Raw genomic sequence first — 72089 nt, forward strand, 5'->3', positions numbered from 1 at the left:
CCTTGGTACCCCTCACCACAGCATCCTGCTGTGAAGAATCTCAAGGCCGCGGATAAATCTCATGAACTGGCTGACACAAGAGTCTCTGGTGCTTGCTTGGAATCCCTTCCAGGAGATTTGCTTAATTCTTCATGGAAGTCGCCAAGTCTGTATTTTATTTAATTCTCATTTCATAGTCACTGGTTAGTTTTATCCATTTCATATGAAATATAAACTTAGAAGAGTTGTTAACCTCTTTATTGTTTGTAATAAACAGAATTTCTGCTTGGGAAAACTCCTTTCATTGAATAGTCATATTCACAGCAATACTATTTAATAGTTAGTACTATTAATAATAGTATAATATTCGTGTTTAATATTAATAATAATTTCCATAAGACCAGGTCAAAAACACGCTCAACACAAGGGTATCCACATCAGAGCCCTAATTTTGAGTACAACCTGGGTACAGACGTAAGAAATACTGAATAGTCATTGGTATAACTTTAGCTAGAAGCAGTAACCAGCAATTGATTGAATCTGTAATCAGGCTATCAGGACATATAATTCCATCCCGCTTACCTCAGATGAAAGCAAGGTGTGGCCAGCATTTTGAAAGATCATGATGGAGCTCGTAAAAGAACGCTGTCCAATAGTTGAATAACAAAGTTTGGTTTAATTAGAAAAAGTTGTTACAATAATACTGTGTTGGAAAGATCCAATCGAGGAAAATAATAAAGCATGAATATAAAAACTCATCAAAGTCGAAATCAACATATTTCGCCTGAAGAAGAATAAAACCTCTATAGTTTAAGAATCATCACAAAAAGTGAGCTAAGAGCCAAGCACAGCTCTTCAAATCTAAACAGACAAGATAGTGCTCGCCATCATAGGGAAAAGCTCGCATTTAAAACTTTCATTTTTCAAGTCCCGTACACCGCACGACATTGAAAAAGAAGAAAAAAATAAATCACAAAAAGAAAAGTCTGCATCATATCTTCAAACTTTCAAAGCTACTTTTTATTGGTCTGAAAACAATGATATCATTCTCTCACCCAATCAAAACTGTGAGGTTTGCCTGTTCCCTGGACCTTTAATTCCCTGTCTCCTCACCTCACCAGCCCCCACCCTCGCAATGTTTTACTCTCCTCTGCTCTTCACCAGCCCCCACCCTTGGACTACCTTTCACAGCTGTGATAAGTTATGATTAGCGCCCCAGAGGGCTTTAAATACCTGGACCTCCCCTCCAGTCCTCGTCGGGTCGTTCTGTATGCTGGTTCTTTGTTCTGGACTCTTTATCCTTTTCTGTGTTCAGTGTTCATGGAGTCCTGGACGTTACCATCACCTGCCGCGTCTCCGGCGTGAGACGAGGTGCCAGCCATCACCACCTGTCGCCGTTTGCCTGGAGTGGGACACTGTCTACGCTCTCTAATCCTCTACGGGAGGTTTTCCAGTGTCCCACTCCAGACGTCAAGCCGGCGCGCTCCTACTCCAGACGCTCAAGCCGGCGCGCATCGCTTCCTATCCCACGGGAGGATGCGTCTCTTCAAGCCGGCGCGCTCCTACTCCAGACGCTCAAGCCGGCGCGCATCGCTTCCTATCCCACGGGAGGATGCGTCTCTTCAAGCCGGCGCGCTCCTACTCCAGACGCTCAAGCCGGCGCGAATCGCTTCCTATCCCACGGGAGGATGCGTCTCTTCACTTCCGAGGAGGATCTCCTTGCCAGGCCTCCGCCGTCTGAACCCTGCCATCCCTGTAAGCAGCTCTGGCCCTCGCCCTGTCCAAGGCCTTAACCCTGTTTCTCTGTCCCTGTCTCCAGCCCGCCTCCCCGGGCCTCTGTCCCTGTTTCCCCCTCTCCAGTGCCCCTGTTCCTGCCCTGACCTTTTTGCCCTGGCCCTGTCCTTTAGTCTTAGCCCCTTAGCCTGCTCGCCTCTTAAAGGCACAGTGCCACATTTTTCCCTATTTCTTTGTTTCCAGTATTTTTGTGTTCTCCCTTAAAGGGACAGTGCCGCTTTTTGTTTGTATTGAATAAATGCCCTGTTTTGGCTTACTCTCATACCTGTCTTGTGTTGTGCGATTGGGGTCGGTTACAAACCATAACAGTACGACCCGACCCGTCGACGACCCCTGCCAGCACAGACAGTGTATGTGAGTTTGCCCTTTTTTGTTCCCCTGTTAGCTTCCCTGTTTAGTTCCCCAGTTAGTTCCCCTGTTGACTCCCCTGTTAGCTTCCCTGTTAGCCTTGTTAGCTTCCCTGTTAGCCTTGTTAGCTTCCCTGTTAGCCTCGTTAGCTCCCCTGTTAGCTACCCTGTTTCCCCACTGCTAGGACTGCCCCTTCAGCTAGCAAGGTCAGTTTCCCCGCTGCTAGGACTGCCCCTTCAGCTAGCAAGGTCAGTTTCCCCACTGCTAGGACTGCCCCTTCAGCTAGCAAGGTCAGTTTCCCCACTGCTAGGACTGCCCCTTCAGCTAGCAAGGTCAGTTTCCCCACTGCTAGGACTGCCCCTTCAGCTAGCAAGGTCAGTTTCCCCACTGCTAGGACTGCCCCTTCAGCTAGCAAGGTCAGTTTCCCCACTGCTAGGACTGCCCCTTCAGCTAGCAAGGTCAGTTTCCCCACTGCTAGGACTGCCCCTTCAGCTAGCAAGGTCAGTTTCCCCACTGCTAGGACTGCCCCTTCAGCTAGCAAGGTCAGTTTCCCCACTGCTAGGACTGCCCCTTCAGCTAGCAAGGTCAGTTTCCCCACTGCTAGGACTGCCCCTTCAGCTAGCAAGGTCAGTTTCCCCACCGCTAGGACTGCCCCTTCAGCTAGCAAGGTCAGTTTCCCCACAGCTAGGACTGTCCTTCCAGCTAGCTTGTTCTCTCATGCTGGTCCAGCCCTGTCTGCTAGCCTAGCTCCGGCAGCTAGCGCAGCCTCTATGTTAATGTAGCAGTACAGCTAGCATAGGCCCTGTAGCTAGCAGTGCCCTGGCAGCTTCCCTGTCCCTCTGCTAGCCCCACTTTAGGTGTAGCTTCCCCTGCTAGCATGGCCCAGTTTTTTGTTTGTTTGTTGCTTTGTCATGTCCCCTGCCCCACTGTCTGTATTTTTGGGTCGCCCGGTGGCTCCCGTGGAGGGGGGGGTACTGTGAGGTTCGCCTGTTCCCTGGACCTTTAATTCCCTGTCTCCTCACCTCACCAGCCCCCACCCTCGCGATGTTTTACTCTCCTCTGCTCTTCACCAGCCCCCACCCTTGGACTACCTTTCACAGCTGTGATAAGTTATGATTAGCGCCCCAGAGGGCTTTAAATACCTGGACCTCCCCTCCAGTCCTTGTCGGGTCGTTCTGTATGCTGGTTCTTTGTTCTGGACTCTTTATCCTTTTGTGTGTTCAGTGTTCATGGAGTCCTGGACGTTACCATCACCTGCCGCGTCTCCGGCGTGAGACGAGGTGCCAGCCATCACCACCTGTCGCCGTTTGCCTGGAGTGGGACACCGTCTACGCTCTCTAATCCTCTACGGGAGGTTTTCCAGTGTCCCACTCCAGACGTCAAGCCGGCGCGCTCCAACTCCAGACGCTCAAGCCGGCGCGCATCGCTTCCTATCCCACGGGAGGATGCGTCTCTTCAAGCCGGCGCGCTCCTACTCCAGACGCTCAAGCCGGCGCGCATCGCTTCCTATCCCACGGGAGGATGCGTCTCTTCAAGCCGGCGCGCTCCTACTCCAGACGCTCAAGCCGGCGCGCATCGCTTCCTATCCCACGGGAGGATGCGTCTCTTCAAGCCGGCGCGCTCCTACTCCAGACGCTCAAGCCGGCGCGCATCGCTTCCTATCCCACGGGAGGATGCGTCTCTTCACTTCCGAGGAGGATCTCCTTGCCAGGCCTCCGCCGTCTGAACCCTGCCATCCCTGTAAGCAGCTCTGGCCCTCGCCCTGTCCAAGGCCTTAACCCTGTTTCTCTGTCCCTGTCTCCAGCCCGCCTCCCCGGGCCTCTGTCCCTGTTTCCCCCTCTCCAGTGCCCCTGTTCCTGCCCTGACATTTTTGCCCTGGCCCTGTCCTTTAGTCTTAGCCCCTTAGCCTGCTCGCCTCTTAAAGGCACAGTGCCACATTTTTCCCTATTTCTTTGTTTCCAGTATTTTTGTGTTCTCCCTTAAAGGGACAGTGCCGCTTTTTGTTTGTATTGAATAAATGCCCTGTTTTGGCTTACTCTCATACCTGTCTTGTGTTGTGCGATTGGGGTCGGTTACAAACCATAACAAAAACACTCCTTCTTCCCTTTGTTACTGTAACTAGAAAAGTAACTAAAACTGAATACTGTCACTGGAAAGCCCCTCTGTTATTGGAATGTGGTCTGCAGCAGTAACACAGCATGAACAGATATATATAAGATATATATACATGTACTTTAACATATACAAACCACATATACTAATCATGGTTATATGTTTACACATCACACATGTATTTTAATCGTCACCCGTTGTGTTTTAAACACACGTACAGCATTGTGCAGAGGCCACGACCATCGGTAGTGTGATAGTGAAGGGTTAACCCTTTACTGCACTAATCAGCGAGCTGCATTTTAGGATTCTTGGACGCGACCGGAGGTCGAACTGTTTGTAAAGTGAGACAGCCACAAATCTTCTTCCGAGATAAGGTCATAGCAACCAATCAGCACACAGCAGTTTATAGGGTCCTGGGGCGCCGACCGGAGCAGTGATAGCAGGCTACAAGGCCATACACAGAGGAGGGAAAGATAATACTGATGCAAGCCTTCCTGCTTGGCAATATGTATATAGTATGTAAGTATACTAAGTATTGATTATACTTTCTAGTTTATTTAACATGTGCAATCAACATATACTGATCATTTTAGTTATACATTTATACCCACAGTGAAAGAACGTAGTGTAGGCACAGAGCGTAACTGTCCTTGTAAGAGCTCCTCATTCTGCCCGGAGGCCCTGTCCGGGGGAGGGAATCCTGGAGCACACAGTAGTAACAGAGAACGGAACAATTGCACTGCTGTGACATACAAGATAATACATGTTCTTTAATCATATCATCAACCGTGAAAGAAAGTAGGCACTGTCCTAATAACGTCTGTGAGGGGGAACGGGATGGCAAATGCTGGGTCACGCTGGCTGTGACTCTCAACAGTATATTTAATAATAAATAGAATGGTCAGGTATTCAGGCAGGGGTCGATACACGGGAGGAGCACTCGTACAGTCCAGGGGCGTGCGTGGGGCAGGAGAGTCAGACAGGCCGGGGTCGATACACGGGTACGGAATAATCAGCCAGACAGGGGTCAAAACGGGTACAGGGTAGTCAGCCAGGCAGAGATAAAAACGGGTGCAGGTCCTCATACGTTCCGGGAAAAGGCAAGGAGAGTTTGTCAGGCAGGCAGGGATCAGAGCACATCTCGTCGAGAGCCAGAGAACAGGGTGAAGAGCCAGGAAGGACTGCAGGGAAGGATGAGGACAAGGGTTAGACACGGTCGAAGCACAATGGGCTAGAGAACAATACGAGAGAGCAGAATAAGACGACTAACTGGGAAATACGAAGTTACGATCTGGCAGCCTCATGACATCTGGGGCGGGGTTATATTACTGACGTAATTGGCCCACAGACGTCAATCAGCTGCTCCGCTGGCACAGCTGCACTTAACGATAGAGAGAGAGAGAGAGACAGAGAGAGAGAAAGAGAAGAGAGAGAGAGAGAGAGAGAGAGAGAGAGAGAGAGAGAGAGAGAGAGAGAGAGAGAGAGAGAGAAGCCAGGTAGGAACCGTGACAGTTAGAGGTCAGGTGTGCTCGGTTTTGGGGACGTTTTCTAACTACGAGGGTTAAGTTGTGATCAGACAGGCCTGTAATCATGTTAAATGTATTAGGCACTCTCAGGTTTGTTAGAGAATATTAGATCAATTTGAGTTCTTGACATGGAAGTTATCCTAGTGGGCCCCTTTACTAACTGTGTAAGATCAAATGTATTTGTAATTAGATTCAGTGCTTTTTTACCTAACTTATCTTCATAGTTTAGGTTCAGATTGCCAAGGATTAATAGTTCCTTCCCTTAGCTATATGTATTTAATACATTATGGGAGTTATCAAGAAAGACAGACTTTGCAGAGGGTGGCCTATACACTCTAATTAAGACAAAGGACATTGTTAGAGATAATGTGACATTCAGACATATGTATTCGATGTCATTCTCGGGGCATTGGATCTCTTCGCATAATACATGTTCTCGGACATAGAAGATTAGCCCCCCCCCCCCCCTTCCTTGAACTCTGTCCTTCCTGTAGATATTATAGCCAGGTATAGTTAAAGCAGAGGATGGGGAGCTTTTGTGGGGCTATGTCTCAGAGAGGCACAGGAAGTCTAGATTAGAGTCTGAGAGAAGATGTTTAATTTGGTCTCTTTTTGGGATAATACTACGAATATTCAAATGTCCCCCTACCAGTCCTTTGGGTTTGGATCGAGGATTCCACAGAACATTGGCATTATTGACAGTTTGATAGAAGTTCATTTTGCACCGTTTTTTTAATGTTGGGTTTAATCCTAAACATGTCCGTGGTCGCCGGAGGTTAGGATCTGCATTGACATTAAAAGCACTGGTGTTACCATTGAAAACGGTGGCAGCTGGGCTGCTGCAGCAGCTTGTGCCGGGCGCGGTGGTAGATGGGCTGCTGCTGCCGGGCGTGGTGGTAGATGGGCCGCTGCTGCCTGTACCGGGCGTGGTGGTAGATGGGCCGCTGCTGCCTGTACCGGGCGTGGTGGTAGATGGGCCGCTGCTGCCTATACCGGGCGTGGTGGTAGATGGGCCGCTGCTGCCTGTACCGGGCGTGGTGGTAGATGGGCCACTGCTGCCTGTACCGGGCGTGGTGGTAGATGGGCCGCTGCTGCCTGTGCCGGGCGTGGTGGTAGAAGGGCCGCTGCTGCCTGTACCGGGCGTGGTGGTAGATGGGCTGCTGCTGCCTGTGCCGGGCGTGGTGGTAGATTGGCCGCTGCTGCCTGTGCCGGGCGTGGTGGTAGATGGTGCCTGTGCCGGGCGTGGTGGTAGATGGGCTGCTGCTGCCTGTGCCGGGCGTGGTGGTAGATGGGCTGCTGCTGCCTGTGCCGGGCGTGGTGGTAGATGGGCTGCTGCTACTTGTGCCGGGCGCGATGGTAGATGGGCTGCTGCTGCCTGTGCCGGGCGTGGTGGTAGATGGGCTGCTGCTGCCTGTGCCGGGCGTGGTGGTAGATGGGCTGCTGCTACTTGTGCCGGGCGCGATGGTAGATGGTGCCTGTGCCGGGCGTGGTGGTAGATGGTGCCTGTGCCGGGCGTGGTGGTAGATGGGCTGCTGCTGCCTGTGCCGGGCGTGGTGGTAGATGGGCTGCTGCTGCCTGTGCCGGGCGTGATGGTAAATGGTGCCTGTGCCGGGCGTGGTGGTAGATGGGCTGCTGCTGCCTGTGCCGGGCGTGGTGGTAGATGGGCCGCTGCTGCCTGTGCCGGGCGTGGTGGTAGATGGGCTGCTGCTGCTACTTGTGCCGGGTGTGGTGGTAGATGGGCTGCTGCTGCTACTTGTGCCGGGCGTGGTGGTAGATAGGCTGCTGCTGCCTGTGGTGGTGGAGCTGCTGCTGTGGCCTGGACTAGGCCTGGTAGTAGCTGGGCTTGAATTGCTGCGGACCTGCCTGTGCCGGGCGTGGTGGTGGATGGGCTGCTGCTGCCTGTGCCGGGCGTGGTCGTAGATGGTGCCTGTGCCAGGTGTGGTGGTAGATGGGCTGCTGCTGCTGCTTGTGCCGGGCGTGGTGGTAGATGGGCTGCTGCTGCCTGTGCCGGGCGTGGTGGTAGATGGGCTGCTGCTGCTACTGTGGTGGTGGAGCTGCTGCTGTAGCCTGGACTAGGCCTGGTAGTAGCTGGGCTTGAATTGCTGCGGACCTGGGCTGAAAACATTGCATATTGTTCAGAAAACACTGAATGTAAAATTCTCCGAGCTGCTAATTATTCCACCAAAAAGTCTCAAGCTAAACGTTTCCATGCTACACAGACTGGAAATATCGGTATCCCGTAAACAACATTGATTCCATTGTATTCTGGATTTTCTTTGTACCCAAACTATCCCTCATCCGTTTTCCAACGGTATGCGTTCAATCAGGCCTCCTTGTCACTGACTTATGTCTGACGTGGTGAAATACCAAATCTTTACAGCTCCACTGTACTGGAATGCTTCAATGCTATTTTGTTGGAATCAGGCAGTAGCTGTTAACACACAAAGGTTTATTTATGTATGTGAAGGTGCCTGACAGAGGAACAATAGAGAAAAAGCAATATGGGGACTCAGAGTCACCTACCAGGAAATTGAAAACATGATACATGGGCGCAGTTTTAACCAACTTCATATCAATTATTTGAAATTGGAAAAGAAAAAGAAAAGAGTCCCAAATTTCCCATCCTCCAACCATTCTGTTGTTTACTTCTGCATTATAATAATAACAAATGGTTCTGTCACAATTATAGTACTTTAAAACTATTTTCCTCCAGCGTTACGATCAAACTCTTCTATACTGTACATCATGAGACACCATTATTTTCTAGGGGGCGGGAGGGGGGTCTATATTTCCTCGCTAATTATTGTACTTTGCTGTTGGTTTCATTGACAAATGAAGTAGTTATGATAACGTTGGCAATAATATTTGCAATAAAATAAGACTTTGCATGTTGAAAAACCCAGTCACTGAAATAATCACCAGCTGCCGGGCCGTTATCCTGCTGGTTGAAGGCAGATGAAACTCAATTCACCCTGAGTGGGGTTCTGTGCGGACGTCCCACAGTGAGGTGTCCCCTGCTGCTGATGATAATGGTGCGTCGGCCCCCGCCCCGGCCTGTCAGCCATTACAGATGTGCTGTTTCCTCCTGTAGGTCACCCTCGGGGATGCGGCAGCTGCCGGTCTCTGCCCGCCGCCCCGCGCTCTCTTTTACCCATCCTCCCCCTGCTGCTGAACCAGAGCCAGGTTCATCCCCCTGACCTGCCAGCCCCCCCCCCTTAAACCCCCCCAACACCAACTCAGTACATGGGACAGTAGATGGGTGCTCATTTACAACTGTCACACGTAGACCACAGGGTGGCTTTGCCACTGCAAAGCGTTTGCTAATCAAAATCCCATTACTGGTTTTTCCTTTGATTTCCCCAAAGCCTGGCCCCTCTCTCTCTCTCAGACTGGGGGTTTTCAGTAGGCAAGACTGATGGGGTGTGGCAGGAACCTGCTAGCGGCAGGTGATGAATCAGGGGGAGGCGGGGGGGGGGGGGGGGGCGGGCAGTGTGAGCTGTAATTTTATTAACTGCAGCCTGTGATGGATCGGCCAACCCCCCCCCCCCTCCGACTCGGCCCCCCAAAATAAATGCCTCCTGCATAAACACGTCTTTATAAGCACACAGGAACAGGCAGAGGTGGTTGTTAACGCCGCGCTGCACTCTCCCATTCTCTCTAACGAGCAAACAACACTAATGTGATCAATTTCCTCGTGTTTGCCTTGATTTCGAGAGGAGGAAGGATGGCGCTTGGCAGCAGCGTGGGGCAGTGTGGATCGGTACTGGGCAGGCCTGAGCCACACAGCTTCTGTCACAAGCATCCTTGTTCTCCATCTGTATTCTGTGCCCCGCTCTCCCCTGAAGCGCCTATCCATACATCCCACTTGTCAATGCAGAGCTGTCCATTCTTCTCTCTGCTCTCGAAAACATAATGCATTATTCCATCATCTCAGTGTTCCTCTTGGATTGCCAGGAAGATTACGAACATAAGTATTCCATGAAGGCAGAGAGCGGATGCATTGACTGGGGGCAGCTTTCAACTACCATTTTTTTTTTTTTTTTTTTTTTTTTAATCTAGCTAAATTCTTTTTCATGCATTTAAATGTCTGTGTACTTTGCTCTCCATAGTGCTAAGATCAATCTTCCTGACAGGTGCAGATATCATAAACAGTAAGCTCTTCTACCTGCTATTTCTACAGCGCTTTGATGGCAGATATTATTACATTGCCGGAGGGTGTTTTTCCAGTAATCCCACTGAAACAGATGAAATCATTGATTCATTAATGCCTTCTCTGGTAATTTATGGGATGAGGGTTAGCATCGGTCACGTAATATTTTAAGATTGACCAGACCACGTTTAGATGTACTTAAAATACGATAAACTACAATAAAATACGATAGACATTATGAAACTTTGGTTAGTTATATTGTTCTTGTTTCTACCTAATAACAATGTTATAAACAATGTTATAACATTATTGCCTGGTCATTTACCATTATATTTTGTAATCACCTTATAAAGCTATTGCCATTTGTTATCCTAAGTAGGAATAATAGAGATGGGCTTGGCCATGCGGAAAGTGCCCTCTTAGAGAATCTTTATTGAAGTATCTTTTGCATGTAGATTTCATTGTACCATCATCTCCGCTTAAGATGGATCAGGATTTTCATAGAGAAAAAGGTATCCTATCTGAAAATATATAAATAAATAATAATAATACATTTTAAAAAGAAAAAGGGCAACCCACCCCTCACTGTAGGGTGTAGGAGTACCCTGTAAGTATCTTAATGCAACGTATGTTTCATGGATTGAAATGCATGCCAGGAGGCCATAATCTGCAACGCTCCAGAGAGCAGTAATGATGAGTGGGCCTGATCACTGGACTGATCGGCAGAAGAGAGAGGATGAAAAACTGTTTCATTGATTGGATCCTTGAGACAATGGCTGTCAGTGATGATCAACATTTACAGCGCTGTTAAATTCCCAAACCGCATCTGATTTAATGACAAGCATTGACAGATATGCATAATGTATTAGCAGGTCCAACGCACGGCAAACCTCTTAGCGTCTCTGATATTAGCCAGTAAATATTCAGATACAGTAGTGATTCCACCAGCTCAGTCCTGCCTCGTCCATATTCCCCATTGTACATTTCCCCTGCATGGTATGATTCTTTTCATCAGGGATGTTTTGCTTGTCGCAGAACAACCTATATTGATTGTATTCTCTTTGCTGCATGCAATCTACTCAGTGATGGGCAAGCTACTTGGAAAATGTAGCAAGCTACACTACAAGTTACTCTCGATTAAATATAGCTCAACTACAATGGAAGCTATCTACACTACAAGAACATGGCAAAAATAGCTAGCTACATCGGCACTACTTTTTTTTTTTTTTTTTTACTTCATGATCAAGTTTCCACCAAAAAATAGGCAGGCAAAAAAAATCTCAGTTTGATTGTTTATTATAAAACTGAAACAAGCCCTCGGTCTGGCTTTATGTGTCATCCTTTTAACATGAACTTGTATTATGTACAAAATCCAGGAAGGCAAGTTTAGCTGGGTGCAGGCCAGGGGCGGATTTAGGATTGTAGGAGATCCGGGGCTTAGCATGAGCGGGCACGGATTTTTTTTTTACTTCGACACCACAACCTTTAACTTATACCACCACCTTAAAGCAGACAAAAGGCACTAGAGAACACTTAAATTCACACCCTTTAATTAATGAAGCAAACTATAATAATTTATAATAATAATAATAATAATAATAATAATAATAATAATAATAATAATAATAATAATAATAATAATAATAATAATAATAATAATAATAATAATAATAATAATAATAATAATAATAATAATAATAATACACTGTGTTTGTATAGCACCTTTCATACAAGAATTGCAGCTCAAAGTGCTTCACAGCAGTACAAAAAGACAGGCATAAAATGAGCACAACATTGGCAGATCAAGAGCAATGCATAAAGTGCAGACATAAAGCATAAAATAGATAGCAGTAAAATAGACAAAGTCAAGGTAAGACATAGAACATTAAATCACATCGTTTTTCATATTAGGATCTAAGATCTAGGGTTAACTCGCCGAACGTTGAGCGCCAGGACCCCCGAAAACCAGAGTATAGTCGGGTTTTCATCGTTGTTTCTTTTATTCGATATTTCCATTCATAAAGACATGCCGGCAGCCTGTGTTATCACTGGGGATGGGTCTGAGATCTCAAAAGCTATGTTTCTAAGGTGGAAGAATTATGTTTTTGTCAACTTGTTGATTGTGATTTAAAGCTTAGGTCTGAGTCTACCATAACACCAAGACTTAACTCACTCAAATACAGTTAGCAGCTGGATAGACTACAGATGGAAATTAGCTTCTGCTAAATCTGGTGCAAACATATTTCCATGTAACAATGATTAATTGTAAAAAAAAAAAAAAAAAATTAATATAGATTCGGGGCTTTTCAGAAAACATTCGGGGCTTGAGCCCAAGTAGCCACCCCCTAGCCCCGCCCCTGGTGCAGCCTCTACAAAAGAAAAGAAAGAGATCATTTGGTTTGATCAGTTTTTATAGTATAGTTTGTTGATTACTTTTGATGCAGTAATGGTCTTTTTCTTTTCTATTCTATCTTTATGTATTATTTATCCCTAAACTCTGCATCTTCTGGCTGCCTGATACCCTCTCCTAGCTGAAACCTGCCCACTTTATCAACCAAAAACACACTTCTTCAATATCTGAATTTTAACTAATAATAACTGTCTTACTGCATTTTACTATTATGCTACCATGTCTATATACTACCACCAACTATGCTAATATGTCTATACTACTACAGTACAGTATGTACTCAAGAGTATAACACTCAAGCTCGACACTGCTAGACAAACAATACTACTTATCCTTGGCTGCTAGATATGTACCACTCCTGCTGACTTGTTGTACACAATTTGTAAGTTGCTTTGAATGAAAGCGTCAGCTAAATGACCAAATGTATTTAAATATGTAACTCACAAAACATTCCATGGCCCCAAAATCATGTGGTGATCCCCCCTGGGGGTCCTGACCCACAGGTTGAGAACCACTGCTCTAGATGATATTTTCCCTCTTAGTATATGTACTATTTATGGTAGTTTGTTTTTTCTTTTCTCCACCCCCATAATATTGTAAATCTTCTGCCTACAGTGAAACATGTTAGTTAAATCTGTTGACAAAAAGTGCACTGACTTGTGTGCTGTTTGGGAACAGTTGACAATGTTTATGTAAAGCTTTTCATCAGCGTACCTGAATATATGTGTTCTCAAGTTAGTGCTGGCCGTGTGGGAAGTTGAGAGAAGCTTCGTTTTTGGCTGACACAATAAACACATATGTTTTAGGCGTTTTTTCAGTCAAACTCATACATTTTTCCAGATAGGGCCATGGAGAGGCATTGTTGTTATTGACATCATCTTCATCAATGCCATCAGCCCTGGAAACATCGAATCCTTCTGCTATTTCGCACGGACTGGTTCATTCATTCATTCATGGTCTGTGTTTAGATTTTTTTTACTTCCTGGTTTGCCGAGCTGGAGTGGCATGTCCCGCCCTATCCTGCCTCTGATTGGCCTACCCGTAATGTTTTGGCCTAATCGTGAGTCGTCATACTCATATCTAAACCAACCAACCAATCATAGTGGGTTTTCTCCAATAGTATCCAGCTGCAGAACAGGAGAACACGACACTCTCAGGAGCGAAGACACTTTTTTTTTTTTTTTTTTCTGTTTCTCCGGATATGTAGCGTGTAGCGTTTTGCTGATGCTACGTCACTACTTGATTCGAAAACTAGCTGCGCTACAGAGACCGCTACTTGATTCAAAAGTAGCGACGCTATCACGCTACTGAAATATGTAGTTAAGCTATGTAGCGTCGCTACTTGTAGCTAGCTACTGCCCATCACTGGACCTACTGTATCCAGTCCGATCAATAAAATGTCAATAGGATGTTTTTCTTTTCTTAAGATTATCATTATATATTATATTGCGCCTTCGCGCACCATCTCGGCTCAGCCGCTAATACAAGTGGGAGTGCGTTTGAGAGAACCCAGGGAACTTGTGTATATGTTTCACCAGAAGCAGGTGAATTGTTGGGAGGAATGTGGACATCACTTCATCTCTCCGGGGCTGGGGTCAGGGGAGCCACTGGGCTATCACGCACGCCAGGAGCTCTGGTCCTTAATCACGGAAGGGAACACTCACCCACTTTGTCTCCGGTCATCTCATCACTTACACCGGATCAAACCGACCAATCTCCTAGCGTCCTCTCTCCACGGCTCCTCTGCTGACTCAGCAAACGGATGGGCGTCTCGAGATCTGCCGACTGGGTTACAGATGTGCCCGCCGTGTTGCATAGGCCTGGATTTACAACGGGAGTTTTCACTTGGAGTTTGGTGATGAATGGGCTGCCACGCTGCTAAGATCATCTTGATGTTTGGCACTGGATGTCCTTGAGTGCTTTGGATTTTTCTTTTCATTTGCTATTAAATGCTAAATGGACTGAGTTCACTGCAGTGGCGTCGTTAGCCCTGGGCTTCCGGGGCTTTAGCCCCGGATGTTTTTCTCCTAGCCCCGGACCTTAAAAAAAATATTTACATTTTTTTTTTATTTTTTTTTTTTTAAGATGTAGTTTTCATTTGATCCTATAATTCTTTCATTCACCGATTTGTGGACTTTTTCTTTTAGTGTCCTGAAAGGCGCCTTATAAATCAAATGCATTATTATTATTATTATTATTATTATTATTATTATTATTATTATTATTATTATTATTATTATTATTATTATTATTATTATTATTATTATTATTATTATTATTATTATTATTATTATTATTATTATTATTATCATCATCCAGGAGGGAAAAGACACTGTGGATAGTAGGGACTGCATCTCTGCCTGTCCTGACCAGGAAACACTTTGCAACTGTGATCTCCTCTGGCAATAGTTGGATATTGTAATGTGTGGCGAGGGGTTGCAGCAATTCCACTGAGAGAAACTGGTCTGAGGCTGGATAACATGCCTGTATGCCTCTTATAAGTTGTTCTCCAACTCATGAGAACCTGCTCTCAATCTCTTGCAGCATTCTGTCGACGACTGGACCGTCTCTGTCTCAGCTGAGCACCGCCCTCCCTGTTAAAAGAGAGAAGAAGAAATATATATTAAAAAAAAAAAAATTATAGCCCTATAAATAATATAAACATGTTTAAAATGAATAATATTTACTCATTTTAAGTATGTTTGTGTTTCCAATGCACAATATAACGTTAATATATCAAATATAAATAATTGTTTTCATGAACAGGAAGTGACTGTCTGATAGAGAATACGTTCCGTAGCCGCATTTCTCTCGGGCTAGCCGTAGCCGCATTTCTCTCGGGCTAGACGCAATAGCGCTTACAGTGGGCGTGCACGCCGTGCACTGGTTTCATCGCTGTATCCGTCGCAGCCAATCAGTGCGTAACGCGCTGTGCGTTGAAATATGATGTATTATGATGGAAGCCGGGCACGTTTTAAAGCGATCTAAGCAAGCAGCGTCTATAATTTCCGTAGCCGCATTTCTCGGAGACGCTCTCTGATTGGCCGACGCGGCAACGCCAGTACTTTTCCGTAGCCGCATTTCTCGGTTTGGCTTAGAAGTGGGCGATAGAACGCCAGGTAGTTTGCAGGATGTTCGATGCTGTGTGTTGTGTTGTGATGCAGTCTGGAGTCTGGACAGTGGGCAGTGGATATACATCGACAACAGTCTGGGACTGTGGGACAGTCAGTGGACATACACTTTATCAAGCCCTCCGGCTCCGGTTAGCCGCTGTTAGCCACTCAGCTAATGCTAAACTAACTAACTAACGTGATTCCGCGATACCAGTTCCATTAGTGAGGAAAGGGGGGGGGGGGGGGGGGGTATATTGAGGAGGCTTGACAACAGAGGTTGATAACTTCACATTTATTGGCAATTCGTTTCTTTATATCGCTACCAGGTTCCAACTGTGTTGACAAAACCCTGGTCTGGTAAACTATGGGCTATGGCACATCAGAACGCTCAAACTCAAACGAACGCTCTCTCTCTCTCTCTCTCTCTCTCTCTCTCTCTCTCTCTCTCTCTCTCTCTCTCTCTCTCTCTCTCTCTCTCTCTCTCTTTCACTCTCTCTCTCTCTCTCTCTCGCTCTCAACACAGCGTGTTAATTTCACAGCGCGTGATGCATAATGGCTGAATGAATGAATGGTAACTTGTTTAAAATGACAAGATATATATGTGTTCATTATTGGATTGATGATGATACGTGTACTAGTGTAGTATGAATGAACTCGCGCCCACCCAAATGTAGTTCACAGCGGCCGCGTTCTCCAACTCATGAGAACCTGCTCTCAAGCTCTTGCAGCATTCTGTTGACGACTGGACCGTCTCTGTCTCAGCTGATCTCCTGAGCTGAGGTCTGAGCTTGTGCCACAAGATGACTCAACTACATACTCGTCCATCCTTTTCTGCTTCCTCCTTTGGCTGGTAGTATGTTCCTCAATCCAAAGGCCATTACATATGGCCTTTGTCCTGTCATACATGTCCACTGCCATCTCTGAGGTGCGATAACCTTTGAGTGTGTCCTGCACTGTGCTTTTAAATAGGTATTGAAGATGTGCACTTTAACGCAGAAGCACCTGGAGCCATCCATACCCATGTCCAGTGTCCACTGACAAAGACATGCTCATGATACTATGATAAACTATAATAACCTTTAATCGAACCCTGGTTAATTTCCTCGGATAGTCCGGTTGGTTTGGGGTGGTGTGAAAGCTCATTCACTCTTGCAAGTGAACCCTGCTGCGGTTCATTTGAGATGTGAATGCAAAGCGGACCAAAGGCAGAAAAAGACCCAAAAATCGAATATTTTTTTTATGAGAAGACTGAAACATAATTATAATTGTTGTGAAGGGCCAGATTAAACCGAATATATATATTTATTTATATATATATATTTAATTGTATTTGTATATTCTCTAATATTCCCTGATATCCCTTGTATATTCCTTGTACAATATGCATTGAATATCCATTCTAGCCTACTGAACATCCCATAATAGTCTCCATTCTACTATTGGTCGAGACCTTGGTGCCAGGCTGCCATACCCCTCAGACCCAGTTCAAACGTACCGCTCCACATGTACGAACAAGTCCTAGTTCCGCGTAGGAATCTGACTACCGCACCACTAATGGGACTATTTGTTCATAGTGCGTATATATCAGCGTTTCCGTTAGCCGGTAATTACCGGTATTTGACTGGCAAAATATGTTGAAGTCCGAATATTTAAATATCTCCGGTCATAATGTCCGGTGAAAATAATTTCTCTAAGCACAATTTTATTATTTGAATTGTATTAAAATAGGCTCAAATTAAATAGCCTATGCGATGAACGAAACAATCATTACATGTTGCTTCACGCTGATAAAGCGCGGATGGCGCCGCTCGGATGTGAATCTTTTTTTCTTTCTTTTTTTGAGCCTGTCTGGCCACCATAACGACAAACAGGTATATCAGGCCCGAGTGGAAAGTTTAATTATCCTGGCTGAGGTGCGACATTATATCCACATTTTCCAGTTCACTGATCCAGCCAGGGTTACCAGTGACTAATTCATATATATCTATATGAATTGAAAATGGGGGACCCTGATGGAAACAAGACAAACGTCTTTCTCAGGTCTGCATCCCCTTAACAATTGTATGTATTGAGCCGTACTGTATTGTACCCATTCTGCAATCTGTTAAATAAAGTTTTCATTCATTCATTCATTCATTCATTCATTCATTCATTCATTCATTCATTCATTCATTCATTCATTCATTCACACAGTTCATTCTGGAACCTCAGATCCCCGCTGATCATGGAGTTCTACAGTATCGCGTTGGATCCATACACGTATCGATTTTTTCGAATGGTGATCAGGAATTGGAATATACCAGTTGGATACCATCTGATGTCAGGTAAGGACTCTATGTTATCAGTGTTAGGATAATCAGAGTACGTTTGATGAAGTTATAAGCTGTTTTGTGAAATGTCTTCTTTCGTTTTCACTAAAAGTCCGAGAGGAAATCAACGGGGCGATTATCCGCGCGCGGCCGTAATGTGCTTGCGTGCACGTATAATATAAAAATATTGATCATCTAGCGTTTATTTGAAAACGATTCATAAAAAGGCCGACGAATATCAACGTTGTGGAATATTCCACTAAAAGACGATTTTCATAGAATGCTCCAGAATGAGCTGTTTTTTATATCAAAACGGGGGCTTTTCTAACTGCTCTGAAACGGAAACGACGCGATAAACAGCCTTGACAGCACTGACTGGAAAATAGTCTTTGATAATGCGATGGGCAGATTAGACACATAGCCATAATTTAAAACATAGATTAGGCGATATTAACGTTAACATTGGCGCCGATGGTGGCATTCAGCTGGTAAAAAGGAAAACCAGGCTGACCGGCATTTCTCGAATATGTCCGGGGATAGAAATCTTGCAGGACAAACAGACCGGCACGAATATGTTCTAACGGAAACGCTGGTATATATACTGCGCTACTAAAGTAGGACTTCCTTTTCAGTCCAGTTTCTTACCCTCCAATAGAGTCACAGACGTAAAGCCTCCCCGCGACGCCACGTGTGGGAGTAAGGCCAAGTTCGCCTACCATCGGTATTGAGACATCGTGTATATTAATATTTGAATAGTCATATTTGGCACTATATCGTCGAGTTGGACGTAGTCTATTAAGCTAATAATAGTCTGTTAATATATAGTGCTTCGTGCGGTGAGAATACTACCGTAGTCAGTACCCCATCGTTTCGGGCAGAGAACTGGCTGCTTATCCAGGGTGGTTGACCCCACGTGAAGCTGCACCCGAGGAGCCCCAGAGCCGACGAGCGAGTGGACCTGTATACCGGATTATTCTACCGACGACAGCCCGCCTTCCCAGGCACGGATTATGCTTTGTGTACGTTGATTATTCCTTGGATAAAGACCCCCGACACTGCCGTGTGTTGGAACCCCCCCCCCCTGGAGAGGACGCAAGGTGAGGAGACGCTCTGCAAGACGAGGTCGCTTCACGTCTCTCCTCCGTGGACCGGATGACGCCGGCCCACAAAGAGTCCACCTGCTTTCATCTGTGGTCCAAGGATCGCCGGCGCATTGAACGGCACTACAGTGGGTTCACCTGGGATACCCTTGGCCGGATGAGGCAGCCGGATTCTACCCCCCCCCCCCTTCCTACTCCTGTCGGCTTACAAGCGACCGGATTAACCCCCCCCTAGCGTATCCAGTATATAATCATTAAAGTATCATTGCTGTTATTCCTTAAACTATTCCAGGTCGTATATGTACCACCTGCGCCTTCAGAGATTGGACATTCTCTATTGATATACCGACGAATACTCTTGCCATAAAAGTGCATACTAATTCCATTCATAAATGTGATTGATTTGATTAAGTGCTTGCTCTACACACCATCGCTGTGTAGAAATAAAGACCTATTTCTAATTCGTACATTTGTGTTGGATCCGTTTCATCTACGTGACAGTGTTCATCATAATATATTTATGCCGTGTACTGGGTGGCCGAATATTAAGTACAAAGGTAGTGGTAGTAAGTATCATATCTAGTAATACAGTCAGGGAATTGTACCCCTCAGTTACAATTGGTCCTTCGAGCCGGAGGGTAATTAGTGTAATATTAATATAGTGTTATTAATATTGAAATGGCCTATGATGAACACTCCACGAAACGATCCTCCTAACCAACGCCCGCAGCGCGAACGACGGCTCCCTCAGTACTTAGAGGCTTACGCTGTCAGTCAACAACCTAGTCTTCTACTAACAGTAAACGCGGTAAAACTAGAAAGTAAAAGTATGTCTAACCCCAACGCCCAGACTACCCCGACCATAGAGGCCCCTACGGGCTCTAATGTAACTGACCAAGTTCACGGTGGGGACCAGTGGGAACCAGACATGACTTCACACCCCGCCAGTACTGAAGAAGTAGTCCCCGATGAGTCCCGGGAGGAATACAACGCTACAGAGAGAGAACTCGGCACGGAAGAAGACGGGGAGAGCACCGTGGAGATAGAGCTCCAAGGCTCCGCAAGGAGTACCCCGAGGGAAGGCTCCCCTATACAACCGCCTTCTCCCAGCGAGGCAGAGAGGACCCTACAGCAGGCCTTCCTCATCAGCCTGAACGCCGCTGCTGAACGCGACCGACTGCAGATCCAGCAGCGGAGCGAAGAAGAGCATATACGTCTAGAACTAAGACGCATTCAGAAAGAAGAGAATGTGGCCCGAGACCGAGCAGACAGCCAGCGAGCAGCTGCTGGTGCTCTACGGGACGCAGAGCGCGACAGACAGCAAGCGCAACTAATAGAACAGCTGATCAGACGGACAACACCCTCTCCCTCCGCCAGAGGCTCCAGGAACTCGTCTAGACACACCTCCAGGGCGGCATCCCCTAGCCGAGTAAACAACCCTGAACTTGACCAACAGACGAGGTCTATACCCCCCACAGACCACCTCCCCCCACCGGTCCAAGCGAGACCTAGCAACCGGGAAGGAGCAGCATATCCTGTGGAGAGGCTAAACCAGAGACTACAAGCACTGGATGACCTAACTGAAGACGAAGAGGAAGAGGAGGAGAACCACGCCCGACGACAGCACAGTACTCTACCGGACCAGGAGGTCCGGTACAGCCCAGGCTATACTCCCGCGGAGCTGCGCTACAGACCCCCGACTCTATACACGGGTGAGCACGACGCACGACCCGCACCGAGGAACAGCACCTGGACAAGCGGGCCATGGTACACTGCCGGTACCAGCCCATACCAAGGAGCGGGAGGAGACTCGCCTAGGAGGCCTCTCCCCCAACGCTCGCCGATGTATCCACAGTCAGCGTCATACATTGGCCCGCCTATGGTACCCGACTTCACCCAAGAGAACCGGGCCCAGTATACGGAACTCCGCATGTGTCTGGAGACCATGTTGGTGGATGTATTGGATGAACGCCACAAATACGCCACCCTACTGAAGCACTTAAAGGTGCCCCGCGCACATAATATCGCGCTCGCCTACGCGACTTCCACCACCCCATACACAGCAGCGCTGGTAGCATTGGACCAGAGGTATGGGCGCATATGGGATTACGTGATCCAGGAGATCCGACACATCGACCGCTTACCCCCAGCAATAGACAATCGAGCACTGGACGACCTGTCCATCAGAGTGCAGTCCCTGGTAGGGATGTTGGGAGCGCAGAGAGAGAAGGGGAGGCATGAACTTTACGCCAACTCAAATGTGGAAAGGATCTTGGAGAAGCTGCCGCCCGCTCGACAGGAGCGTTTTAGGCGACAGAGGGACCACCGAGTCCCGAATGGCCCCGAACCGAACCTCCTCGATCTAGCAGACTTCCTGGCGAGAGAAGTCAGCAGCCTACGGCTAGATACATTCGGACGGAGCACCCCTGGCTCCAGAGAAGGAACCAGACGACTAAATGATGGAAGAAGATCGGTGACTGTGATGCACCAATCGGAGTCAGTACCGAGCAGCAGGAGCCACAGTACCCCCTCCAGAACGGAGAAGTGGAAGATAGTGTGCCCCTACTGTGAGAAAGAACACTGGCTAGCGCAATGTGACTCCTTCCCCAAGCTGAACGCGGAGGAAGCAAGTCAATGGATAAAGTCCAACAAGCGCTGTTTTCGCTGTGCGCGCTCACACATGGCAGCCGAATGCCGCTTAAAGAAAAGGTGCACCAAGTGCGATGGAGCCCATCTGGACATACTTCACGACAGTAACAGACGGCGCCCTTCACCCGCACCATCCAGCAGCAAAGCGAGCGTCATGTACATCGATCCCGCCAGCAGCAGTGGAGCCCGAGTACTCCTAAAAGTAGTGAGTGTGACACTAAGCTACCAGAATAAAGTCCTGGACACTTACGCCGTCCTCGATGACGGGTCAGAGAAGACCCTGCTGCTCGCCTCCGCTGCGGCCCAGCTAGGGCTGCGGGGAAGCGAAACCCAAATGACAATTCGGACAATAAGACGAGATTTGAAGACGATAAAGGGCGAGAATGTCTCATTCTCTATCGCAGCAAGCGGCCAGCCTGAGCGACGGTACCAGATTACAGACGCTTTCACCAGCCAAGAAATAGGACTGTCGCGGTACACATATCCCGTCGCCAAGCTGATGGAGAAATATGCACATCTGCGCAAGTTACCGATCCCGCTCATAGACAATGCTATGCCGACCCTGTTGATAGGCTCCGACCATGCAGACCTCATTGTCCCGATAGACCGGGTTCATACCGGACCCCGAGGCTGTCCTGCAGCAGTCGAGACCCGTTTGGGATGGACTCTCCAAGGCCCGCTCGCCAAATCTCTCAACCGAAGTACAGCCACTAGATGTCTCCACTCCCGAGTCACAGAGGGAGAAACCGCACTCCTGCAACACGTAGAGCGGCTATGGACCTTGGAACAAATGCCCTTTAAGAACGGAAAGAAAGACATTCGCTCTAAAGATGACATTTACGCCATTCACCTCCTCGAGACAGGGACCAAGAGAGTCCCGGTCAACGGCGTGTTGAGATACGCCACGCCACTCCTGCGGCGAGAAGGAATGCCTACTTTCCACGCCAAGACAGACGCCACAGAACGGTACCTGCTGAACACGGAGCGGCGCTTAGCCAAGAACCCCGCCCAAGAGAGTGTATACCGCGCTGAGATTGAGAAGCTCATCACAGCGGGACACGTCACAAAGATGGACATTAAAGAGGCTGACCAGACCACTGAATCGTGGTACGTGCCTCACCACAAGGTCCATCACAACGGTAAAGACTGCATAGTATTTAACTGCAGCTACCAGATCGGATCCCAAAATCTGAATAAAGAGTTACTGCCCGGTCCCACACTCGGCCCCTCCCTACTCGGCGTTCTACTCCGCTTCCGCCAGGAAAAGGTGGCCATCAGCGGGGACATTAAAGGAATGTTCCTGCAGGTGAGATTAGTAGAGGCGGACAAGCCCCTGTTACGGTTCCTATGGAGAGAGAAGCCAGGAGATGAGCACCCAGCCATCTACCAATGGGAAGTCCTCCCCTTCGGAACGACATGCAGCCCCTGCTGTGCTACATTTGCACTACAGAAACATGTAGCAGAGGACCCAGCAGCGGACGAAGAGGTCCGACACAGCGTAAAGAACAGCTTCTACGTAGACAACTGTCTACAAAGCCTTTCAACCCAGGAAGAAGCCGAGGCTCTCCTGATTAAACTCCGCGCCTCATTGATCAAAGGCGGCTTTGATCTCAGGCAGTGGGCCAGCAGCGATCCGCAAGTACTGCGCAGCCTCTCCTCCGAGGACAAGGCAGCCAGCAGCGAGACCTGGATGGCTACAATCCCGGGAGAAGCCCAGGAGATGACCCTGGGATTGGTGTGGCGATTCAAAACAGATTCGCTTCACTACAGACACAAGCCCCTGACTACGGAGCAGGGAAGGCCGGCGGCGGCGCCGACCACCAGACGGAGTGTGTACACAACACTCGCCCGACAATATGACCCGCTAGGATGTATTCTACCGTACACCACCAGGGCAAAAATGATTGTACGAGCATTGTGGGACAAGGACCAGGGCTGGGACGACCCCATTCCCGCACACCTTGAATCCACCTGGAGAGAGTGGGAGATGGAGCTCCACTCACTCCCAGGCGTTAATATGCGCCGAAGCTACTTCCCACCCACGGTGAGGCCAGAGACATGTAAAATGGACTTACACGTCTTCAGTGACGCCTCAGAGGTCGCATACGGATCAGTAGCCTACTTGCGGGCCCAAGAAAGGGGGGGAGAGATCTACACAGCATTTGTCCTCGCCCGCTCGAGAATAGCCCCACGCAAGCAACAATCTATCCCACGCCTAGAGCTCTGCGCAGCCCTAGCCGGAGCGCACCTAGCCACGCTCATCCAACGTGAGCTCACCATACCGGTGTCTAGAACAATCCTGTGGTCAGATTCCACGACAGTACTCGCCTGGATCAAATCGGACTCATGCAAGTACAAAGTCTTCGTGGGAGTCAGAGTCACCGAGATTCAAGACTTAACCGAAGAGTTAACCGGAGAAACAGAGTGGCGCTACGTTGATACAAAACAGAACCCAGCTGACGTCATCACCCGGGGGATGCCCCTGGATGACCTCACCCGTCGCAATGTCTACAGTGACGGCCCCGCATTCCTAAGACTCCCGGAAGGACAGTGGCCCATGCCTATCCCGAGGGAAGCAAGTCCAGAGGAGGTGGAAAATAAGAAGTCTGTGTTCTGTGGATTGAGCACCGTAGCCTCCACCGACCCTAACATAGACGATTGCACGTCCATAGAGAGTGCACAACAAAGAACATTCCTGCGGTACCACCCGGAGTGCAAGTCCCCCGCTGATATGTCAGCAGCTAACTACGAGGAAGCCGAATTGCTTCTACTGCAGCGAGCCCAGAGAGACAATTTGACAGAAGGAACAGTCGTCATGATTATTGATCAATCACTGCCCAGAGCTATGTGGCCGGCCGGCCGCGTAAGCAAAGTGATCACCGATGCCGACGGCAAGGTCCGAGCAGCTGAAGTGCTCGTCCAGGGTCGCACTTACACCCGTCCCGTGGCGAGGCTCATAGAACTGCCCCGACTCCCAGACACAATCGATGATGACCATGACCCTATAACCCTATGACTTTGTGAAGTTGACTGACCCCATACAGCAAACCCTTATGTGTAAATAGACAACGCGATTAATCTGTCTCTGTTTAACTGATTAGGTCTGGGACCAATCAGGGGGTGGCTGTTGTGAAGGGCCAGATTAAACCGAATATATATATTTATTTATATATATATTTAATTGTATTTGTATATTCTCTAATATTCCCTGATATCCCTTGTATATTCCTTGTACAATATGCATTGAATATCCATTCTAGCCTACTGAACATCCCATAATAGTCTCCATTCTACTATTGGTCGAGACCTTGGTGCCAGGCTGCCATACCCCTCAGACCCAGTTCAAACGTACCGCTCCACATGTACGAACAAGTCCTAGTTCCGCGTAGGAATCTGACTACCGCACCACTAATGGGACTATTTGTTCATAGTGCGTATATATACTGCGCTACTAAAGTAGGACTTCCTTTTCAGTCCAGTTTCTTACCCTCCAATAGAGTCACAGACGTAAAGCCTCCCCGCGACGCCACGTGTGGGAGTAAGGCCAAGTTCGCCTACCATCGGTATTGAGACATCGTGTATATTAATATTTGAATAGTCATATTTGGCACTATATCGTCGAGTTGGACGTAGTCTATTAAGCTAATAATAGTCTGTTAATATATAGTGCTTCGTGCGGTGAGAATACTACCGTAGTCAGTACCCCATCGTTTCGGGCAGAGAACTGGCTGCTTATCCAGGGTGGTTGACCCCACGTGAAGCTGCACCCGAGGAGCCCCAGAGCCGACGAGCGAGTGGACCTGTATACCGGATTATTCTACCGACGACAGCCCGCCTTCCCAGGCACGGATTATGCTTTGTGTACGTTGATTATTCCTTGGATAAAGACCCCCGACACTGCCGTGTGTTGGAACCCCCCCCCCTGGAGAGGACGCAAGGTGAGGAGACGCTCTGCAAGACGAGGTCGCTTCACGTCTCTCCTCCGTGGACCGGATGACGCCGGCCCACAAAGAGTCCACCTGCTTTCATCTGTGGTCCAAGGATCGCCGGCGCATTGAACGGCACTACAGTGGGTTCACCTGGGATACCCTTGGCCGGATGAGGCAGCCGGATTCTACCCCCCCCCCCTTCCTACTCCTGTCGGCTTACAAGCGACCGGATTAACCCCCCCCTAGCGTATCCAGTATATAATCATTAAAGTATCATTGCTGTTATTCCTTAAACTATTCCAGGTCGTATATGTACCACCTGCGCCTTCAGAGATTGGACATTCTCTATTGATATACCGACGAATACTCTTGCCATAAAAGTGCATACTAATTCCATTCATAAATGTGATTGATTTGATTAAGTGCTTGCTCTACACACCATCGCTGTGTAGAAATAAAGACCTATTTCTAATTCGTACATTTGTGTTGGATCCGTTTCATCTACGTGACAGTGTTCATCATAATATATTTATGCCGTGTACTGGGTGGCCGAATATTAAGTACAAAGGTAGTGGTAGTAAGTATCATATCTAGTAATACAGTCAGGGAATTGTACCCCTCAGTTACAATAATGAAACACACAATACAGTTTTTTCCGATTGCTTAAGCATGATTTTTGAAAACGGGGCCCGCTGTTTCAAAACACACAATTAGCACAAGTTCAACCACACACACAATTATCAGAACACCTCAGATCCTTTGCTAAATTAAGCACTTGTCAAAACCATACACTAATTTATAAAAACTACATTTTGTTACCATATGAAACACACGTTTCATATGACTTAATTCTGTTTGAACCAGTTACACACACTGCTGTGCTTAACCTAAAACACATTTAGCAATTCTACTTCTCAGTGATTAGAGTACTGTAAGTGAAGTACGCAGAGAATGTGCAAATATACAATAAATTCACCAAACACTACACAAGACCAATGCTGTAGACTGATGAAAATATAATTTATTTATCTACATATACCCAAATCAATGATGCAGACTGATGAAAATATAAATGTTCTCTCCATATAACCAAATCAGTCAACATTTCAACATGGAGAATCACAACAAAACATGTCCCAGTTTTCATGCTACTATGTGCATAACACTGTAAACTCAGCAAGAGTACAGAAAATACTAGACATTATCTCTTTGCCTAGCTGGATCTGGCAAGAGACTTTTTTGTTGTGATTCTCCATGTTGACATGTTGACTGATTTGGGAAAATGGGAGAAAATGTACATGGATTTTTTGTTGTGATTTTTTGTTGTGATTCTCCATGTTGACATGTTGACTGATTTGGGAAAATGGGAGAAAATGTATATTTTCATCAGTCTGCATCATTGGTTGTCTTGTGTAGTGTTTGGTGAATGTATTGTATATTTTCACGTTCTCTGTGTACAGTACTTCACTCTCCTTCCATTTTGGTTGAAGACAGGTGAACTCACCTGCTGCATTTTTATAGTGCTTAAACCTGATTGGTGTATCTACAATTAAGCAATGGTGTGTTTGTGCATCTGATGGCTGTGTTTAACCAATTGGCTCATATGTGTGGTAATTTGACATTCTGTGTCTAATGTAATGCAAGTGTGTTTAGTGTTTTGCAAATCACTGTGTGTATTGTTTTGCAAAAAGTGTGAGGCTGAAATTGTGCTTATAGGGGTGCAAATCTGGGCCTAAGTTTTGCTCCTTGAGTGTAAGGTTTTGATAATTGTGTAATACTTTTGATTTGAGTGTTTATGCAATTGAAGAAAACTGTAAAGACTAGAGATGAACTGTTTATTTCTTTTGTACATAGGCTGTGCATATGTTTGTTTGTTTGTTTGCTTATGTGTATGATTCTTAACTGTTTTTATTTTGTTATTGGTGTATATGTGTGTATGTATGTACAGTATATGTATATATGTTATATATATGTATATGTATATTTGTACTCCTGTTGGGGCCTCTTGAACCAGATCAATGTTTTATCTGGCTAAATAAGGTTAAATAAATAAGAAACTGATGATTTGGTCCTGTTAACTTTGAATTTTCTATGGGGACTGCCCAGATCCCTCTCATGGACATGGACCTCACTTTGAGAACCTCTAATGATTCTAGTTATTCAGTATTCATCTCTAATTACTCTAAAATTGCGTATTTCTGTGTTTAAAAAAAAATTATAAAAAAACGATTGGGCTGGTTCGTCAATGGCCCCCTCAGAGGAGAAGATGGCCATGAAACTACCAGTGGACTCATACAAGTCACGTCCAACCGCACATCCGTGGCCACGCTAGATGAGCTTTGGAGTCAACAGTTCAAGAACGACTTCCCAGTGTCAAGACGACCGGCTTGAGAAGTCGAGGGACGACATCCAGTTTCTGGAACTGGTCTTGCAGTCCGTGAAACTTAATGAGGGACACTACAGCATCGGCCTACCAGTGAGGAACGCAGTCTTCAAGATGCCGAACAACAGAAGAGTAGCTGAACAGCGAACTCTCAACTTAAAGAAGAGGTTCACGAAGAATCCCCAGTTCCACGCTGATTACTCAGTGTTTGTCGACGACTGGATCGCAAAGGGCTACGCAGTCAAGGTTCCCAGTGAAGAGCTCAGCCGCAGGGATGGAAAAGTTTGGTACTTGTCACACCATGGTGGGTACCATGCCAAGCATCGGTTGGATGCTGAAGCTTAGAAGCACTCTGCTGATGCTGTGTCGCAAGAGGAAGAAGATGAAGGCTTCGCTCACACAGTCTGAGGTACAGACACAGATGGAGACCTTCAAGGCAAGCCTGGAGAAGACCAACCTCACTGTGGAGAATATAAAGGAAGCAGAGCTCGAGATAATTCGTTACAGTCAGCGACAGAAATACTCAGAAGAAATCGCTGCGCTTTGGAAAGGTGACTACGTCAAGATGAGCAGTCATATCGCTAAGCTCAATCCAGTACTGCAAGATGGAATCCTCAGAGTAGGTGGAAGACTTGACAAATCGGCAATGCCTGAAGAGGCTAAACACCCAGCCATCCTGCCTAAGGATCTCCATGTAACGGATCTTATACTCCGAGACATCCACCAGAATGTGGGTCACAGCGGTCGTAACCACGTATTGTCCAAGCTGCAACTCAAGTTTTGGATCCCTGGAGCTCACGCAGCCATACGAAGAGTCCTCTCCAAGATCGAGAACACTCTACGACAGAGGGGAATCCAATGGATTTTCAACCCCCCTACCGGTTCTCACCATGGCGGAGTCTGGGAGCGGATGATCAGGTCGGTCAGGAAGATTCTCAGCACCACCTTAAAGCTCCAGACTCTGGATGAAGAAGGCCTACACACCGTCTTGTGTGAGGCAGAAGCCATCATTAACAGTCGACCGATTACCAAGGCTTCTAGTGATCCGGACGACCTGGAAGCGCTTACCCCCAACCACCTCTTGCTCCTCCAGTCAAAGCCTTCCCTGCCTCCAGGCCTCTTCGTGAAAGAAGAGCTCTACTCCCGCAGGAGCTGGAAACAAGTCCAGTATATGGCAGACATATTCTGGAAACGATGGACACAGGAATATCTACCTCAGCTCCAAGATAGACAGAAGTGGATACGGGTGTCACGCAACTTCACTGAGGGAGACGTCGTCCTGATCATCGATGACTCTGCACCCCGCAACTCCTGGGTCCTGGTCAGGGTCATCGAGGCGGTTCCTGACCAGCACAGGCTCGTGCGCCGGGTCCGTGTCAAGACGAAGACGACCATTTTAGATAGACCTATCACTAAAGTCTGTCTTCTCCAAGAAGCTGCATGAGGCGGTGGTAAATACCGTCCTCCTACTGTGTGCCATGTACTAGTGACCTCTGGCACCAGGTATTGGTTATCCAGCAGCAGAGATACTTATCAGTTAAAATAGTGTTTGGTTTACCTCCTTGTTTTTTTGTTGTTAGTAATCTCTAGATTAGAAGTACAATTAGGGGCCGGTGTAGGAGCCAAAGCTATATATTTAGGTTATTGTATTATATGAATGTTTATATGTTTATTTTTATAACCTTACGTTGAAACGGCATTAGGAATATTGATTGGATTTAGATAAAGTCATTGAACTGTCTTATTTGTCATAATAGAACATTCTAGAACATTTGTGATGTCACAGTATGATGTCATGACAGAACGTTCTGGAACATTTGTGATGTCACCGTATGATGTCATAACCGAACATTCTAGAACATTTGTGTATCTATATATATAGTCCACAATTCTCTTTCTTTGGCATCGATAATGAGAACCACCAGCTCATCACAGAGGCAGTGCTGACATTTCTGCATGCTTCAGAGTTGTACCAGAGGATATAGCGTTATTGTATTTATTAGTATTGGACAGGCAAGAGGAGCAGAGAAGAAGGAGATATTGTGTTTTGAAGATGAGAAGAAGAAGAGGGTAAACAATCAAAAGTTGGTTTACCAGAGGCCTAACTATGGCACACCACTAGCGTAGTATAAGAACTGAGGAGGGCAGTAATACGCCTGCGGAAAATTCAAAAGAAGAAATAAGAAGAAGAGCTCATCAAAAGAATTGCGGAGGGCAGTAATACGCCACGATGCGTCTACACTGCCGGAAATTCTAAAGAAGAAGAAGAACAGGCAGAGTGTATCTTGAAACAGGCCTGAACAGGACTGAAGCCTGCATTTCTCAACCAACAACCATTTTAGATAGACCTATCACTAAAGTCTGTCTTCTCCAAGAAGCTGCATGAGGCGGTGGTAAAGACCGTCCTCCTACGGTGTGCCATGTACTAGTGACCTCTGGCACCAGGTATTGGTTATCCAGCAGCAGAGATACTTATCAGTTAAAATAGTGTTTGGTTTACCTCCTTGTTTTTGTTGTTGTTAGTAATTGTCTCTAGATTAGAAGTACAATTAGGGGCCGGTGTAGGAGCCAAAGCTATATATTTAGGTTATTGTATTATATGAATGTTTATATGTTTATTTTTATAACCTTACGTTGAAACGGTATTAGGAATACTGATTGGATTTAGATGTCACAGTATGATGTCATGACAGAACGTTCTGGAACATTTGTGATGTGACCGCTTGATGATGTCATAACCGAACATTCTAGAACATTTGTGTATCCGCTCCAACGAAGTTAGTCCTGTTATACGAACGGGACTTTTTTGAACAAGACTGAACAGATCAACTGTTAAACAACATAGATTGAAACCATTTCTCAAACAAGATGCCTCGCCTACCGTTTAGCCATTTAAAGACATTGATCATGGATATGAGGAACGTTGACGACACCTGGCCTAGTTCCAGACATCAGATCATGAGGAACTCGGCGGAGGAGCAGGCCTCGTACCGTGTCCAGCCTGGTGTCTGTGGTCTGACCAACCTGGGGAATACCTGCTTCATGAACTCAGCTCTACAGTGTCTCAGTAACACCCCTCCCCTGACAGAGTATTTCCTGCGTAACAATTACCTGGAGGAGTTGAACTTCACCAACCCTCTGGGTATGAAGGGAGAGATAGCAGAGACGTACGCTGATGTTATTAAACAGATGTGGTCTGGAAGACACTATTCTGTGGTGCCGCGCATCTTCAAGACCAAGGTGGAACACTTTGCCTCTCAGTTCCTGGGTTACGAGCAGCATGACTGCCAGGAGCTGCTCTCTTTCCTGCTGGACGGACTGCAGGAAGACCTCAACAGATGCAAGAACATAGAGTACATAGAACAACGGGACGCAGACGGACGTCCCGACCAGGAAGTGGCGGAGGAGGCATGGCGGAACCATCGTCGCCGTAACGACTCAGTGATCGTCGACACATTCCACGGCCTCTTTAAGTCCACGCTGGTCTGCCCAGAGTGCCACAAGGGCTCTGTGACCTTCGACCCCTTCTGTTACCTGAGTGTTCCGCTCCCCGTCAGTAAGGACAGAGTCATGGAGGTTTTCTTTGTCTCTCTGGACCCAAACGCCAAGCCTTTAAAGCATCGTGTGGTGGTCCCTAAAGCAGGCAAGGTATCTGACCTCTGCTCTGCCCTCTCAGTGATGACCAGCGTACCAGCTGGCCAGATGGTGGTAGCAGACGTGTTCAACCATCAGTTCGATAAGATCTACCACGTTGACGAGGCCCTCAGCTGTATTCTGGCCAGAGATGACATCTTTGTTTATGAGTTGAGTAGAGGTTGTGTGGAGGAGGATGGAGAGGAGGTGGTGTTGGCTCTCTACCTGCGGGAGCGTTCTCACTACAGGGACTATGGCTCTGGGAGCAGTTCCTATGGGACCGCCCTGTTCGGACACCCTCTGCTGATGGCTGTACCTCGCAGCCTGTGTAACACAGAGGCTCTGTATGCCATATTCCTACAGAGACTGGCACGCTACGTACGACCCCCTGACCCTTCGGATGAGGTGGAGGAAGAGGAGGAGGAGGAGGAAGAGGAGGAGCTGTATAAGACTCAGACCAACGGTGTCAGTGACGATGAGGGGGAAGAGGATGGGGAGAGAGCAGGCCCCTCCCACAGAGACAACTGCTGTGGTGACGGACAGGCTGACAGCCAAACAGATGGCTCTGCTATAACCAAGCCCCACCCTGATCCCACCAAAACTGAGCCCTCACTGGAGCACGCCGAGCAGGAGGCCAATAACGTGACGAGGATGGAAGACAGCCCTTCCTCCTCTGCCATCTGCACCACTAGCGCCACCGCTAGCACCAGCACGGACACCATTGCTAACACTAGCAGTAACTCCACGGCTGCAGCTAATGATGTTAACACGAGCGGGAACGCTAACGCTATTTCTAGCGCAGTACCATTCATAGACCTAAAGTGGGCAGAGTGGCAGTCTTGCGAAAATGACGAGGAGGAGGAGAAGAAGGAAGAGGCCTGTTCTCCTGGCCCGCTAGCCAACGAGCAGCGGGCTAAGAGGAAGGTGTGCAGCGGTAAAAGGAAGAGGTGTCTCTTCTCCATCCAGGCGGTGAACTCCAAGGGAACCACAGAGCGAGGGACGGGTGAAGGAGGGAGCGCCTTCTCCTTCAGCTCTCAGCCGTACGTGGCCATAGACTGGGACCCTGACATGAAGAAGAGGTTCTACAATGAGAATGAAGCTGAAAAAGACGAGAAACATTCCAGCATGGAGGTTCCTCAGCAACACACCACGTTTCAGCTGCAGGAGTGTATCCAGCTGTTTACTACTGTAGAGACCCTGGAGGAGGAGAACCCATGGTATTGTCCTCTGTGTAAGAAACATCAGCTGGCCACTAAGAAGCTGGATCTGTGGTCTCTGCCAGAGGTCCTCATCATCCATCTCAAGAGGTTCTCCTACACCAAGTGCTGCTCCATAGAGAAGCTTGACAGCATCATCGACTTCCCACTGAGGGACCTCGACTTCTCTGCGTGTCTGCTGAGGAAGAGCCTGACCAACAGGGAGCCTCCAAGCCGATATGACCTCATTGCTGTGTCCAATCACCTCGGAGGACGTAGAAATGGACATTATACCAGCTATGCACGGAACAAGGACGATGGCCTGTGGTATTACTTTGATGACAGCATTGTGAGGTATGCCAGAGAGGAACATATCGTGACCAATGCTGCCTATCTCTTGTTTTATCATCGACAAGACAAAATCCGACAGCCGACTCTGCTTTAGCCCCGGATGTTTTTCTCCTAGCCCCGGACCTTAAAAAAAAAGAAAAAAAAAGATTCCTCCTTTGGCTGGTAGTATGTTCCTCAATCCAAAGGCCATTACATATGGCCGTTGTCCTGTCATACATGTCCACTGCCATCTCTGAGGTGTGATAACCTTTGAGTGTGTCCTGCACTGTGCTTTTAAATAGGTATTGAAGATGTGCACTTTAACGCAGCAGCACCTGGAGCCATCCATACCCATGTCCAGTGTCCACTGACAAAGACATGCTCATGATACTGTGATAAACTATAATAACCTTTAATCGAACCCTGGTTCATTTCCTCGGATAGTCCGGTTGGTTTGGGGTGGTGTGAAAGCTCATTCACTCTTGCAAGTGAACCCTGCTGCGGTTCATTTGAGATGTGAATGCAAAGCGGACCAAAGGCAGGAAAAGACCCAAAAATCTAAGACGGTATCCCACCAGAAATGTACCTCTCTTGTTGGGACATAATTGGTCCCTTATTACTAAATATGATTTTATACTCAGTCAAGGAGGGGAACTTCCATAAGAATGACAATATTGCACTCATAACAGTCCTCCTTAAAAAAGACAAAGACCCCACCGAGTGCGGTAGTTATAGACCTTTAAGCCTCCTTGGAACCGATATCAAACTGTACTCTAAGGTATTAGCCATCAGACTACAAAAGCATATGACGTCTTTAATTCATCCGGACCAAACTGGCTTCATAAGAGGCCGCTTGATCACTGATAACATAAGACGATTACTACACGTACTAGATGCTAACAAGGAAGACAACACACCTAAGGCGATGCTGTCCCTGGATGCAATGAAAGCTTTTGACAGGTTGGAATGGTCGTATCTATGGGCAGTATTAGAAAGGATGGGGTTAGGAAAAGGATTCATTGATATGATTAAAGTATTATACAAAGACCCATCGGCCATGATTACAACAGGCACAATCACCTCCGAAATCTTTCCGGTATCACGTTCTTCCAGACAGGGTTGCCCTCTTAGTCCCGGACTATTCGATCTATCATTAGAGCCTTTAGCACAATATATAAGACAATCCCAATCCATAGAACCAATCGTAATCAAGGGCACACAACACAAAATTAGTTTATATGCGGACGACGTAATACTGTTCATGCAAAACCCCAACACCGCATTGCCTCATCTTCTCAAGTTGATTGAGGACTTTGGAGATTTATCGGGATTTAGGATAAATTGGCCGAAGTCGGCCTTCCTCCCACTTAACGCCCCTGCAAAAAGAAATATAACCCTCCCAGTAGAGATACCTATGGTAAAACACTTTAGATGCTTGGGAGTTGAAATATTTCCTACCATAAGCCAAACGGTGAAGCACAATTACATAAAAATCCAAAACAAAATCAAATACGACCTTGTCAGGTGGTCAAAACTTAAAAACTCAGTACAGGCACGGATATCAATAGTTAAGATGGACGTCCTACCTAGAATCAACTTCTTCAGCTCAATGCTACCGTTACCCCCTCCAAAGGGTTACTGGAAAGAATTACACTCCTCCACATACAAATTTATTTGGAATAACAAACCACCACGTATAAAAAGATCCACCGCACAGAGAAACAAAGCAGACGGTGGTATGGCATTTCCAGATTTCTACCACTATTTTAAGGCGTACACTTTAAGACCACTAACAACATGGTTTGATCCCCAAGCATCAGTATCCTGGAGAAATTTAGAAGAAAATATAGTAGCTCCATATAGGCTGAAGGACATAGTATACACCAAATTATCAATTAAGCAATGCGAACGGAAATTTGGCCCCATAATCACTCATGCGATCCGGATATGGCGTGAAACACAAAAAAAAGATTCTATCCCACATAAATGGCATAATCATACTCCCTTATTCAATAACAATGCACTCTTGATTGGAAAACAACCTATAAGATTCCCTAGATGGGAAAAGCAAGGCATACACTCATTAGGAGACGTTTTCAACAAACAGGGTTTTTGTAATTTCGATGAAATACGCAAAAAATGTAATCTCACCAAGTCCACATATTATTTTTACACACAGTTATTGGCATGTTTGAAGGCTCACGGTGTTCCATTAACAATACCAATTGCACACCACAGATACCACACATTTTTCTATGAAAGAGAGACATCGAGAGGTTTTGTATCAGATTTGTATCATCAATTACTAACGGCCTCGTATGAAACCCTCCACCTAGACTCTATTTGGAGGAGGGATATACCAGACCTGGAAATAGATTTTGAGTGGCAAGAAGCCTGGGCAAATGTTCGACTTGCATCAAGGAACCCAGACCATCAACAAATCAATCTTAACTATATCCATAGGACATACTTGACTCCTATAAGACTGAACAGAATGGGTCTTAAACAAGACTCCAAATGCTCCTTATGTACAAATGGGGACGAGGGGACATTTATGCACATGTACTGGGACTGCCCACCAGTTAAAATATTCTGGAAAGAGGTGACCCAGCAATTATCAAATCTCTTAACTCTGAATATACCTGTACACCCCTCTGTATTACTGCTGAATGATGTTTTTGAGAATGCAGTACATCCACAGCTAAAGAGATTGGTTTTTATCGGGTATCACAGTGGCTAAAAAGCTGATAGCATCACGATGGTTCCAACCGGAAAAAAATTGCCGGAAGGTCTGGATTATTACTAGAGTTGTTCCGATACCGATACTGGTATCGGAAATGCCGCCGATACTGCCTAAACTGCTGGTATCGGTATCGGCGAGTACACGTAAATTCTAGCCTCCGATCCCATGATGTAATGTATCTCCTGCCGAGTCCTGCGGAGAGTGAGGATTATAAAATGAACATGTTTTAAAGTGTGATGCTGTGTCATTTTAACAGCAGATACACTTTCTTAAATTCCATTGTCCCCGACAGTGCGGTGTGACGGGGAGCTCGGACGGGAATCGGGATGTGTTTGGCTGGTGTTATGATAGCATTAGCTGGAAAGATAGCTAGTTGGAACAACATCCGCTTTTAACGTTACATCAAATCAGATGATCGCCTGTCCTTTCTCCAGGACCTAACACTGTCCGTGACCGTCTATCAACAATAATGCACCCACGGTGAATTGTATTTAAGTTAAGTAGCTACGGACTAGCGTTAGCTGACTATTACTAACGTTATCTTAATGTCGATGCGGGAAGACGAGCTAGGTCAGTTAGCTTAGCTTGATAACGTTACCGTGTCTAAAGTTGGTGCTATTCACATAATCCAGCAATAATGGCTGCAGACCTGCAAGCAAAGTACAGCAAGTGCCAAAGGATAAGAGTCTGAGGCGGAGTTTCAAAAGAGAATGTTGAATATTTATTTTGCATCAAAAATCACAACATGAATCTGCCACTAGCTTACAGACTGAATAGGGTATATCTGCAGAGCCACTGAGTAGCGAGTGCAACACCGTTTAATGTCCGTGTGGATCATTGGAGTAGGGTATATCTGCAGTGCTGCAGCCCATACTCATTGATTAATGATACTAATACAAATCTATACAATCACCTGTTGTTGAATAAATACTATACGTTCTAGTTATTACTAAAAAACAGTATAACAGTATCTTAAAAAAAATAGTATAATTTATATAATTTTTTTTTTAATTTTTTTTTATGCACTGGTATCGGATAAATATCGGTATCGGCCGATACCCAAAGCTTAGGTATCGGAATCGGATCGGAAAGGGAAAAATGGTATCGGAACATCTCTAATTATTACATATCTCGATGTGATTTATCAAGAAATATCTACAGCAAGAATTTTGGGTCTCAATGAATCAAAAATGAAAATGTGGTTAGAAGTGGTGGAGATAATAAAAGCTAGCATATAATGGTAGTGTCTGGTTAGGAGCGTGGGATAATGGATGGATTATCCAATGGGGGGTCCGGGAGGGAGGGGTACGAACTAGAGCATATGTGTGTAGGGTATTAGATAGCAGGTATTGGGGGTATATCCTGTATAAGACATTTAACTATATGGTGATTTCATTGGATGTGCACTGTTAATAATGCTTGTATATCTTATCGTGTGTTGTCATGTTTGTTTATATGTTTGTTTAAAAAATAATAAAAAAATAAAACACAAAAATGTATGTGTGCTAAACTGTTTAGCGTTTTCGGATGCATGCGAGATTATGTGCAAAAGAAATCGGCACTGTTTCGTGGTGAAGTGCCCCTTTAATGGACCTCACCCAGCAACCCAGTCTTGTTTCCCAGCACATCCCCCTCTAATACATGCTGGGAGGGAAAAGCCATCAACACTCGATATGCCCCATAAATGTATCCCTCTGCCTTGTTTACATGTAGTTAATTAGCTCGATTACAATTAACCGTTGCATCATAATCGCTGCACATTTCGACTTAGCCTAGCTAGTAAAACATAACGAGAACTACTGGAGGAACTCAATTAAATGATCAGAGCCCCACAGCTGTCTGCCGTCAGTTGAATGTTAACTCTCAAGGTCGTGCTGTGCTTGGAGACGTCTTCTTTTCTTCAATGTAGTGAAGCAGAATGCCGTTCATGCCCAACAGAAATGTACTGTGCTGCATAGGAAATGAATTATGTCATGACTTTAAGACAAGAGGTTAAAAATATAAAAAAGCAGCTTGTCAGTTTCCTCTGCTTCCCTGTGTTCTCTCTGATATATTAATTAATGAATGAAATAAAACAAAGAATTAAATAAAGTGCCACTGCAGAGAGACTTTGGGTCTCCACTCCACCCCTGCCAATGTGCCGATATCGCGTTGCTGTGCACTGTGCCTCTGCTATAATTGTTTTCAGGTGTTGCTCTGCATGCCTCATTTGCTTGCTGAATAAATCACACGAGGAACTTTGCCGTATTTTAATTGTATACCACAGCCAGCGGTGCCTGGGGGCTAACAGACTTGATAGATTCCTCTCACGCCTGGCAGTTCCGTGAACAATGAGATGCCGGTGTCTCTCTGAGGAAGGAGATAACCCTGTCACAGTCCTTAAGGATCCCCCATTAGAAACATTCACATATGAACCATGTGCAGGACTTTAGGAAAACAAAGGCAGCGTTAAATGGCACAATCAGTGATCCAAATGTAAACAGAGGGTAGCCCCAACCACCAAAAAATTACAAAGCAAGATTTTTCATTGTATTTGCTGTATGTGTCAACTGTAAAAGGTTTGCTTACATTGGTAATGTTCATAAACAATAGAGTTTAACAGTCCTGTATCCAATAACGGACACATTTATATGGTCAAAAAGATTACAGATTGGGGCTTTACTGATGAGCTTCTCCTTGACCAGGTTTGATCCTGCCCGCCTGCGGCTAACACTGATCTCTGTCATCAGCTCCGCCGAAAACATTACCCCTTGGGGTCTCGTTTAATATTGAAATGTCAATTTATACATTACTCGGAGTACATTCACCTACACTTGGGGGAAAAGGTATCTCATTTTACCTTATAGGGTAAACAGTGCAAGACATAAGCTGTTGCAGTTGGATTAGGGCTACTTTTTTCTTTTGAGAAATTAATTTATATGGTCCCCCCCCCCCATACACATACAGTGATAAATTCATCTTTGGGGTGGGTGGGGTATGTCTTGATTTATTCATTGAAACATAGCATGGTGTGAGGCACTCACTGATGACTAGAGTGCCAGCTCTCTCTCTCTCTGTCTGTTTGTCTCTCTCTCTCTGTCTGTCTCTCGTTCTCCGTCTCTGTCTATCTCTCTCTCCCTGTCTCTCTCTCCCTATCTCTCTGTGCCTCTCTCTCTCTCTCTCTCTCTCTCTCTCTCTCTCTCTCTCTCTCTCTCTCTCTCTCTCTCTCTCTCTCTCTCTCTCTCTCTCTCTCTCTCTCTCTCTCTCTCTCTCTCTCTCTATCTATCTCTCTCTCTCTCTCTCTCTCTCTCTCTCCAGTTCACAGCCCAGCAGGGCACAGGTTGCATTAAATCAGGCACAAGGCCTCAACCAACAAGGTCTGTTCCAGGGAAGGGGGTGGGGCGGCAGTAAAAGATGAAGATGAATTAATTCTAATGAGGAGGAATTAACAGGCTTATAGCAACAATACTGTTGCCCCACCTGCAAGGACAGAACATCTATATCATGGCCAATGGAAATTACAATAGAAGAGTGCTTGATTATAGTTGCATATGTATTGCATATTTTGACCATATAGGCTAAATGGGGTATGTTTGCAAACATTTACAACCACAAGAACCAACACAGAGCCTACAATTATACCTAGGCGTGGTCTGTTACCTAGTGTTCATTTTTGTATCAAGAGCTCAACCAATCAAGTATGAAAACATTTATAGAAAATATTAGTATTTTGTCAAAATAATACAATAAAAATAACTAACCTTCTTACTGTCTTTTACTATTATGTACTATGCTACTATATAATACTATCTACTAAGTACTATGCTACTAGTGTATGCCTATGCTACTATCTACTATGTACTATGCTTGTCACATTCCGCCTGACTTTGCTCACTTCCCTCTGCCTTCTCATGGACAGTTCTCCTCTCATCATCTTCCATCCACTCATAGACAGTTCCCTCTCCCTCCACCTGCTGGACAATTCCCTTCATTACCCCTTGGACTCATTATTAATTTATGTATTGTCATCTTGTCTAGTCTTCCTGCCTGCCTATGTTCATTTGTGTTTCCTTGTCTAGTCTTGTTGTCCTGTCTGGTTTAAGTTAGTTCTTGTCTTGTGTATTATGTTTCCTGTGGGTTTAGTCTGTCTGGTGTTTGTGTCACTTTAGTCTGTCAATCTGTTCTGCACAGTGCAATACTCCAATTCAGCCATTGGCAATTCAGCTGTTGGGTGGGGGGCGCTGCTGAGCGGTCCCCAGACCGGACCTGAAAACACTGCTGGCTCTGCGGCTCTGCAGCTGCATGCTCTCGCAAAATCCAGCACCAAGCTCCCGCTGACAACATCATTGTCATTACACACACACACACACACACACACACACACACACACACACACACACACACACACTCACAGACACAGACACAGACACACACACACACACACACACACACACACACACTGGAATGTAGGGTCTTCTTCTTCTTTCTAGTTTAATGTATAGGGTCGCCGTGCCCAGTTGACTACTGCTCTCATGGTGGCTGTTACCGTGGTGAATGAATGGTGCATGTCAGAAATGTAGTCATATTATTATAGGCTATGTTTTCGTTGTCCTTGTGGTTTGTCATTATCTGATATATATATATATATATATATTTCGTTGCTATACCCTTTGTAGAAATGAAATCTTAAATATTACACCTTTTCTTTGGTTACTTTTCTTTCAAGCATTGTTTTAAATTGTAATCATACTGACTGAGCGACCTTTTACGCACAAGCGTCAGATTACCACCCCCGATATAATGTCGAGCTTTATTGGGTTATTGGGTGCTTGAATTGGTGTATAACGCTAAACATTTAGTAACGTGCATTTTCAATGATGTAGCCTATATTAGCTGTTATTTTGTTTGTTATAGTTTGTCGCATTAAAATTCATTAGCACCTGCTATAAACAATTCAGCCCCCCCAGAGCTCCCCCAATGCCAATTCTCTGGCACCGCCACTGCTCCCAGGTGTGTCTCATTTGCAATCAACCCTCATGTGTCAATTAACGTTAGGTTATGGCTATAACCAAGTTCTGTTAGTTAGGGGTGACGGTTGGCATCACACTGCACTCCCTCGCGTACGTGCACGCGCACTGAATAAATTCCACAAATGTACCTTTAATACCAGTATTAGTCTGACCACACCCCTCATCAGCTTACCTTCATAAGCAGGTGTGTGGTCACCTGCTCTCCTCCTTCCCAAGCTTTCACCACAAGGTGAGGTCAAGGGCTGCAGCGGCCGTCTGATGCCAAGCGTCACCCCTAACTAACAGAACTTGGTTATAGCCATAACCTAACGTTCTGTTCCGTTAGGGGCTCTGCTTGGCATCACACTGCACAAAGGGAGGCCAAGCGGAGCCGCTGGCTGACAAATACACCCCGCTGACAGCCCCCCATAACCATCAGAACAGGGAGGGCCGAGCCCCCCCGACCCCCCCTAATGGAGGGCATCCCCCCTATTAGGGGCTTCACGGGAGGGCGACGGACCCGACCGTGCGAAGAGGCACTCAAGCAACTCAACGCACAGGGTGAGCAGACCGTGGCTTGACCCCACGACTACACACACGCACAACCCGCATGCCACCCGGGAACGAACGGAGGAACAACCTCGTTACTGCCCCCAGAATCACGGGGTCAAGGGCAAACCCAACCCCGTGGCAAGGCCGTAGCAGCGGAGCGCGAAGGAAGACCCAGACCCACCAAAAGGACTGGACTCCCTGGAATGGGGGCCCGGAGAAGTCCATGATGCCAGCATCAAGACCCCACCAGGTGGGCACGCAGTGCCCCGCCCCCCACATCGCCAGCGTATTCGGACAAAGGCCCCTCAGTTACTGCACCTGGTATTCCCAGGCGGTATCCCATCCAAGTACTAACCAGGCCAGAACCTGCTTAGCTTCCGAGATCGGACGAGATCGGGCGTGTTCAGGTTGGTATGGCCGTAAGCCGAGCGGGCCCTGTCCCCCCAATAGTACACCGCCTGGCACACTGACCCTGCAGAACAGGCAGTCAGCATGGCCGTAAGCACACAAAAAAGGTTAACCAACGGAAGCAGGCAGCGCACCGGGGAAAAACCAGGCAACAGGCTGTTAACCCTAGCCTGGAGACTGCGGACGAGACAGGCGCCAGAGGGGACAGCTGAACACAGCCGCCCCGGCGGAAGGGGCGTATGCTGGCGTTGTTGAATGACCAAGCCTCCATTTAAAAACCCCCACCCAGAGGGGTTGAGGCAGAGAAGGCTGACACGATTGGCAGACGTCATGAACGTGCAGGGGCACCCTCAACCGGTGAACCCAAGAGTTGACACTGCTCCAACACACCAGGGAATCAACCACCTTGGCGTTACCCAATGCGGTGGTTGTTCCTATAACCCCCTCAAGAAAAAACTCCAAAACACACCTGCGGGTATACACCGGCTATACCGCAGTACAAGTGTCTCAGTTTTCAAAAAAAGGGTTAACCCAGGCCTACGGGTCGACGAACATTACCTCGGACCGGGCCTGGCGATACGGGAAGCACAGGGTCACCAGAGGAGGTCAAAGACCACCCCAACAGGCCCCTCTTCGCCATGCGCGAGAGAGGAGCGAAAAAGAATGGAGAACCAGCCCCTAAGCACACCGCACCTGGCCTTCCCAGGCGGTCTCCCAACCAAGTACCAACCAGGACCAACCTGTGTAGCGGCCGAGATCTGACGAGATCGAGCGTGTACAGGTTGGCATGGCCGCAAGCCATTACGACAGTGCTGAGTAAAAACGTACCCAACCAGGGTCCCCATAGCGCTTAACCCCGTGACACCCGGACCGACCTGGCATTTTTCCCCCTGAAAAAAGCCCAAGTCCCTCAGGGTACCAGAACAGCAGATCTGCATCCCCGGCGGACAACGGGTTCAACTGATCCGGACCAGCGTGACCAGAACCAGTCCTGTGCCCTAACCACGCCGACATGCCTACTCCAGGAGAAAGGGCAGATATGCGTGTCGATCTTAACATGAAAAGAAGGCGCCACCCAGACGTTCGGGCGAACCGCGCCTGGTGGCCCACCCCAAGGGCGTGAGACCCCTCTACATATGTTCAGATCCATTCCGTCATCATCCCCCAGACATGAACGAGAATCCGTCGAAAAACCAACCCAGGTCGTGGGATTTGGTCGTCGGAAGAGGAAAAACCCCCATCTCAGTTGCTTTATAAAAACGCTGTTTCAACCACAAGCAACCAAGGCGTGCCAGTCAGTCGCCTGTTTACAGCGAGCTAGCACTATACGTGCGTCGGGACACACCCACATCAATGAACAGGCTATTTAGACCTGTCATTGAATCCCCAGGCGCCCAGGGGAACGACAAGAGGGGTGTGACACTTCCTAACTCCAACACTTTTTGAATAGAAAAGAAGGAAGCATCAACAGTATGTATCCCAGTCTACACAGCCAGGGGTAAAAATTGTTCACATTTTTACATCCCACCACCCACCCATAGGAAGGAGACGGGGATCCCCAGAGAGACTTCCCACGCGAGCTGTACAGATTGAAAAGAATATATTGCACCTTGAGCCATGTAAAAAATCGGTTTTAGGGCTCTCCGGGGAAGAGGCACTGAACCCATACACACTCAACAGTCGAATTGAATCGAATACATATACAATAGAATAGGACACCTTCTAGAGGGTCCACTCACTTTGACAATCTGAGGAGGAAGGCTCTGTACTCTGATGGAGGCTCCCTCACATGGAAGAAGGAGTCCGAACTCACAGAAGGCCCGAATAGGCGCTTGGTGAGGAGGAGCCCTGACCACCCCCCTGAAACAGATCCATCACATGGACCTGAACAGCACACGGAAGTCCTACCAACAGAGAGGCGCACGGTGACGTACTCTATGGCGGGGGAATTCCTGCGGTGCACACGCCCAATATACCAGGCCGTGGGACCAGGAAACTCCCTTCCCCCCCCCCCCCCCCCCCCGTAACGTGCCGAACCGCCACGTGACGGGAACCTTGAAGGACAGGGGGTGTACCCCTGACCGACAGAAACAAGGGGGAGAGGAAAGGTTACCAGTTCACCCCTTTACGACCCCACACCCATGATACGATGTAATGACAAAAAGAGAATATGACACAGTCATAGTCAGCTCTATGAAGCGTTTGACAGCTCCACACAGCGCATGAGCTAACCTGCTATCTGATTTTTACTAAGGAAAAAACACAGAATAGAGAGGGCTCTAAGAGCCCCGGTCCAACATACACATGTGCTTCTGTGGCCAGTCCAACCCAGTTGCAGGTCACATGACACACACAACCCATCATCACCTACAAAAAATGGCAAAAACACTCTACAGAGGAACGCCGTTTTTCACAATGAGAGAATACATAATTCTCGATTAGTATCGGCCACAGGCCTTGCTAAGCACACACGACAGCGACCAAACCATCTTTCCTTTTAGGAAAATAAAGTTTCTCCAGCAGTTTTAGCACAACCTCAGCAATCAAGCTAAGGGTTACATCGCATCCCTACCACACAAAAGACACAATTCTAGTGCACAACATGTCTGATAGGAGGATGAAAAAGTCCCCAGGGAACCGGGGGGAAACACAATCCTCTTATTTTACCCTCAATACGGCCAGTTAAAACAGGAAAACCTGTTAATATGTGAACACACTGTTCATTGTCATCACAGGCTGAGAAAAGAACATTCTTTTACTCACTTGTCACCAAGCCTAGCTTCATAGGTTAGTTACCTTAGTTGTGAGTACACGGTACATATAAACACCATGATGTTTCTCACACAACAACCAGATCATTTTCACATCTGTAACAACAACCCGATTTGCACGGAGAAGCTAACTGACAGTGACAAAAACAGTACACACATAACTCGCGTCGTATCCTAAATGCATTGCAGCAACACACGTTTGGGAAAACATCGTTATCCACAAAACATTTAGAAAAGTAAAACCAGAAGACGTGTTATAAGGTCTGGTCAAACCTTGTCCTACCCGGAACGTAGATCAGCGAAGTGCAGTCACAGACACCGTAGGAACACAGCCGCTCCTGTGTTGTTCGAACTGGGCAGCGTCGCCGCTCCAACCCGCACTACAGTCCTCTTTGTTGACGCAACCTTGCCGTCCTGGCTCAGGGCAGGGTCGACGAAACATCCCCTGTCAAGGATGACGTCGTAGTCAAGAGTGTAAAACATGTTACAATCAAAGCACGTTCAACAGAGTAGCACTAAGCTAACGGCCGCTCCAACCGTTCGGGCGCTACTGCCCCTGCTCGCGAGACGCCGAGCTAACGGCGCACGCGACCAGAAGCGAGCTCGCGGCGGCGCGCGAGGAGCTGAAGCTCCCCGCGCCAGGCCTTGGCCTATAGCAGCAAGCTAACGTTACCTAGTGATCACGACATGCTAGCGCCGCAGCTAACAGCTGACTGGCTAACAGTAGGCCCAACCTAAGTAGGCCATGCAGCGATCCCAGCAGGCTAACGCAGCAGCTAACAGCTGACTGACTAACCGTAAGCTAAGCAGCTATCACCTGAACATGTATACAATGACATAACACTCACCCAGACAGGCCGCCGTTCTGAACCTCTCCTCACTTTTTAAGAGAAAAGAGAAACAAGATGTCAACACTGCTTTACAACGGTGATTTTACCAACACCCGACGGAATCAGCACAATACCAAACTGGCCTGTGTAGCTGACTTGAACATGGATCTGCCGCTATCGCACATCCATGCACATATCTCCTCGTGAAGGAACACTCTCATTTGGATATGAAAGAAGGGGCTTAACACGGGACAGAGAGAAATCCACTCGTCCAGAACACACAGGGATCACCAGTGTTAATGGTCGCGGCCCACTAGTTAAACTACAATGGTCTTCAGACCAAGGTCTTCTGTCGCCTAGGTGGCTGAACAAAGGACCCTAGCCTGGGGCCGGTTTCCATAAACATTGTCAAGTAGCCCCCATAGCACTAACAGACAAGTGAAGCCCGCCAGCAACAGTACTCACCCAACCTGAAACCCACCGCTTCTCACAACAGCGGCGCGTCCGACAGTTCAGCTGTGGCCTGACAGGTTTCACCCCAACAAACACAGCAAGGAACTGCAGTTGAGAAGCATGCAGCGGCGTGCTCCCAATACGAAAACCGGTGGAGGGTTTTTAGAATGATCATCATCTTCCAGACACTCCAGTACGAAGACAATATCGCCGTATTTTCTCGAAAATAGTGAGAGAGAAAATAAAGATATGATGTCAACTAGGGGTGGACGGTATAAACGGTATACGGTATAAACGGTATTAATTTGCTCTACGGTATGGATTTTGACTATACCGTGTAACCGGTACAGCAGCTCTAAAATAGCAATGACGTCATGTAACCACAGCGCGACTATTTCAATCGCATTTGCCCCTAAAAATAGATAGAATTAGTCATAGATAATAGATATGTGCAAACTGGAAAAAGTTATTTAGGAGGCTTCGCGCAGTGGGCGTGTCAACACGCAATTGTCATTTCATAATAAACACATATCACCGCGGCGCACAGCAAGTTTCAATTTCAGTGCCTGGCATTTTTAACCAGTGGAGAAAGGTAAGATATTTCCCTATCGTTTTTCTTATATGAATTATTCTACGTTAATAAAACATACCTGGTGATCAACTACAGTTTGCTGTAAACATTACGATATGTGTGTAGTGTTATGATAACGACGGCAGCAGCGGGAGCCGGGAGGACGGCTGCAGCAGTGGATTTGCGAATAGCATGCAGCTGCAGAGCCGCAGAGCCAGGGGCTCTTTCAGGTCTGGTCACAGGCCCGTCAAACAGCGCCCCCCCATCACCATTTTGTGTGTCAATTTGTTGACACGTGTCAATTTGTTGACACATGTGTCAATTTGTTGACACAATTGTCAATTCTTAAAGCTGAGGATGAGTGGCACCTTTGTCTCAATTCTTATTCAATTCAATTCGCTCTGCGGCTCTGCAGCTACATATGCTTCTAGCAAAATCCAGCCCCGCTGTTTGCAATGGGAGCAGGAGTCTCGACTCTGGACTTATTTTATTTGGAATATAATGACTTTATACGCAAAAGTAGCCTAGTTTTAAGTTAAAATATTATAAATCTACATGCCTTGAGGATGTAATTCTTTATATAGCCTGCCTATCAGGCAAAAAAAATTATTCTAACAGAAACGCTGATACCGTGATATATACCGTTACCGTCTATGCTTCAAATTATACCGTGATATAAATTTTAGACCATACCGTCCACCCCTAATGTCAACGTATCTCCTTCCTTGTAAACAATATTTTTCTCCACGTCAACTAACAACACGTCAAGTGGGGTACTACCGAGGCACTTCCTTGTGGTGAAAGCGAGAAGGAGGAGAGCAGGTGACCACACACCTGCTTATGAAGGTAAGCTGATGAGGGGTGTGGTCAGACTAATACTGGTATTAAAGGTACATTTGTGGAATTTATTCAGTGCGCGTGCACGTACGCGAGGGAGTGCAGTGTGATGCCAAGCAGAGCCCCTAACGGAACAGAACTTGTGTATATATGTCAGTCTGCCTCTGTCTTCCGTGCGCGTTCATACTCTTTGTTACTCTTCGGTACCTGTTCATTGTCTGCGTTTTGCTGTATCCTGTTCGTTGTCCCTGCCATGCCATATGTGCTGTCCTCCCGATGATGTTCCCAATCAAAGGTAGACGGCCAGCCAAACTCTTCTCCAATAAGCAACACGAGTCAACGTAACTTCCTCGTTTCTTGTTTAATGCAGTTCTTGTTGCTAGGATATGAGTAAAACTGAAACAGAATGAAGTGCATAGTGTTACTACTAGTGCACGTAAAAAGTATAGATATACAGTAAGTGTACTAAATGATTATATGTAGACATGTTGTACTAAACATTCCAAGTATTATGCACATCTACTGTTTCTGCCATTAGCATGTATCATAGGTAATAGAATACGAACATAACAGCGACCCATCTACGACAATATACTTCAAAACTGAAAGATAACCTTGCAAACAATAAAGGATTACTTACAGACAATGCTTACGATGGGGCAAATCAAAGGATTACAACAGATAAAAACAGCATGTTGTTCATAATGAGAACTCTCTCCCTGGTGAAGCTGCAGGTCCCACTTCCTGTTTATCTGTGAGCTACCACTTCCTGTTTTACCATGAGGTCCCACTTCCTGTATATACCAAGTTCGACCAACAGGTGGTGCTAAAGCAAATCAAACCCATATACACTGCCTGGGAGGCAGAACACCATGGTTCACCCTGTCTAGTAAGTCTTGTATCAGTTTATGTTAGGTTTTGTTTCGTGTTGAAGTTAGTTCTTTATAGTGTTTTGTTTGTAGTATTAATTTTTTTTAAGTAAAGTTTCCTTATCACTAACCACCTTGGTCTGCCTGCTTCCTCACTCCTGTCTGCATTTTGGGTCCCACTACCAATTCCCAGTGATGGGCAGTAGCTTGCTACAAGTAGCGAAGCTACATAGCTTAACTACAATTCTCAGTAGCGTGCTGGTAGCTCGCTACTTTTTAACCAGGGTAGCGGTCTCTGTAGCGGAGTTATTTATAGAACGAAGTAGTAACGTAGCGACGAGAAACGTTACACGCTACTTTCGCAGTCTAGAAGACTAGAAGATCTGCGAGGAAAAAAAAAACTCCCCGTAAAAAACCCACCATGATTGGTTGGTTTGTTTAGATATGAGTGACGACTCACGATTGGGTATGGTAGGCCAAAATATTACGGGTAGGCCAATCAGAGGCAGGATAGGGCGGGACTCCAGGCCGCAAACCAGGAAGTGAAAATCTAAACGCAGACCACTGAATGAGAATGAATGGATGAATTTACAATAACAGAACCACTCAGCGCAAAATAATGGCAGAGTGATTTGATGTTTCCACTGATGGCATTGATGAAGATGATGTCAACAACAATAACAACACTGCATCTCCATGGCCCTACCTGGACACGTTTATGAGTTTGACTGAAAAAACGCCTAAAACATATGTGTTTAGGTGTTTATTGTGTCAACCAAAAATGAAGCTGCTCTCGACGTCCCACACGTCCAATACTAACTTGAGAACACATATTCAGGTGAGCTGATGAAAACCCTTACTGTCTTTACATAAACATTGTCAACTGTTCCCAAACAGCACACAAGTCAGTGCACTTTTTATCAACAGCTTTAACTAACAGTCTGAGATAGGCTAGCTGCTATGAACAATATTATCATTGATTGATTGAAAAGTGTATTAACAGATTGCAGAATGGGTACAGTACAGTACAGCTCAATACATACAATTGTTAAGGGGATGCAGACCAGAGAAAGACTTTCGTCTTGTTTACATCAGGGTCCCCCATTTTCAATTAATCATAACATATATGACATACATGACATACAGATAGACAGTACTGCTACATCTATACATTTATGACATGTCAGATTTGCAAATACAGTACTGTTTGTGATACAAAAAGTGTCCAGAAAAAGAGTGTATATACATTTGACGTAGAAACTGTACATTGGAGGAGGTTGGGTGGGTGGGGTTGGTGGGTGGGGGCTGTACATTGGAGGGGGGGGGGGTTGGGGTAGGGGGACACTGTACACTGTACATTGGGGGGTGGAGAAAAAAAAATAGGGAAAATATCGTCCTAGACCAGTGGTTCTCAACCTGTGGCCATGGAATGTTTTGTGAGTTACATATCTAGCAGCCAAGGATAGTATTGTTTGTCTAGCAGTGTCAAGCTTGAGTGTTATACTCTGAGTACATACTGTAGTAGTATAGACATATTAGCATAGTTGGTAGTAGTATATACATGGTAGCATAATAGTAAAATAAATAGTATAATAAACAATCAAACTGAGCTATTTTTTGCCTGCCTATTTGTTTGGTGTAAACTTGATCACAAAGTAAAAAAAAAAAAAAAAAAAAAAGTAGTGCCGATGTAGCTAGCTATTTATGCCATGTTCTTGTAGTGTAGCTTGCTACATTTCTCTGGGGATAGCTTCCATTGTAGTTTAGCTATATTTAATCGAGAGTAACTTGTAGTGTAGCTTGCTACATTTTCCAAGTAGCTTGCCCATCACTGCCAATTCCACCATGTCAAACCCTGACAATGTTACTACAGTATGTCATCTTTACTACTACAGTATCTATGCTACTATGTCGTCTCTACTACTATCTAGATAGATACTTTATTAATCCCCTTGGGGAAATTCAGGTATCCAGTAGCAGCTCAGTCAGTTGACAGACAATAGAGAGCGATAAAAAAGGACAACCAATACAACAAACAAACAACGAAGGTCAGCGCTGAGGTAAAAAGTTACAATGAATTAAATAAATAAATGGTGAGCACTATTGCACAGTGTTAAGTCAAATAAAATAAAATTGCTATATAAAATTACAGTATACAAATTTAAAATTAATTGCACATTGTCCTAATGGGGGGTGGGGGGGCGGGCGCGGGGGGCGGGCGCTATGGCTATGCTACTACCTACTATGCTAATGTCTATATTACTATGCACAATTTTCTTTTTTGGTGATGGGGTGTAGTATCAGTTTTATTCAATATAAGGGTAACAGGATGGTCTTGTTGACAGGCTTCTGTAAAAAAAAGTTATAAAAGCAACGACCAGCTGTCAGAAGACATTTCTAGTTGTTGAAACAGGAACGAGCCAAGATCACAAGGGCTAGCCATTTGTTTACGCTTGGATTATAGATTGGGCTTTACACAGAGGTCTTGGAGAGGGGAAAAAACATGAGTCAAAAAGTGAAAAGATATAAATAGACATGAAAAAAGCAGCAGCCAGAAGCGCTCTGTTGAAAATCATCTCACAACAGACGTGCGATGAGCCAACTTTGGCCACGGGGGGATAGCATTCAATACAAAGAAAAACATTGTGATTTTAGATGCTGAGCCCTCACTAGTCCGTCTCTCATGCCCAGGACGAAAACTGTTCAGACTCAGTTAGACATCTTGTCACTTATTGCCACTTTTAATATATTTTGCCTGCCAGAATATCTTTTCTGGCTGGCAAGCTGATGACAAATTGGGACATGTTCACTCACGGTGCTTAATCTGTTTTGGCAAGATTAGTTTCACAGCACTCTATTTGCTAAGGTGTGGCTGACAGAATTGAGCTTTCACACCAGGTTTACAGAAGGGAAACATGCCATAAGCTACACTGTCAAAACAGCAACCTCATGCCAGCGATGTGTGGATTAGTAACACAGTCACCCCAGACATGTCTTTGTTCAGGTGCAGCCCCTGCCTCTTTGACTTCTTTCATCCAAATTAAACAATTAGCAACATTTAAAAGACCGACTCCTATCCTCGCTCCGTGGAGGTCATCAAAGAGAAGCAGACTATTCTCTGTCCTCGCTCCACAATGGTGGAACGAACTTCCCACCAGTCAGGACAGCCGAAACCTGCCAACATTTTTGCTGTCGACTAAAAACATACTTCTTCAATCAATACCTGAAATTAAAAAAAATATATATATATACTAACCTTCGTACTGTCTTTTACTATCATGCACTTTGCTACTAAGTAATCTTCCTTGCCTATATTACTACCTACTATGCTAATATGTATTTAATACTCAAGACTGTAGCACCCAAGTTCAACACTGTTTGATGAACAATGTTACTTAGTTACCAGAGTTGTACCCTTCCTGTTGTACAGAACTTGTAAGTCGCTTTGGATAAAAGCATGCGTGTGACTAAATTACTAAATATAAATGTAAAAATATAGATGTAAAGGCTAGTATAATATTTTAGCTGAGCTGTATTTAGCATGCAATGAGTATGTACTGTAGTGTACAGTATGGCTCAATCACCCATAGAACCTAGACTTGGAGACAGCCAAGAGCCCCTGGTCAGATCATGTGAAGCTTTCCTTTTGATCTGGAAGCGGGAAAGAGAAGCTTGATTGATGCCATGACACAGGGAGTTACAATAATCCAAATGGGAAGATATGAAGGCTTGGATGAATCTCTGAAGATCAGAAAAAGACAGAAAGGTCCTGATCTTTGAGATGATACTAAGCTGGTAAAAGCAAGATTTCACTACTGAGTTGACCTGTTTATCTAAAAGATTGGTTGAAAATCATACCAAGATTTTAGATTTTTGCAACATGACATGAGGAGATAGATAGCTTAGATCCTGATTTATGATGTTGGTAGAGCTGAGGGGGGCAATAATGATCTCTGATTTGTTCACTGAGATTATATTATATTTCTGGGCGGCTGGGTAGCGCAGCGGACTAAGCGCCTGCCTACCACGGCAGAGACACTGGTATCGAATCCAGCTGTCAGCGGTACCTCCGGCTTGGTCGGTCGTCCATACTAACACAATTGGCAGTGTTAGCGGGTGGGAAGCCGGTGGGGTGTGTATCCTGGTCATTGTAAACAGCGACTCCTACAGGTCGGTCGGGGCGCCTGCTCAGCGAGGAAGGGAACTGGGGGAAGTAGTGTGATCCTCCCACGCGTTTGATTTGATTTGATTTTTATTTAGTACATACAATTTATACAATAGTATAAAAACAAGGGGTACAAGGATAACATGTGAAAGTCTGTTGACTTGTTTCCAACATGGTCCCAAGAAGAATACAATAAATCACAAAGAAAGAGTTAAAAAGATAAAATAGATACAACAAGTAGATAAAATAGACAACACAATTTTCTGAAAGAGCCTCATTACAGCATGTCATGTTCCTGTTCTTCAAGAGTGGTGGCCAAGCACCCTCTGCAACCTATTGTTGCAGATGTCGCTTCACACCCCTCTTGAAAACAGCAATAGTGGGGGAGTTTTGGATGGCCCTGGGCAGAGAGTTCCACAGCCGGCAGGCTGTAGACAGAAAGCCATTCTGTGAATAGGAACCCTTTCTAGGCTCATAAACTGAGAGCTGTCCAGACCGTTACACTCCCCCAGTGAGAATCCTCGCTGTCAGGTGAAAAGAAGCGGCTGGCTGACTCCTCATCCATCACCCTCAACATAAGGGCCCCCCAGGGCTGTGTTCTGAGTCCCTTCCTCTACTCCCTGTACACACATGACTGTGTGGCTCAGCGGAACAACAACACAATCATCAAATTTGCTGACGACACAGTAGTGGTGGGCCTGATCTCTGCAAACGACGAGAGGGCCTACCTGGAAGAGGTCAAGGTCCTGGTGGGATGGCGCCAGGAGAACAGCCTCTCCCTGAACGTCAGCAAAACAAAGGAGATGATTGTGGACTTTAGGAGGTCGGGGGTCAGGGACTACAGCCCCCTCAGCATTGACGAGGCACCGGTTGAGAGAGTGAACAGTTTTAAGTAGTCCACATATCCGAGGACTTGACATGGACCACACACATTGGCAGTGTTGTGAAGAAGGCATGACAACGCCTCTACTTCCTCAGGCGCCTAAGGAAGGTCCAAGTCAGTCAGAAGATCCTTAAGAACTTCTACTCATGTACAATAGAGAGCATCCTGACTGGCAATATCACCTCCTGGTTTGGGAATAGCACCGCACAAGACCGTAGCAGACTACAGAGAGTGGCACGTTCAGCCGAACGCACAATTGGAGTGGGGCTTCCCACTCTCCAGAACATTTACAACAAGCGGTGCAGGGGTAAGGCTAAGATAATTATCAAGGACTCCAGCCACCCAAACAACTGCCTCTTTGAACTGCTGCGGTCAGGCAAGCGATACCGGAGTCTCATGGCAAGCACAGAAAGACTCAGAAGAAGCTTCTATCCCCAGGCCATCAGGTTGCTCAACGAACAATAACACTATGCAACAACCATCAAATGCACTCACAGCACACACATCCACACGCACACTCACTTTAAACAAACAACACACTGCAGCACCCACTCTCCACACTTTAGAACACCTAAACACACTTTATATTTATTGGTAAAGGATTTGCACTACAACCCATACCTCAGTACACCTTACTGTAAATTGTACCTAAATTGTGTCGTATATTATGATAAATATAGCTCACAAAACTCTATAAGGTGTGAAATATGAATGCATTAGACTTGCAGTCTTAAACAGTCAAAGGGTAATGATGGACATAATCAAATATACTTGTAAGAACTAGAGTAACTTAGTTCAGATTGTCTGTGTCTACAGAGAGTGATTGACATTGTGCTCAAAACAGAGGTTAATTTACATACACAGTAGGTGGTCAACAAACTCTATTTACGACCAGGTGTTGGCCAAAAGTTGGAACAAAGGATGAGCACATCACATACAGCCGGCAGATTGCTGAGTCTTGTGACACAGAAAGTAGAGACAGCTGAAAAGAGGAGGTTTCAAGGATGAACTATTTTTAAGTAACTTAGATCTATTTTAACTGGTTTAATATTAGTGTGAAACAAACTGCAAATATTACTGTTGGATTGTACAAAGGCTGCTAAACGGGATAATATGAAACATGTTGTATATAGGAGGAGAATCATTGAAGTTTACAATCAAGCCTTGGTTGAACCAAGTTGGACATATTTTAAATGATAACTAAGTATAACTGTTAGTAGATATTAACTTAAGCTAAAAGGAATGATTAAAATGCTATAAAACTAGGCTTGATGATACAAACAGTGATTCTCATCTGGAACCAAATGCTTTTGAGACAAAAATAAAATGTATGTGTTTAGGGAATTAAGCAGAATTCAACCATAAATATCTTGAGGCTTAATACCAAAAGTATTAAGCCTATTTTTGACTAATTATATTACTCTGATTTGAAACAATGAAAAACGGAGCAGTTGGACCAAGTCCAACCTCCTTTGAGATTTGAACTGTGAAGGCTGGTGATTGGATGAGACCATATGTGTGATGTCACTGATGACCTCACGCTGAGAGGTTTCAACTCATTGATAAAAGGGGATAAAAAGGGGGGAGATACCGTCTCTTCCAGGAGCCTTACCACTTTGCATTTCGGATATGGCCTTCTTGAGTTCCTCTAGTGTGATCGGTGTTTCTAACTGTTTAGCATCATCCTCTGAAAGTTTAGGGAGAATAATTTGATTAAGATATGTGTCCATTTTGTTTTGATCGAAGGTTGTTTCTGATTTATATAAGTCGGAGTAGAATTCTTTGAATGTATCGTTTATTATTTCGGGGTCTGTTTCAAGTACTTGTTGTGCTCTAATGGTAGTTATATCTGCAAATTTTGCATTAATTCTTAATCGCATGGCTAATAGGTGACTAGGTTTAGAACCTTGGGAGTACTGCTGTTGTCGTGTGCTGCGTATTTGTATTTCCGATTGTTGTCTGTATATGGCATTGATCTCTATCTTTAGTACGTTAACTTGATTTTCTAGTCTAGTTGAGTTGTTGTATTTTAAAGAATTAAATAACGTTGAGTAAAGCGTTTCCAGTTCAGACAGTTTTGTGCATTGATTCTTGCGCATTTTGGAGGAAAAGCTATCAGTGAAATCCTTGATCATTCCCTTTACCGACATCCATATTATTCTGGGGTCTTGCACCGAGTTTGCATTCTCCCGTAGGAATACTATAAGAGCTTCTTTGAGTTGTGTAATGAATTCCTTGTTATTAAGCAGCATCGATTTAAAACGCCATCTTGGGGCTCGGGAAGATAGTATACCAAATGTTCCTTTTAGGAGTAAATAACAGTGAACTGATAGTGCATTGGGTATCATTTCCACTTAATATTTATCAAATAGTCTCGGGGATGCAAAGACATAATCTATTCTGGATAATGTGTTATGTCTCGCCGATCGACAAGAGTACTTTCGGGTCGTGGGTTTAAGTGAACGCCATAAGTCATTTACACCTGTAATCTTCTACCAATCCTTTAATGCTTTAGATGAATTATTTTGTTCGCTGGAAAAGGCGAGGTAAGATTTGTCCATCCTTGGATTCCAAATGGCATTAAAATCTGCACCTATTATAAATGAGTAATCGGGAAGGTTTAACATTGCATTGGTTAGTGTAGAGAAGAAACCCTCTTCGTACAAATTTGGGGCATATACCGCTGCCAACGCTATTTTCCTGTTATTGTGTACAATCCTAGCTATAGTTATACGCCCATCTGCATCCGACCATACTCCCTTTAATTCAATATTTAACTTACGTCTAACGACTATGGCTACACCTCGAGTTCTCGTACCAAAAGAAGAGTGACTAATATTATGATATGTGTTATCCGCTAACGTATCTATGTCTTCCTCTAAAATGTGCGTTTCGCTTAGTAGAGCCACGTCCACATGTTCTTTTTTCATCAGTGTGAGCACGCTTTTGCGTTTGTGTTGTTTATTTATCCCACCAGTGTTCCTTATCATTATATTTAAACTAGCCATAATATATACATGTTTTTGTGTAGTTTTTGGTAATGCTTCTGGAGTGCGAAGCTACAATAGATGTACATCCAATTATTGAGGTCCCGTTGAGAGCCGAGCTTAAAAACATATATATATACAAATAAAAATCCCCTTTTTTCCCCTCTCCCAGAGAGTCGTACAGGCCTGTGTTCCATAAACACATCCTCCGCGTATGACTCCCTCCCTTAGGCCACCGGATTGCCCAAACTGAGCTTTGTAATCCTAATCTTCCTATGCTAATTGCCATAGGATCTAACATTTTCATTCTAATTCAATAGAATGTCGCTTTTGGTCTTGCGCCTTCCCTTACTGTAGTGAAATATTATGAAAAATGAAAAAAAAGAATATACCTTCATTGATATATTCATTTGAACCTTCTACTAACTTATGTAGGAAACATCAGAAAAAGGAAAAGATTGTAGAGAAATACTAACACTAACACCTTTGCTGAACGTCAGCAAAACAAAGGAGATGATTGTGGACTTCAGGAGGTCGGGGGTCAAGGACTACAGCCCCCTCAGCATCGACGGGGCACCGGTTGAGAGAGTCAACAGCTTTAAGTACCTCGGAGCCTACATATCCGAGGACTTGACATGGACCACACACATTGACAGTGTTGTGAAGAAGGCACGACAACGCCTCTACTTCCTCAGGCGCCTAAGGAAGTTCCAAGTCAGTCAGAAGATCCTTAAGAACTTCTACTCATGTACAATAGAGAGCATCTTGACCGGCAACATCACCTCCTGGTTTGGGAATAGCACTGCACAAGACCGAAGCAGACTACAAAGAGTGACACGTTCAGCCGAACGCACAATTGGAGGGGGGCTCCCCACCCTCCAGAACATTTACAACAAGCGTTGCACGGGCAAGGCTAAGAGAATCATTAAAGACTCCAGTCACCCGAACAACTGCCTCTTTGAACTGCTGCGGTCAGGCAAGCGATACCGGAGTCTCAAGGCGAGCACAGAAAGACTCAGAAGAAGCTTCTATCCCCAGGCCATCAGGCTGCTAAACGAACAATGAATGAACACTACACAACAACAACCACCAAACGCACATAGCACACACATCCACACGCACACACTCACTTTAAACAAACACACTGTAGCACCCACTCCACACACTTTATAGCACACACCCACTTTAAACAAACACACTGTAGCACCCACTCCCCACACTTTATATTTATTGATGAAGGATTGCACTACAACTCGTACACCTTACTGTAAATTGTACCTAAAATTGTACCTCATCCCATTTCTGCTTTGCACTAGATAGTACTGTACATTAGTACACTGCATAGTATTGTATATTATATGGTAACTCAGAACATTGTACATATGTCTATACCGAACACTGTGACCTCATTTTTCTTCTTCTAAATTACATGCTATATTATGTTATTTGATACTATCTTGTCTAGCACAGTCTCTGGAGCGTAACAGTAAGAAGCATTTTGTATGAAAGTATTCTGTACTTCTGTATGACAACTATTAAAGAACTTGAACTTGAACAATGGGAAAGAACAATGTAAGATAAAAAAAAGGAGTGAGAGCTAAAATAAAACTCAACGTGGAAAAACCACTAGAACAGAATTGAATAAATAGATAAAAGAGAAAAACAGAGACTTTTAGAGCTACATTGTGCCAATCTCTACATCAGTGGAGTGATTATTTAAATTATTAGAATAACCTTGTTGTGCTCATACGTTTAGGTGTGGCTGATTTTTTTTAAAGCCTTATTAAGGCCTGATTAAACTTCAGTCAATTGATCATATGCTTATGCTTATACACACCGGATGTTAATGTTAAAGTTGCAGGCCTTCGTTGTAATGGTGCATTATATTCTAGAAGGTTGTAGAATACACTAGTATATACGAACAGACTGCTGTTATGTTCCAGAATGATCTTCCTACCCAGGGTTCATGACTACTAGTATTTTCGGGATATTTCTTAGTGACCCAGAGCAGTCGAGCGATGAGCCCAGAATATTCCAGATTGTTCATAGTGTCAATGATATATTCTTGTCTCCACGGAGACCAGAAGTCTGTAAATATAATGCATTACGAACCATATTATACACATTGTGCCTTGGTGTTGCCGGCATGCATATCATCTGCTACTTTTGTTGAGCCCGGATAAAGTCATTCTAATACTGAGATACACAGAGAAAGAGAGAGATGAGTAGGCTTATCTGGTGCGAGACAGTGTTGCGTTCTGCCCTGGGGGATCTGCTCCATGTAGATTCAAGTATTCCTCTGCGTCTTTAGGCGTGCGTAATCCTTCCCTATGGCCGTCTTTAACCACGATCGATAATAGTGCCGGGTATATTAGCCTTGGTCTGAGGCCACACTTGAACAATTTCTGCATCACCTCCTTGTAGGGGAAACGCTGAGCGATGGCCTCTTTGCAAAGATCCTCGTAGATAAATATTGAATTTTCACCATGTTTCAGCTTTCCCCTTTGGTTGCGTGCAACTCTGATGATGTCATCTCTTATTGCCGTCTTGCGCAGAGTAACAATGATGACTCTTGGACCGTTGCCTCTTTGTTCTCGAGTACCGATTCTGTAACATTGGTCCACTATCGGCTCTGTGGTTAGAATGTTAGACTGTTGGAAACTTGTCGTCTGTGCAATTGACTGATTCATCAAGTCCTACAATGCGGATGTTATTTCGCCTGTAGTAACGTTGGGTTTCGAGTAGCCTCTCCATCGCATCATCTTTAACTTCTTGTATTTTTATCCGACATGCCTCTTCCACCTTTTTTATCTCCTTCGTTACCTCTGTCAAACCATTGTTGACGTTCTTCTCGTTCTCTTTGACTGCCCGTGTATTTCTGTCACCGTATTCTCCACTGTCGTGATTCGCACGGACTGTACAGCGACCGCTTCCATAACTTCTTCGAATTTCGCATCGATGTGTGCGACGTGTACTTTGAAAGCTACCATCTGTTCCTTAATCAGATCCTTAATCAGGCTAGTCAGAGAGTTGAAGTCGGGTTGTGTAATTACACTGCCAGTGTCAGTTGATATTGTAGGTGCAGTGATGGGGCAGATGGATTTGTTGGCTATTATCTTCTCAATATCCTCTGCTTTGTCCTTCACGCTACTTTTTCCTGTCGTTCCCGTTATGTTGTCCTCTATTGTCTCCCTCTCGGAGCCAGTCGCCGATGGACCCGTTATATTCTCCGTTATATTCCCAGCGGGTCTGCCGCCGCGTCGCCTGTTGTTTTCTTGGATCGTGTCTCAATCGTCGCCGTTGGATTTGCTGCTTCGTGTTTCTTTCCACCCTTTTTCTTATCCTTACCCTCCATGTTGAGTCTTTATGTCTTTTGATATAGTTAGTAGAAGTTCCTATTAATACATACGATGTGGTTTAATCTCATTGGTATTTGTTAAAATAATGTTTTTGAACGAAATTAACGGTGACGGGAGCGGAGCTGTTACCAAATGCGTGCGCTACATATTGTAGCTAAACCGGAAGTATTCTGTACTTCTGTATGACAACTATTAAAGAAACTTGAACTTGAAACTTGAAATATAACTACAAGCTATGGTCAACTGTGGGAATTATAAAAAGTTGTATTGTGGAAAAACATTTCAACTAGTTTGTTTAAAATAAACAAACTCTAATGACTAACCATTGAGTCATCCATTGTGTGGTACCTGTCAGACCCTTTCGGAGGGATTCAAATGAACATTTTTGAAAGATCAGAACAGTCAAAAACCAAATGACGCAGTCAAAAACCACTGGTTCAGTTATAAACCAGGAAAGGTTTTAAGTCATAAAACAATGTGACAACCAAACCACTGGTCCAATCAAGAAACCATTGGTACAGTCATAAAACAATGTGACAACCAAACCATTATTTCAACAAATAAATCATTGGTTCATCATAAACCAAGGCCCGGCTTTCCAGAGAGTAGGCCGGATGACCTTGAAGCAAGGACCAAAATAATTAATTAAAGAGACTGCTTAACCCATCTGACTGTTAGCTAACAGCCCGTCCATAGTGCCCCCTGTACATCTGCTAAACCTGCTAGCCGAAGACAAAGAGCTAAAGCCAATAAAAGGGAACAGTCGGAAAACGAGACTATTAAGCCCAGTTGGGAGAAAAGCTCATAAATCAACGGTCGAAGAAGGAAAAGTTAGCAAGATGGCAGCGACAGAGGAGGAGCTGGAGAAGCTGAAGCAGAGGCGTTCAGCAGCCCAGACTGTTTTTTCCAAAAAAGCCAACCATCTCACCCCCAGGGCTCATGGACTAGGAGAAAGTGAACTGAGAGGTGCATGGTTGAACTTCGAGATGGAGCATACCAGAGTCGAAGATGCAGGGTTTGAGTACAGCACGGCCCTGAGAGAAGCGGACGATGAAGAGACCACAAAGAAGGCGGTGCAAATCGACGAGAAAACGGCGGAGTGCGACCGTACGTTTGATGGATTCAAGGACATCGTCGTAAAGAACTTTTGGCCCAGGTTTGCTGAACAGGCAATTGTCACCCTCGCTGAAGGGGCTGAAGCAGCATTGGACCAGGCCGAGGCAACCGACCATAAGAAGATGACTAGGAGGGAGCGCAAACTGGTGAATACAAAGCTGGAACAGAAGATTGGCGAGCTCTACAAAGCTGTGCATGAGTGGACAGACCTGATTCCAATAACAAATTTAATGGAGTCAAGGGACCGTAGCAAGGAGCTAAAGGAAGGACATGAGACACTGTGGGATGAATGGTCGTGGCGAGGCTGGGACCAGCCTGGCGACGACGATGACCTGCAAGAACACGTAAAGCCTGAACATAAAGAGCATGGCGAAAAGCAAACTGCAATGACCGGTGCTCACGCAGACCCTTACCTGGTCTTCCCCGTAGACTCTCAGACCCCTGGACGCATCGTCCAGCCTAGCTTGCCCAGCGTGGCCCCTAATCTCAATGATGTTGCACTTCAAAATGCCACAAGCACACCACATGGCACCTTCCACGCACCGCAAGGTGGTTCCGGCACATACCCTGGTGCTTATAACTTCAGGCCCCAGATCACTCTAGAGCGAGCACGCCTGCCCATGTTTTCTGGTAACATGAGAGCTTACTACCATTGGAAAGCTGAATGGGAGGACCTGCAGCAGCTGGGAAACCCACATGGGTTGAAAAACATCAAGAAATTCCATCTCCTAGGGAGCCTAGATGAGAAAGTCAAGAGGGACCTTGTGCTGTCCAGCTACGGATCCGGCAATGACATTCAGGCTCCTGGACAACAAGTACGGAAACAAGCCGAAGATAGTGCTGCTCATCTTAAAAGAGGTTCATGGACTTTCCCCCGTCAAGGGAAACCAATCAAGAAAGACCATCGAACTAATTCAGGCTGTGGAAAGAGCTCTTCGTGATCTCCAAGTCCTGGGGGAGGAAGATGCCGTGAAGAATCGGGTGGTGGCTCATTCCATCGAGAGTAAGCTGCCTGACACCCTGAAAGAAAAGTGGTTTACGCATAGACTTGACCCTGTAAGTGGCTTTTCACCACAGACCCACTTTGATTGCCTACTGCAGTACTTGAAGAGACAAGAGGACATCCTTGAGGCGTTGGATCAGCTGCAGCCCAGTCCAGCGGACTATCCTGAGAGAGCCAATGACCGAGGTAGAGAAAGGAGGGCATTCACCAAAGCCACAGCGGGAAACACCCAAAAGGGCTCTCAATCAAGCTCATGCATAGCGTGTGGGGACGAAGAGCATGCGGGTAGACTGTTTTCCTGCAAGGTCTTCAAGAGACTAAGCCTGTCCAGCAAGAAGGCTCAGTTAAAGAAATCTGGAGCATGCTTCAAGTGCTTGTGCCTCCATGGTGAAGACGGCAGTTGCACCCAGAAGTTCCTCTGTGCAAAGTATGACTGTCGGAAAGGGAGGTCCTCAGACCATAACTACTTGCTCTGTCCGATGCCACCAACCAAGAAGATGGAAAAGAGTGGAGAGCAGAAGGAGCAGAGCTATTCAAAAGTAGAGAGGAGGGGACTTGGACTGACCAATAAACAAGAGGAGTTCCTTGCCAAACTCTCCCCAGAATTAAAAGCAGAGTTCAAGGAAGCGTTCTCAAACAGAACATCAACAACGGTGTGCACCAGCACCAGCGGTGAGCCAAAAGAATACCCAGTGGGGGTCCTACTAATCACCCCAAAGTACCAGAAAATACCAGAAAATACCAGAAACTACCCCAAAATACCCCAAAGTATACCCCAAAATACCAGAAACTACCCCAAAATACCCCAAAGTATACCCCAAAATACCAGAAACTACCCCAAAATACCCCCAAAATACCAGAAAATACCAGAAACTACCCCGAAATACCCCAAAGTATACCCCAAAATACCAGGAACTACCCCAAAATACCAGAAAATACCAGAAAATACCCCAAAATACCCCAAAGTATACCAGAAAATACCAGAAACTACCCCAAAATACCCCAGAGTATACCCCAAAATACCAGAAACTACCCCAAAATACCCCAAAATACCAGAAAATACCAGAAACTACTCCAAAATACCCCAAAGTATACCCCAAAATACCAGAAACTACCCCAAAATACCAGAAAATACCAGAAAATACCAGAAACTACCCCAAAATACCCCAAAGTATACCCCAAAATACCAGAAACTACCCCAAAATACCCCAAAATACCAGAAAATACCAGAAAATACCAGAAAATACCCCAAAATACCCCAAAATACCAGAAACTACCCCAAATTACCCCAAAGTATACCCAAAAATACCATAAACTACCCAAAAATACCCCAAAATACCAGAAAATACCAGAAACTACCCCAAAATACCCCAAAGTATACCCCAAAATACCAGAAACTACCCCAAAATACCCCAAAATACCAGAAAATACCAGAAAATACCAGAAACTACCCCAAAATACCAGAAACTACCCCAAAATACCCCAAAATACCAGAAAATACCAGAAAATACCAGAAAATACCCCAAAATACCCCAAAGTATACCCCAAAATACCAGAAACTACCCCAAAATACCCCAAAATACCAGAAAATACCAGAAACTACCCCAAAATACCCCAAAGTATACCCAAAAATACCAGAAACTACCCCAAAATACCCTAAAATACCCCAAAGTATACGCCAAAGTACCAGAAAATACCAGAAAATACCCCAAAATACCCCCAAAGTACCCCAAAATACGCCAAAGTATACCCCAAAGTACCAGAAACTACCCCAAATTACCCCAAAGTATACCCAAAAATACCATAAACTACCCAAAAATACCCCAAAATACCAGAAAATACCAGAAACTACTCCAAAATACCCCAAAGTATACCCCAAAATACCAGAAACTACCCCAAAATACCAGAAAATACCAGAAAATACCAGAAACTACCCCAAAATACCAGAAACTACCCCAAAATACCAGAAACTACCCCAAAATACCCCAAAATACCAGAAAATACCAGAAAATACCAGAAAATACCCCAAAGTATACCCCAAAATACCAGAAACTACCCCAAAATACCCCAAAATACCAGAAAATACCAGAAACTACCCCAAAATACCCTAAAATACCCCAAAGTATACGCCAAAGTACCAGAAAATACCAGAAAATACCCCAAAATACCCCCAAAGTACCCCAAAATACGCCAAAGTATACCCCAAAGTACCAGAAAATACCAGAAAATACCCCAAAATACTCCAAAGTACCCCAAATAGTGTGTAATAGTGTAATAGTGTAATAGTAGTAATAGTGTGTAATAGTGTAATAGTGTGTAATAGTGTAATAGTGTAATAGTGTGATAGTGTGTAATACTGTGTATTAGTGTAATAGTGTGTAATACTGTGTAATAGTGTAATAGTGTGCTAGTGTAATAGTGTAATAGTGTGTAATAGTGTAATAGTGTGTAATAGTGTGTAAAAGTGTAATAGTGTGCTAGTGTAATAGTGTGTAATAGTGTGTAATAGTGTGTAATAGTGTAATAGTGTAATAGTGTGTAATAGTGTAATAGTGTGTAATAGTGTAATAGTGTAATAGTGTGTAATAGTGTGCGTGTGTGTGTGTGTGTGTGTGTGTGCGCGTGTGCGTGTGTGTGTGCGTGTGTGTGTGTGTGTGTGTACGTGTGTGTGTGTGTGTGTGTGTCTGGGTCTCTAGCACTCAAGATGGATTCCAACTTGTATGGCATCTTGATGGAGGAGCTGTGGAACAAGGGAAACCAACCAGGGGGGGAGAGAGAGGGGGAGAGAGAGGGGGAGAGAGAGAGAGAGAGAGAGAGAGAGAGAGAGAGAGAGAGAGAGAGAGAGAGAGAGAGAGAGAGAGAGAGAGAGAGAGAGAAGGGGGATAGAGGGAGATGGAGAGAGAGAAGGGGGATAGAGGGAGATGGAGAGAGAGAAGGGGGAGAGAGAGAACGGGGAGAGAGAGAGAGAAGAAGGGAGAGAGAGGGAGGGAGGGAGAGAGAAAGATGGATAGAGAGAGAGAGAGAGGGGGGAGATGGAGAGAGAGAGAAGGGGGAGAGAGGGAGATGGAGAGAGAGAAGGGGGATAGAGGGAGATGGAGAGAGAGATGGGGGAGAGAGAGGAAGAGAGAGAAGAAGGGAGAGGGAGGGAGGGAGGGAGAGAGAAAGATGGATAGAGAGAGAGAGAGAGGGAGAAGAGGGGGAGAATGAGCTATTTATATAGCTCTTTTATCCCAAGCGCTTTACAATTTATGCCTCACATTCACTCACACACCGACGGCGGAGGCGACCATGCCAAGTGCCAATCTGCTCACCGGGAGGAGCAGGGCTTAAGTGTCTTGCTCAAGGACACTCGGACACGCCGCCGGGAGGAGCCGGAATCGAACCGGGAATCTTCTCATTAACCAGACGAGCGCTCGGCTCTACCTCCTGAGCCCTCTACATTTTTTATGTCTCACTCTTTGTCTCACTAAACCTTTACTGCGTTAATCCCTTCCTGGATGCAGCCAGAGTACAGAGTGCCTCAGTCACTACAGCCATAATGTGGAGACACACACACACACGCACACGCACACACGCACACACACACACACACACACACACACACGCACACTATTACACACTATTACACTATTACACACTATTACACACTATTACACTATTACACTATTACACACTATTACACTATTACACACTATTACACTATCACACTATTACACTATTACACACTATTACACTATTACACTAGCACACTATTACACTATTACACACTATTACACACTATTACACTATTACACTATTACACACTATTACACTATTACACACTATTACACAAAATCACACTATTACACAAAATCACACTATTACACTATTACACACTATTACACTATTACACACTATTACACTATTACACACTATTACACTATTACACTATTACACACTATTACACTATTACACTATTACACACTATTACACTATTACACACTATTACACTATTACACACTATTACACACTATTACACACTATTACACTATTACACTAGCACACTATTACACTTTTACACACTATTACACACTATTACACTATTACACACTATTACACTAGCACACTATTACACTTTTACACACTATTACACACTATTACACTATTACACTATTACACACTATTACACTATTACACACTATTACACTATTACACACTATTACACTATTACACTATTACACACTATTACACTATTACACACTATTACACTATTACACACTATCACACTATTACACTATTACACTATTACATACTATTACACTATTACACACTATTACTACTATTACACTATTACACTATTACACTATTTGGGGTACTTTGGGGTATTTTGGGGGTATTTTCTGGTATTTTCTGGTACTTTGGGGTATACTTTGGGGTATTTTGGGGTATTTTCTGGTACTTTGGGGTATACTTTGGGGTATTTTGGGGTACTTTGGGGTATTTTGGGGTATTTTCTGGTATTTTCTGGTACTTTGGGGTATACTTTGGGGTATTTTAGGGTATTTTGGGGTAGTTTCTGGTATTTTGGGGTATACTTTGGGGTATTTTGGGATAGTTTCTGGTATTTTCTGGTATTTTCTGGTATTTTGGGGTATTTTGGGGTAGTTTCTGGTATTTTGGGGTATACTTTGGGGTATTTTGGGGTAGTTTCTGGTAGTGTCTGGTATTTTCTGGTATTTTGGGGTAGTTTCTGGTATTTTGGGGTATACTATCGGTATTTTGGGGTAGTTTCTGGTATTTTGGGGTATACTTTGGGGTATTTTGGGGTAGTTTCTGGTATTTTCTGGTATTTTCTGGTATTTTGGGGTATTTTGGGGTAGTTTCTGGTATTTTGGGGTATACTTTGGGGTATTTTGGGGTAGTTTCTGGTATTTTCTGGTATTTTGGGGTAGTTTCTGGTATTTTGGGGTATACTTTGGGGTATTTTGGGGTAGTTTCTGGTATTTTGGGGTATACTTTGGGTATTTTGGGGTAGTTTCTGGTATTTTGGGGTATACTTTGGGGTATTTTGGGGTAGTTTCTGGTATTTTCTGGTATTTTCTGGTATTTTGGGGTATTTTGGGGTAGTTTCTGGTATTTTGGGGTATACTTTGGGGTATTTTGGGGTAGTTTCTGGTATTTTGGGGTATACTTTGGGGTATTTTGGGGTAGTTTCTGGTAGTTTCTGGTATTTTCTGGTATTTTAGGGTATTTTCTGGTATTTTGGGGTATACTTTGGGGTATTTTGGGGTATTTTGGGGTAGTTTCTGGTATTTTGGGGTATACTTTGGGGTATTTTGGGGTAGTTTCTGGTATTTTCTGGTATTTTCTGGTATTTTGGGGTAGTTTCTGGTATTTTGGGGTATACTTTGGGGTATTTTGGGGTAGTTTCTGGTATTTTCTGGTATTTTGGGGTAGTTTCTGGTATTTTGGGGTATACTTTGGGATATGTTGGGGTAGTTTCTGGTATTTTGGGGTATACTTTGGGGTATTTTGGGGTAGTTTCTGGTATTTTCTCGTATTGTCTGGTACTTTGGGGTGATTAGTAGGACCCCCCCAGTGGTAATGATGCTACTCGAGGTGACGACAAACTCGGGCCAGCTAGTCGGCACTTTGATCGACCTAGCTTCAGATACAAACTACATCTCCAACGAAGCCACTGATCATCTGAAACTAAATGGCGAAAACATCAAACTGATTGTCCAAGGAGTTGGAGGGATGGAGAAAACAGTTGCTACCAAAAGGTATTTCTTACGGTTGAGGGTAAAAACCCACAAAGGAACAGTGGCGGAGCTCAAACTCCTTTGTTACAGCTTGGAAAACATCGCAAAGGTGAACCAGGCAGTCACTCCAAAAGTTCTTCCCAGATGTCGCAGTCAAAGACTTGGTCCGCCATGAGAAGATCGACCTACTGATCAGTCACAGGGAGGGTCGCCTAGTCCCACAGCCAATCAGAGTGGAGGGAGACCTCGTCCTGTGGGACGGTCCCCTGGAGAAGACTGTTGGTGGAACTCATCCCGACCTCTTTGAGGTAGTGGACTTAGCGGTGCATAGGTCTGAAATCCACTTTGCACGGTCAATGAGAACAACTTCAAAGGCATACAGAGAGATCCTTGTGGGTCCAGCAGGATCAAGCAAAGCCCAGGCTGAAGATCAAGAAGTAATCCTCCGAAGTACTGCGACTACAAACAAAGAAGTCATCGAATGGTTCAAGTGGGACAGCGTCGGCGTGGCCTGCAATCCTCAATGTGGCGGCTGCAAGTGTGGTATAGATGTCCCCCTGGAGGGAAAGAAATTACCCTAGGAGAGGAAAGAGACCTTGAAAAGATCAAAGGATGTCTCACCTACGTGCAAGCTGACAAGCACAGCAAATCCCCCCACTGGGACGCTTACCCATGGAGAGGAGACCCTGCGACGCTGCCAGACAACCGACGTGCCATAGAGGCGACTTTCCGGAACACTGAAAAACGCTTCGAAAGGGAGCCAGAGTGGAAGGCTGCATACAGAGAGCAAATCCACGAGCAGCAGGGGAGATAGTGTGATCCTCCCATGCGTTACACTCCCCCAATGAGAGTCCTCGCTGTCAGGTGAAAAGAAGCGGCTGGCTGACTCCACATGTATCGGAGGAAGGAATGTGGTAGTGTGGTATATTCACAATATCTAAGGTCATTTGCAGTGCATACAGGTTGCTAACTAGAGGGAAGAAGGACAGAGTGATAGAAATTGGTCTCCTCACCTGACTTAGTCAGATGAGAAATAAACGTGCAGTCCAGACCACAGAGTTCGAATTCAAACTCATGCATTTATTTGCCGAGAGGCCAAAAGTGGATATGCGTCAGTTACATACAGGAATTATTCATCATAAGGATTGATGAGGTTTTACATAATCAAATAGCCCATTCACAGTGGCTCTTCACATCAAGACAGTTTTGCACATAAAATAAGTCATGTTATGTCAATGAAACGAGAATGTACTGAGCAATACACATGGGTACAACCTGGTCTAAGGTAGGAATCTGTACATGTTACTCTAACCAACAATAATGAGTCCATGATTCTACTCACATGTATTACAGCACTCTCTGGTGGTTGGTGGAGTCTCAGCATGACCCCCTGGGGTAGGGCTGTGTGGCTGGCCTCCCAACTATCTTTACTGCTCCAATATTTATAGGTTAAATGACATCATTTTTAGACTGCCTTTTAACCAATCACAATTATCTCTAAAAAAGGAATTTTGTTCCAATCAACTTTGTCCTCTGGGAGGCTGTCTGTCCTTGCACAATGGGGGTTGGTGTCGGTGGCCCCCTCCTTTGGGCTGTGCTCTTCTCAGTCCAGGGGGTCGGTGGCCTGTGTCTCCTCTGAATGAATCCAACACTTTAACATTCCTTTGTGTACTATTTTGATCTTCCAATGTACATGGTTCATGCAATGATCTATAGATCCCGATTATCACCCCAGTACAGTCATTGCTTCTAGGCTGATACCAAACATCATAGAAGACATCACCAACCTTTATTTACCAAACTGACACTTTGTATTACAACTATGATTTAAAGGAAATAGCTTTATTACTTAAACAGTTTTGACATTCCTAAAATTGTATTCAAATCTTCTTTGCTAGTTACTTTCTAATAGGTTACTATGATCTTGTTATTATTCCAATATTGTTTTTCATTCTAATCTAGTATAATGTAATTATATTTTCTGTGACCTCTAATCTCTGTTAGACCAGCTGCTGTCTCGGCTAGTAGAGTGAGTGACCGTCCCCTCTGTGGGGTGTGACTTATATTAACATAGTCTTGGTTCTTCCCTGATTACATCTGTTAGCGTGGGGGCTTTTATGACCTGCAACTGTTCTTCTCTAATACAGTTGAGTAAGCAGTCTTACCCTGAGAGTCCATGTAATGCTACAGTTCAATATTAAAGCATTATTTTGAATGAACTATTATAACAGATATTTTCAGTTTCAGGGTTGATCTAACAGTCTGCTCAAGTCAATATACCATAGTAGTCTTCTCCCTCCCCAGGCCGACAGTAGGGGGCAAAAGCGTGCAACGACCAGGAAGGGAATTGGCATAAGGACTAAATTGGGATGGGAGAAAAAATAGGGGGAGAAAAAATAGATAAAAAAAAATAAAATTTAACTGCTTTCAGAATTAAATATATCATTCCTAACATGTGAATAAACAAGAATATACAATAACAGTATTTGACCTACCTATCCTCTTTCCATAAAATGAGCTGTTTCCTATTCCTGCAATTTTGGATAGGGAAAAAAGAGGAACTTCCCAGCATGCCACCCTATCATGCAATACACCAATAGAAAGCCCCGGGTGTCCTCTGTATAGTACAGCAGAAATTGGTAGAGTAGATCAAAAGACTAAAGGGAGATACATGTGAACAAAATGTCAACTGTAGAGGACACAATTCAATGAGCTGGGTCTCAGGAGGATAAGGTTTTGCCTGAAACACCAACCAATTTGTGGAGACAATGGGGTTGTGCAATCAAGATGACATGATCCCCACCAGACTGGTTGACAACCTGATTGACCTGGGTCTGAACACCGCTCTGTGCGCCTGGAAACTGGACTTTCTGACCGACAGGCCCCAGGCGGTCAGGGTGGGTGGACACACCTCCAACTCGATCACCCTGAGCATCGGGTCCCCCCAGGGCTGTGTTCTCAGTCCTCTGCTGTACGCACTGTACACACATGACTGTGTGGCCAGGTTCAGCTCCAACTCCATAGTGAAGTTTGTGGACGACACAGTGGTGGTGGGGCTGATCTCTAACAATGAGAAGAAGGCCTACCGGGAGGAGGTTGATGTACTGGCACGTTGGTGCCGGGATAACAGCCTACTCCTGAACATTGGTAAAACCAAGGAGCTGATCGTGGATTTTAGGAGAATACAGCAGGGGACACACAAGCCACTGTGGATAAATGGGGCTATCGTAGACAGGGTGAGCAGTTTAAAGTACCTGGGAGTCTACATCATAGACACAAAAAAGGCGAAACAGCGCCTCTACCACCTGAGACAATTAAGGAAGTTCAGAGTATCAGGGAAGATACTCCACTCCTTCTATTCCGGGGCTGTAGAGAGCATTCTGACTGGGAACATCACTGCCTGGTTTGGAAATAGCACGGCCAAGGATAGGAAGGCCCTACAGAGAGTGGTGCGCTCAGCAGAATGGACTACGGGTATTGCACTACCACCCTTGCAGGACTTATACAATAGGAGGTGCAAATCCAGAGCCTGCAGAATAATGAAGGACCCTCACCACCCCAACAACAGCCTGTTCAAGCTGCTGCGGTTGCTGCTGCGGCACAAACATTTTGTGATTGTTGTATAGTATAGTTAGTAACAGCAAGTATAGCATAGGGACATAGAAGAAAAACTGCACATTGTAATAGGAATGTACATAGGATCCAGTGCCTTTAAGCAATTTATTAACATGTCTATTTACCATGTCTATTCTAGTTATCTTTTTATTATTATTACTATTACTATTGTTTTATTGCACAATCGTAGCGGGCATAGCCAACCGCATTTCACTGTATGCCGCCCTGGTATGTATCTTGAAATGGTTGACCATGTCAAACGCCGAACTGAGGTCTAGGAGAATCAAAATGGCACATGACATTTGTTACTTTTAATAAGGCAGACTCAGTGCTGTGTTTTTTTTCTTATTGTATTGTTTAAGAAGACCTCTTCCAAGAAATGACATCTGGTCATAAATTAATATTTTTCAGTAGCGGTTTTAATTTCAAATGTATTCAAGTATTAACTGTTACGATCGGGGGTGACGATGAAGGTGAGGAGAACACAGTTGCAGACAAGGATGAGAGAACCGAGACAGAGACGAAGGGTGATACTTGATGAAGGGATCTTTACTGAGTCAAACCAAAAATACAAAACAAACGAAAGGCACTGGTACTAACAAACAACGAGTGAAAACAAGAAAACGACAGGGGTAGACAGGCATGAACTCACTTGACAAACACCAGGGAACACGGTCACGACACGGGGACAATGCGGAGACAATGACGCCACAATAACTCAACCAACCAACAAGCAATAAATACTGAAACTAATTAACAATCACAACAGCTGGGGAGAGACAGGCACTTAGAACAAAACAATAATCAAAACAACAGGAAGAGGAACTAGGCAATATAAAACACAGGATAAGAATACCAAACACAAATAACAACCTAAACAGATAATACTTGTAACAAATAACCTAATTGTAACAACAGTATATTTTTAACGCAATCAGAGAGCATCTTCACTGACTGCATTAACTGCAGGTGAGCACCAGATGACGCCATGACACCACCATCAATCCCCTGTGTGGGGCAGTAACTCCTATTGTTTCTACTGCCACTGTGGTGTTGCCTCTCCCAGCCTTGGGCAGGTCTGGGAGTGTAACAATTAACATCATAAACATGTCACAACAGCATGTAGAATGTATATTATCATCAATACGTTAGTTTAGCAATACGTTAAAAGTGTCATTAGAAGGGTGGCCGGGTAAGCGTCTGTCTACCACCACAGAGACAGTGGGATCGAATCCAG

The 72089-nt window shown here is 45.2% G+C and overlaps 1 protein-coding gene across 1 annotated transcript; it reads left to right on the plus strand.

The window, feature by feature from the left end:
* Positions 1-30670: 30670 nt before the first annotated feature.
* Positions 30671-33076, plus strand: LOC311228333 (ubiquitin carboxyl-terminal hydrolase 11-like; the record flags this gene model as incomplete). Its single annotated transcript, XM_084314242.1, has 1 exon — positions 30671-33076. The coding sequence occupies one exon, from the start codon at positions 30671-30673 to the stop codon at positions 33074-33076; it is 2406 nt and encodes an 801-aa protein (XP_084170368.1).
* Positions 33077-72089: the final 39013 nt, after the last annotated feature.

The sequence above is a fragment of the Notolepis coatsorum genome (assembly GCF_963971535.1).
Source record: "Notolepis coatsorum genome assembly, chromosome: 5".
NCBI classification, from domain to species: Eukaryota; Metazoa; Chordata; class Actinopteri; order Aulopiformes; family Paralepididae; genus Notolepis; species Notolepis coatsorum.